Raw genomic sequence first — 72,089 nt, forward strand, 5'->3', positions numbered from 1 at the left:
CCAAAGTAATGAGGGTTAGACGTACCGACTCATATAAAGCATGTGAAAAGGGACATATATATCATGAGACACAAATATTTTTTTTTCTCCAGCAGTAATGATACAAAAGTATAGGTATCAATTGAACATGGGATCAGCTAAAATGTAATTTTAGCTCCCATCATAAATAAAACAGTTGGAAATGCACCTGGTCATAGGTGTTGGTATATGCAATGTAGTGTGTACGTGTATCATAGTAACAACCAATTTTCACATCAACTTTAATGGCAACAAGAACTTTGCCTGGACAATTGACTATCTTATCGAGCGCATCACTGCTCATTTTTTTTCAAGACAGAATAAAGACGTCGCAAAATATCTATATGTACCAAGAGATAATCACACCTTGTTAAATTCCCAAGTAACCCGTGCAAATGGATATCATGTGGAACATCAAAATGATGAGAATGTAATTGATTGCATCTTTTACAGTCTCTAATATATTTGGAAGGAAATATATTTTAGAGAAACTAATGAGTCAATCTAGTGCAATGTAATTCACTATAATATTTGGATTATTGAATTCATATTGACTCCGACGATGAAATGTTGGAAAATGACTCATACAAGCTTTGGGCATAACCGTAAAGAAACTTTGGTTGTGACATGATGATTGTTTTGAAAGAACTCATACAAATATCATTTTATTTGAGTGAACGAAAATGGGAAAAAGATTGACAGAATGCAAAGTGACGACATATCTCCCAATAAGTGTTTTCTAAATTACTAGATGCACAACCTCCCTTCCCATTATGCTTTTAGGTAAGAAAGCATATCACTCATTTTTACAAAGTCTTCAGTAAAACAGGATCGAGACCATCCTAAGATTCAAATTATAAAAATTCCATATTACAAAGAAAACAAGGTGAAATTTAGAAAAATATTCACGCAGAATGCGGACCATTAAAGTGACTGATGGATCTGGTGAATGTTTTGACATTTTGGACTAGCTATAGTTCCCAAGAAATTTGCGTTTGAAAACTCCTAGCACATATTACACAATGCAAAGTGCAAAGGCTAACCACCCTTGTTAATGCTAGAGAATTTACATCAAAAGGACTTGATGAATATGCATGTTTAATAGGATCAATATAGAGCATCTTATACCCAATGGTTTCGCAGAGGCTACTATCAAAGGTTACAGATGGTGCCTAAGGAATATGTTATGCGTACCAACCTATCTTTTATTACTTTTGGGATATGCAATATTACACGCATCTTACTTATTTCGTTTTTAGAACCCAATATTAGTCAATCTTTTCTGCGTACCAGTTGGTAACTGAATTTAAGCCTGACATTTGTGTTCTTACGCATTTTTGGTTGCACGATATATGTGCCATTACGACTCCACATCGTACAATGATGGGTCTTCAAAAATGATTAAGTAATTTTGTTGGATATTTACTCTCAACAATTATTCGCATTTTAAAACCTTTGGCAGGAGGTCTATTACTGCTAGATTTACAGGTTATCACTTTAATGAGACAGTCTTCCCGTCGTTAGGGGGAGATAATAAAAGGTATTTTCTAAGGGAACGACATGAATTGTCGTGGTGTGTTCCCACTGTGTCTCATATTGATTATTGTACTCCAAAAATGTAAATGTGAAGTGACAAAGAATAATCAATTTTGAGAATGTACACTGATGTCGCTAAAGTGACAAGATCACACATACCAGATGCAAATATTCCGGCAAGGTTAAAAATCCTCAGTATGGGGTACACCATAGACTAAGGTGTTGCAACTACACTTGGTGGAAATGTAGTTGAGGCCATGGCTCCATAAAGGAAGATGGAGAGACCACCAGGTTCGATCAATGCTCACCTAGAAAGGAAGTAGATGAGTAAGGCACAACCTAATTTGTATCGTTAATGAAATCATCTCATTTGATTGTCTATGACTATGTCCATGAATCAATAATGGAGGACGCTCCGAAGTTTTAAATGATTCTAGAGAACAATGAAATCCTGACAAATTATGAGAATGCACATGAGTCAATGGAAGGATCATGCGTGCACAATGATGATATAATCCATAAATAGTTGCTCCAGAAGTAGAGCACAATGAGATCGAACCATGCTTTATTTTGATTATTTTCAAATAAATAGCATATTTGGCCTACACAATCCAGGTAGAACTTAGTTCTTTGGCAAATATACAGGTATTTGGTGTGGTACTGCTAACCAACCAAGTGTAAAGCCTATTGGACATACATAATTAATTTGTCGTAAAGCATAATAATAAGAAAGTAGTCTTGAAGTACAAAGACTCGCCTTGTGGCACGAGGTTTCTCACCAAGTCCTGGAATTGTTCTCTTTTAATGAAGGTTATAGAGTTCTGCTACTTAGTTAGATTGGTAATTTCAAAAGGACTTGAAGTGCAGCATATGTATGTGGTTGTTACGTATCTCTAAAAGAATTAAGAGATAGAAGATATTTACAAAAGTACTTGATAGACTTTTGTTTCCCAAATCAAATGACTCTAAACCACAAAGTGCGTTTACAGTTAGATCAAACGCTCACCTATAGATTCAAGCAATCATGCGGATGTGGTATACTCGTCTAAGTGGATATTTGATTTGGAGAGGATAAACAAGTAAGTTATTTTTCCTTGCGTATTCATAAGAAAGTTCCTGATTTGGAATTGTAGCTATTTATGTTGATGGTACAGACGTGATGTGTACTCTTGATGTAATAAGAGACCTTAAAAGCTATTTAAAATCCGAATTTGAGATAAAAAATCTAGGGAAAGCTCGATCGAATACTGAGCTTGTGGTATATTATTCCACCAGTTTGCATGTGTCTAAAGTTGTTAGGCAATTCAACAAAGACATGCATCCTGATAGCACTCCCATGATTAGTCGAGGTTCAAATGTAAGTAAGTAACCATTTCGTCCAAAAGGATATGAAGAAGATGTGTTGGGAGATGAAATTCTCATATCTAAGTATAATAGACGCATTGTTGTACTTAGTATAATAATGTACTCGATTAAATTTTACATCCTCAGAGAACTTGTTATCTAAATATAGCTCAACACCAACGCAACGTCATTGGAATGGTATAATGCAAGTAACCATATACTTAAAAGTAACCATTGACATGAGTTTATTTTATATGAAGGAACAATAATCTCTTCTCCGACTAAAGTAATCAGAGGGAGATATGGTAGATTATTTTCTAAGTCATTACCAATATTCAGTTTCGAAAAATACATGACTAAAGGAACTGTCTGGAACAAATTTGAAAGTAATCAGGGGGAGATGCCGACATCAGGGGGAGGATCCAAGAATATGATGTTGCATATTTTATTTCGAAATTGAAGCTATGTTGTACTCTTTTTCCCTTCGATTAAGAATAGTTTTTCCCAAAGGGTTTTGTTACTCGACAAGGTTTTTAGCGAGACAACACTAAAACATCAAGTATGTTGAAAGTTGAAGGCATAAATATCGCGTTTATATTACTGAAAATATCCGAACCAAAGAAATGAAACGCGATAGTCTGTTAAGCAACGTAACTTTCAGAATCAACAACATGGTCTTATAAGCTTTCAAGTCACCAAGACAGTGTGATAAACTCCTTTTGAATGCATTAGACTAATAAAAAATGTCTGACATCAGGGGGAGCATCTAATGGTGTGTTGAACTATTTTCCTTCACCGAGGTTACTTTTATCCCACAGGGTTTTGTTACTTGTCAAGGTTTTTAATGAAACAACAACAAACACCGGGAACGTAATTTCCCAGCTAAGACTATTGTCTTTCATACAAGGATTTTCTTCCTTTGGAGTTGTGAAGCAGCTAATCAACTTCAACGAAGCAAAGTGATCAACTGCAACAGATCACCTTTACTTGTATCTATCATGTTGTACCCTTTTCCCTTCGTCAAGGTTTTGTCCCACTGGGTTTTCCTTGCCAAAGTTTTAATGAGGCAATATATTTGAGTCCAACTATGTTCTAAGTTTGTTTCATATTGTACTCTTTTCTTAAGTTCAGGTTTTTGTCCCTCTGGGTTTTCTTGACGAAGTTTTAACGAGTCAATTAACTTAGAATCGTCGATCTTTGAAGATCGTATTGCATGTGATGAACTGCATGTAAAGTACGAGACAACATGTGAAGTACTACATGTGAATAGTTTTACCAAGGTTTTATACCACTGGGTTTTTTTTCCTTGTCAAAGTTTTAATGAGGCAATGGACTTCGGCACAAATCATCAACGAGAACAACATTTGAAGGACTATATGTGAAGCACTATGTATTAATTTTTGTTATTGAACCGCACAAGCGGGAGTGTTAAAGGGCCCATGCCCATGGATGTGCGGTCCAGATTTGGTGTCTTTTGGTTTTCCCCTTTCTATGTATACATATGTATTATGTCCATGTAATTAAGAGAATACTAACTAATAGAGAATCCTTCTCCACCTCTTTCTTTTTCCCTGTCTTTTATACTAAAACATGATTGGATTTTGTTGGGTTCTCTCTTACCCTTTCAGTTGAAAGTTGTATCTGGTAGTAATCAATTCTTATTTTTTTCAATATAATCTCCGTTTCACGATAAACAAAGAAGATAACAACAATCATTAGATGACACCTAACGTAGATTTGCAAGCGCTTGGGCCTAATATCTAATAAGACGAATGAAAGGATCACACACTGATGAATTTTTGCAACTTTTCAGTTACAATACTTATTTTACATTAAATTTGATCAAAAGCAAATCAACTACGAGTGTGAAAGGAAGAACAACGGGAGAACTAAGTCGTTCAACTAGTTGAAACTGAATTATTGTGCCAACCATCTTAGCCGAGTCAACTGACTGGATTTAAAATGTTTAAGCAAAAACATGTTTAATTTCTATTAAATATCCTTCTCACTTTCTAAAAATTTAATGAAAACTATTATTTTTCATAAAGAATGATAAACGTACTTTTAATAATGATTATGTACAGGCCGTCGGACTAAGTAAAAACCGCACAGAAACATGGTAAATAGACCCAGCCCCTCTGGAAAAAAACAAGAGGTCCATTTTTAGATTTTGATATGTACGTGCGGTTTTCTTTCTCTAAATTGGGCGGTTTGAATAAAATTTTTATATTTTTAATATACACCTCTAACAATTGATCAATATTGGAATAAATAAATAATATTATACCATGCAGTCGTGGAGCCAATTCGACAAAATGGTGAATGTTTTGGAATTACCTGGGTACGTAAGTTCAAGGTCCGGTTATTTGCCTGAAATTCATATTTTTTGGTAAATTGGTTACTCTTAGTCCGAGAAGCTATAACTTATTTTATATGCCGTAAATTCTACAACATTATTAATGGGACACGTCAGATTATTGAAAAGAGTACCAATATCCATATAAGACAGAAATTTTTTTAGTTTACGGAGTATGCATTTTGATGCTTTCCTAATAACCTGGTAACCCATTACCGGCCTTGAAATTTTATAAGACGGCTATATTCATGATATGTTTCTATGAACCTAGTTTGCCCAGTCTTGTGAACTAACCAGAAATAGTGGGCAATTAGGTTAGAATCCAAAACCAAATTCTCTGTTCAACCAATTGGACTTATTTCGGATAAAAATCAGTACAGTGACTCGAACCAACTTGACGGTACCTTTTTGTACGTCCATGTGCGGATGATATTAGGAGATTAGATTACCATGTTGATGCCATTGCCAGTGAATAAAGGTTAGCGTATCTTTCTTTTTTTTCGACCACCAGGGCCTGGGACCATTCTTACTAATCTGATTGTCAATTTTGTTTATGCAGACAAAATGACTAGATAATCAAGCCAAACTGATTACATTTTAGATCGAGTTTATAGCGCGTAATGACAGGCATTTAGATAATGCTGCATCATTTACACCATCTGTGTGTGTGGAGTGTGGACACAATGCGATCTTCTTTGGCTCTACTATCTCATATTCACTGACGTTAAGCGATCAGTGGTCCCTTCTCTCTATTTCTTTCATGTTCTGTCTGTGCTGTGTTTTAGTACGTATCTGTACTATCTGTACATGTCGCTATATTTAGTAGCTGGATTTTTTGTACTTTCTAAACCATTTGTTGTAATTTCTCTGAGCTCGAGGCTGTGTCATTCATAAATAACCTTTAACATTGTGGTAACTCTTCTACATGTGCTGATTGTTGCCAGTTTTTTTTAGCAACCTAGGCTTCTCTTTATCAACAAAAATCTTGAACAATCTAGCAGCTAAGGATTCAATTTCTAAGAAAAGTAGGTCCATACTCCACAAACATCACTACCTTGAGCTGTTGCCATAAGTTGGTAATTTTTCTACGCATAAAATTGCTGAAGAAAAACAAATAGTTGCTTTTCAAAATGAGACCCACATAGTATAGGACCAGTTTAGGCATTTTTCCTTGAGGGTAGAAACATCCAGTCCTAGTCTATATTTAGAAATTATTCTCAAAACAGAAGGCCACGGTGGGAGCTTATCGGGAATAGTAAGTCGCAGACCGTATACGGAATAATCTACGGCTGATCCGACACGCCCACGGATATGTCATGTTACTGCGGGTCCCACTTATTTCTCTCCCTTTCTTTCCTTCCCCTGACGAGAATCAAACCCAGTACAAATGCTCTACCGTTTTCTATTTTCAGCATCGTGCTATTTAGTTATTACTGTAGTTATAATATTTTCCAAAACTACCTCTCATTATTATTTTATTAAAACTCTAGGAGAAGAAAAGAAAAGTAAAAACTTGTCCTACGTGGAATGTACATGGGCGGGTATAAGCTAAAACCAATCTCGCACCCACAGACTGCGGTTTTTTTTTTCATAACCAACCCCGCACCGATAAACAGCGGGCGGGTTTTTTTACCCGCCCGCTACGGGTTGGGCGGGTATGGGTTTAAACGGGTTTAAACCCGCTTTATATTCAAGTATTTAGAGTAACTTCTATTCTCCTTGATTAAGTGAGAAAAAAAAAACCAAAACCCCCAAAATATTCATATCTAGGAAGTTCACAGATGAAGATTAAGTGTTGAATCTGTTGATTTTTCGATTGTTGTCGATTTCTGGTGAAGATTCGAAGTTGTTGTTGTCGATTTCTGGTGAAGATTTCTGGTAATTGTCGTTCGTAGGTGAAGAAGAAGAACTGAGGAGGAAAAAGAGGAGAGGCCGAACAGAAAGAAGAGTGTAGAAAGTGAATGAGGGTTATCAGTTATCCTATCTACTAGTATTAGGGTTTCATAATGGACGACTAGGATTAGTTTTATCTAATGGTATATAATCTGCGGGTTTTTTGGGCGGGTATGGGCGGGTATTAGCTTAAACCAACCTCGCACCCACAGACAGGAGGTGTTTTTTTTCCATAACCAACCCCGCACCCACAACGGGCGGGTATGGATTAAAAATCCACGGATTTAGCGGGTACGGGTGGGTTTGGGTATCGTGGGCGGGTCTTGTGCATCCCTAGTCCTACCACTGAGCCACAATGCTTAAAAAACGAAAAAATCCAAAACATGTGTACATGGTGATTCGGAAGCTAACACAGACAAAGATCTTGTTTGCAGCTGATTCGGCATTTGGATATGAGTCAATCCCTGACTCGGATCAAGTTAGCAATCAGACCGTTTGTTTTGCGTTTTGAGTCGGATCTGATCCGATCTCTGACTTAAACATAATCCCTGACTCAGACCCATTTAAGTCAGGATAAAATATTCCTGACTCACGGGACCAAACCACTGACTCATATTTTTTGAGTCAGATCTGACTCAAAACAAACATATCGAGTCAGATCCAGATAAGTCAGGTAATTCCTCTCAGATCCAGATGACTCAGATCCAGACGACTCAAATGAGTTAGGAGTAAACAAAGATGGTGAAATACTCAAAAAGTTCGATGCAGACATATTATATAATAATATTTAAATGTATATATATAATGAACGTGATTTCTCAACGATGTAAATCCACTAGTCGATGAATGATAAATTTGCGTAAGATATACTACCATAAAAGAATAATATATACAAAAAAAATCAAGCATTATTAGTGTACATTTATATTGAAACAGTGTGTGACTATGCATATGAAGTTACCAATAATGTCGGACGCGGAGACGCACGCGTCCAAATGTCGGACGCCAGTCTAACACATGATCGTTTTAGGCGCGTGCATGCTACCTAGTTGAGTTTTTTCCATCCATTAGGTCCTGTAAGTCGAACGAGTTTATTTACTAAGATAATGAATTACTAGAATAAATAAATATGCGATGACAATTCATTTCGGAGATGACTTCGGGTGACGATTCATTTGGTAGATGTTTCAGCAGTCATTTACAAATATGAACTGGGGAGTGACAACTTCGAAAATGAATTGCTAGAATAAATGGAACATCAAAGGAAGTTCATTTTACTAGATGATTTTGTAATTTAGTAGTTCAGCTTTTCAAATTAATGAACTTTTTTTTATGTCATCTTATTTTCTAGGATGAAATCTCTTTTATAAAGGATTTTTTTAATTTTTGGTTAGTGTGTTTTTCATGTTCCTTCAAAATTTTATTATGTATTTGTGAGATTTTAAGAGAGATCTAATTATAGAATCAGCGTTCAAACCCAATTTATAACAGACAGTTACCATCTTATCCATCATTACAACTTTCATTTCTTAGAAGGAAAGAAGAAATGTAAATGGGAAAAAACAACGCAAAATGGTTCATTTGTCCAAATATTTTTAAAACACGGTTCTAATGGACGACTAAAAATTAGTATGGGTGAAATTGACACCAAAAAATAGCAAGAATGAAACTGGATTCATGCTGGCTGAAACTTAAAAAAGAGCGAGGATGAAACTGGATGCATCCTGATGTAAATTAAAAATAAGAAAAAGTATTTGAAATTGGGTATGATGAAACTATTTACATCCTGACTATTTTTACATTCTCGTCCATTTAATCAGTATCAAATTTTACATGACTTTTTCACCCAGGAATTGTTGATTTTGGTCTTTTTAACCAATTTTGTGAAAAACAAAGAAAAATCGTTTCAAAAAATCGAATGAAAAAATAAAGATGTTGTTACAGAAATGCTCGTTTGAACCCAACTCTTGTTATTCACGAAGAATCTGAAGATGTATCGACAACAATGAAGACATCATCCTTCAGTTCGAGGTTAGTAACAATAGACTTTGACTTGTTCTCTTTTTATCATATGTTCTTTCAAGTTAGTATTTATTAAAACATAACATACAAAGTAAAGTATGTTTACAATGACTTTAATATTGGTGATTTAGTCATGGTAGTATGATCAAGGAATGTTGTACCAGTTGTTTCACAACTTAAGTATATGGAGTTACCAAGTATAGTTTACTTGTGGACTTCGTAATATCTCCATAACACTAATTGGTAATTCGTTATTATTTAGTGCACATGTTAAATTACTGGATGAATCCATATCTTAAAATTATGTTCTTTTACATAGTTTAAGGGAATATACTTGTGAAACTTATTTCGTAGTTGAAAAGATGATTCAAAAGTCTATTAGAGGACCGATTCCAAACAAGGATCATCCCAAGGATCCAATCCAGGACCGATCCCAAGTACCTGACATCTTCGATATGTTTGTTATCTATGGTTTTCGCGGACACCAGGATGTAAATGGCTTAGATTGGATAGTTCACATAATGTCGACATAGTGTTTGAACATGTGCTAAACTCTAATATCTTAATGTTCGAGTATTTTCCTTTGATACTCAAGTCAAAATCATGAAACCGTTATCAAAAAATATATGCTTATTATATCCCGTAGGTTTTAATATCTCTAGCTTTTATATTAGTATAAGTACATGGATGTTTGCGAGCTAATTTTAGTTTTCACATACGAGTACAACGATTTACTTGGAATACATTTGGTATTTGTGAAATTCGGAAATAAACATTCATTGCATATCTTAAGGTTTTCAGATCTAGTAATAGCTTTTCTTCCACTCAAGCTTTGGTCATAACACTATAAATAGTAAAGTTTGTATTCTTACAAATTCATCTTGACACACAACTTAAGTAATTATGTGGGAAGCCAACTTGTTAAGAGATATATGTAATCTAATTAGGTGAAACATATTACGTTGCGATCGTTTAAAGTATTCGTTGGGATCAAGAAGCTTTTAGTAATACCGTTGGTGGGAATTTGTATGTTATTATTAATTTATTTTTTCGATTAATTGATTTGATTATAATGGTATAGTTATCCTTGATAGACCAAACTTGTTTGTTTTATGGTTTTTCTCTTTTGATATAAGGCCACTCAAGTTTGCTTGAGGATTTAACTATTAAAGATCTGTAGATAGATGTAACACCCGCGCAAAGATGCTCCATGGCCTAAGATAAAACTTCATCTAAAGTTTTCGTTGCGTGTTACGAGGAACATTGACCTAGATCAAATGTGGCGCCAAGTATGGCGCATTATGTTGGGCATATTCGCCAAGGGACAATATTGCGCCAAGTATGGCGCCTTACGTAAGCCATATTTTCCAAGGGTCAATGTCGCACCAAATGGTGCATCAGGAAGTTGGAGGATGGCCTTAAACAAAGTACCACTACCATAGCGCATTATGCTGGTCATTAGCCTATGGTCAATATCGCACCTCAACGGTGCATTAGGCCAGAGAAGGCTAGACGAGATAACGTGCATCTATTATGGATATAAATATTGGAATTCACTTATGGGACAGATCAGAAAAAAAACCTTCATATCCGGTTATTTAGAGGTACGTGGCAACAACCATGAATAGTGAAGCAATCACATCAAAGTGGTCCCCAAGTTTAAGGTGTAGAAATGTATTTAAGACATATATAGGTAGGGATAGTTGGTTGAATGTGCATATGCGAAATATGCGCAAATACGCTTCATAGCTTAGCCGCTAGAGCATAAATGATGTTTAAGCCTCATTTATAGTTGTGTAACCTTGCCAAATAGGGTATATGATATGAAGGCATCACTATGCCATGTCGTGGACTAAATATGCATCACCTTGATGCATAGCCAGTACGGACTAGGCCTACTGCTTGGCCACAGCCTTGCAACACGAGTTGGCTTAAGTTTCCTGTCCCTTCGTGGATGAACTACGGTTAGTGCTTGATCCTTTTATAATATGGAAGGGTATGCAGGCAACGACAATGAGTTGCAGTATTGTTGGTCCGACGCCTTGTTGGCCATATCATCTAATTGCGAGATGATGCAACATATTGGCCTCTCATATCATCAGGATCGGCATTGCGATGCAATAGATGATTGTGTCGAAACTTGATGAGGCAAGTTACATTTCTTTTCTTGGATGCTCATACTTCCTACCAATGGCACCTTGGGCATGTCCAAGAAAGTAAGCAACATCAGTATCAGTATGCAAGTTAGCGGAGCTTGCATAAGCCTAAGGAAAGTACGACATAAACCTGCTTGATGCACCATTGACACGAGAAAGATCAGTGCATGCTTTGAGCGATGCCTAAGTTAAGTAAGGAATGTATTGTGCCTAGAAAGAACGAAAAAGCTAGTGATGCATGAAATAATGCATCGACATTAGCTTTTATGGCTTTAAATATTTCGCGAAAAAAGGGTAGGTTATAAATGTGTGGAAGCTAAGTCTTGATGCATCATGCTTATCGAGCATTCTTGCAAGGGAAAATAAATGCGCATTTTCCTGGCTCGAAGAGGAGTATTAACCCCCGTATAGTAGCATTAGAGTGGTGCATAGTGAGTTATGGCCTTCGCGCCCTGGCACACTAGGCGTAATTTTCCGGTCTGTCACAATTGGTATCAGAGCAAGTTCCGAGATAACTCTAGGGGCTGTGCATAATGGACTCGTCAGCAAGTATTTCTTTGAAAAAAATTGTAAGTTGAAATTGTAGGCCAACTTATATGCTAGTTGGAGAGTATGCCAATATTTTTGCGGCAAGCCTAGACTTTGTCAAGTACTGTGCCGCCTCTTGGACTAATTTAGGCACTTGACCACCGGGGAATGTCTGAGAAAGTTGGATGGTATCTAACTATTATGGAGTTTGGGTTGATCACCCCACACTCGTCAACCGGAAGGAGTGTGATACTAGTGTTAACGTCTGAAAAAAATTGCAGACATTCCGAAAAGTCGTCTAAGACGGTGGGATACCATCCAGGGAAGTAAACTATTGGGGACGGTTTAAGACCGGCGGATCCAACTACTCTGATCACACTGGGTCACATAGTATTGCAGAAATAATGGCTTATCATGTTGGATTTTTACCAAATTCTTGGCAACGACCTTGTGAACCTTAAGGACTCCTAAGAGTGTAGTATGGGATGCCCAATTAGGATACCTCGTTGAGATAATTTTTGGATTTCTGAGTATCTGGTATGGGACTTTTGCTCAGGAAATCCAAATCGTGAAGCTTGTCCACAATAAACTTGTTTTAAATTTCGGGGACGAAATTAAGGGGGTGAATAATGTAACATCAACACTTTTCATAAGATGAATCTTCATCTCAAATTTCCGTCGCATGTTAAGAGGAACATTTACCTAGAGCCAATATGGCGCCAAGTATGACAGATTATATTGGGCATATTAGCCAAGGGCCAATATTCCGTCAAGTATGACTCATTAGTAAGACATATTGGCCAAGGGCCAGTGTCGCACCAAATGGTGTATCCGACCAGTTAGGAGGATGACCTTGAGCAAAGTAGCGCTACCATAGCGCATTACGCAGGCCATTAGCCTATGACCAATATCGCACCACAATGGTGCATTAGGTCAGAGCAGGTTGTACGAGATAATATGCAACCATTATGGATGTAAACATTTGAATTTCCCTATGGGACAGAACGTAAATACAACCTCATGGCCAGTTATTTTGAGGTACATGGATGACTAGTGAAACAAGCACGTCAAAGTGGTCGCCAAGTTGTTGTAGAAATGTCCTTAAGACATATATAGGAAGAGGTAGTTGGTTGAAGGTGATATTTCTTGTCCACGACCTTGTAACATGAGTTGACTTGAGTTGCTTGTCCTTTCGTGGATGAAATACGATCAGTGCTTAATCCCTTTAGAATAGGAAAGGGTACGTAGGAAGGAATAATGAGTTGCAGCCTTACCGAGCCAGCACCTTGTCGCTCATATCATTTAATTGATAGATGATTGCGATACATTGTCCTCTTATATCATCTGGATCGGAATTACGATGCAAGAAATGATTATAACCAAACTTGATGAGGCAAGTTGCATTCCATTCCTTGGATGCTCATATTTTCTATCAATTAGTTCGACGTAGGCATGCACCAATTGCGCATTGGGTATGGCCAGGAAAGTAAGCAATATCGGCATGCAAGTTAGCGGATCTTGCATAAGCCTAAGAAAAGTATGGCACAAGCTCGATTGATGCACGTTTGGCACGAGCAAGATCAGTGCATACTTTCAGCAATGCCTAAGTTAAGTAAGAAAGCTGAATATATGCTTACAATTCCCTATGTGCAAGTTTAAGGCATGTATTGTGCCTAAAAAGGAATCAAAAGTCAATGATACATGAAATAATACCCCGAAATTAGCCTATATGGTTTTAAACTCTTCGGAGAACAAGGATAGGTTGAACGACATGGAAGCTAAGTCTAGCTGCATCATGCTTGTGGAGCATGCTTGTAAGGGAAAATGAACGTGTATTTTCCGGGCACGAAGAGGAGTTTTAAGGCCCGGTTAGTAGCATCAGAGTGGCGCACCGAAAATCTATATGGCCTGCGCGCCCTGACACGTTAGGTGTATTTTTTCGGTCTGTCACAGTTGGTATCAGGACAAGTACCGAGATAACTGTAGAGACCGTGTGTAATATAATCGTTAGCGAGAATTTCCTTGAAAGGAAATTGTAATTTAGAAATGTAGGCCAACTTATGCGTTAGTTGGAGAGTAGGAAACATTTGCACGACAAAGCTAGACTTTACTGAGCATTATTCCACTGTTTGGCATAATTTAGGCACGTGGCTACGGGGGACTGTCTAGGACAGTTTTCTGATATCCAATTACTGTGGCATTTGGGTTGATCACCCCATACTTGTTAACTGGACGTAGTGCGATAGTAGTGCTAGCGTCTGAAAAAATTTGCAAATATTCCGGAAAGCCGTATGTAATGGTGGGCTAACATCCGGGGAGTAAACTGTTCGGGATATTTTAAGACCGGCGGATCCAACTACTCTGACATTGGGTCACACAGTACTGCAGAAAAAATGGATCGTAATGTTGGATTTTTTTTTCCAAATTCTTGGCAACGGCCTTGCGAACCTTAGGGAATCCTAAGTGTGTAGTATGGGGTGCCCACTTAGGATACCTCGTTGAGGTAATTTTCGGATTTTTGAGCATTTGTTATGGTGTTCAGGAAATTCAAATCGATGAAGCTTGTCCACAATAGCTTTGTTTTAAATTTCGGGAACAAAATTCTTTAAAGGGGTGAATAATGTAACACTCGCACTTTTAGTTTGGCGCATGCTCAAAGATGCGCCATGGACTGAGATGAGGCTTCATCTCAAGTTTCCGCTGCGTGTTACGATGAACATTGACGTAGTGCCAATATGAGGCTAAGTATGACGCATTATGTTGGGCATATTGGCCAAGGGACAATATTGTGCCAAGTATGGCGCATTATGTAAGCCATATTGGCCAAGGCCAATGTTGCACCAAATGGTGCATCAGGCCAGTTGGGAGGATGATCTTGAGAAAAGTAGCGCTACCATAACGCATTACGCAGATCATTGGCCTATGACCACCATGATAGTGCATCAGGCCAAAGCATGCTGGCCGAGATAAAGTAAAACCATCATGGCTGTAAATATTGTAATTGGCTTATGGGCCAGAATAGAAACACAACTATTATGACACTTTATTAATAAATACATGGTAATGTCCATGTATAGTGAAGCAAGCATGTCAAAGTGATCCCCGACTTTGATTTGTAGAAATGTTAAGACATGTATATATATAGGGAGGGGTAGTTGGTTGAAGGTGCATATGCGGACTATGCACAAGTAAGCTTCATAGCTTAGCCGGAAGAGCATAAATGATGCTTATGCCTCATTTATAGATGTGTATCCTTTCCAATGGGGCATATGATACGAAGGCATCATTATGCCATGCCGCGGACTAAATATGCATCACCTTGATGCATTTCGACGGAATAGCCTATACCACGGACTAGGCCTATTGCTTGGCCATGTCCTTGCAACACGAGTTGCCTAAGTTACTTATCTCTTCGAGGATGACCTATGGTCAGTGCTTGATCCATTTATAGTAGGGAATGGTACATAGGCATCCACAATGAGTTGCAGCATTGCCGGTCCAGCACATTTCGCTCATATCATCTAATTGCGAGATGATTGCAGAATATTGGCCTCTCATATCATCTGTCTCACTATATTTGACATGATTAAAAGGCTTAAGATTTGCAAATACCTAGCCATTTTCTCTCGTAATTATAAAGAATATTTGTTATTATAGAAGTTACGACATATTTGTAAAAAAATATGTAAGGAAATTTCAGATGAAAATAGAAAGTTAAATGATATTCCCTGCGGCTAGCTAGGGACGATAATCACATTTTTCTTGCATAACTTGCCATTAGTTTTGTTTATTTTATGGAAGGGTAATCTTAAAGGTCAATTTGAAAACTTCCAGGATTAGTTGTATATTTGGCCTGGGTCAAAGGGCTAAAGTTTTGCATATATATTCTTAGCCATTTTCTCTCGTCAGTATAGGGAATATTTATTATGGAAGTTATCGCGTATTTGTAAAAAGAAATATGTTGGGAAGCTTAGCTAAAAATCGAAAGTTAGTTAAATAGCATTTTTAGTTGCTAGTGATGTTAGTTAGGTTTTCCCAACACTATACTCAATATTTTATTTTGAAAAAAACAGGAAAATTCGTTAAAAGTTAGCACTCATCAAAAAGAAGAGAACTAAGAGAAAAATACGAAGAGGAGGTATAACATAAAATGTTTCCAATGCCAACATCGTAGTTGTAGATTGAGGTATTCAAAGAGTAACCATCAAAAAGACTAGTATGTAAAGACCGGTCAAACAAATTGTACTTAACGTACTACGCTTTTCATGTACTTGTATAAAGTCCGCAGTTACCTTCTTTTCAAACAGTCAACTGGATAGCAAATGGTTAAAGCCCCAAATTTTTATTACCATATTGTTGTTCTTCTTATTAAACCATTCTCATATATTATAACACAACAGAACTATCCATGAGGTAATGTCAATACTTTCTAGTTTCAGAGCACTACAAGAATACACGACGCACACAACAAACATAAGGTAAAGTTGATTTTACCACTTTGAAGAAAACGGTGCACCTTTATAGAAAAGAAACCAAATCAAAAAATTTACCTCAAAGTGATTTTTGGGTTCTTAATTTATTAATTTACAAGGAAATACAAGAAGTAATCCACACCAAATAAAAAATAGCAATTAGCAAATTGAAAATCATTACCTTGTTATCCATAACAAAAGAGTAATAAACCATAGTTGAAAAATCTTCCAACAACGTCAACAAATTGGAAATTACACCTAACTCTTTATATGGGCATATGGGCTTCTCCTGAAATTAAAACGGGAAGCTCCATCATTAAGAATTATCTATAATAGTTACAAACTTAGTTCTTGAAATTATGTAAATTACTGGATTACTATCTTTAAAATAGAGACACCAATCCCACTTGTCAAGCCAGAAACAAATGCTCATACCAATATGAAAAATAGTTTCAATAGCTCTATACATACCGCTCATCTAAGAGCAAGTCTTATGCTGGAATCCATGATATTCCAAGTGTGAAAAAATTGTGGAATGTCAAGTCTAGTGACTTCCAAATTGGTGTTTTCCATGAAAAATCCAAACAGTGTTCCATAGTTTCATGGAATGGTCCGTGGAATCCATGGTAGTGCTAATCATATTAGCGTAAAGCGCTATTCAGAATAGCGCACTAGAAGACGAAAAGCGCTAATCAGAATAGCACACTAGAAGACGAAAAGCGCTAATCAGAATAGCTCTCAACGCTATTCAAAATAACGTTTTCTTTTTATCCGTAGATTTAAAATGAGCCATTGAAAATCTAATGGCTGAGAAAAAAAGCGCTAATCTTAATAGCTTTGAGCGATATTCTGAATAGTGTTTTTTTAGTTCTATTCTGAATAGCGTTTTTTTATCGCTATTCTGATTAACGCTCAACGCTATTAAGATTAGCGTTTTTGTTGTTCCACCATTACACTTGCGCTTCCATCCACAATTCCAAATGCTAAGGTGGCGTGGAAGATGGAACTCTTCCACCATAAAACTTCTCTAAACAACACCAAAACAACGTCCACACATAGGATGGGCCCCGTCGTATTTCGAGTTAGTAGGGATCCACTTTTGCGTCCCATAATTGGAAATTATGTGACAGTATTGCTTTTGGGTTGTCTAAACAGGCACTTTTTGAAATAGTTTAGTGTTTTTTTAGCATAGTTTCTTAATTTAAGAATGCTTGTTCACGAACTATGCCCAACAAACTGAGAAGTATAATTGGGAAAGAAAGAGGTTATCTCCAAACTTTTGATGGATAATCTATCTTCTTATCTCCCAATAACATCTTTCTCACCACCGTAACCCCAAATCTACCTGCAGTGCCAAGCTTTAATCACCAGTTTCAACTTTGAAATTCCAATTCCACCTTTACTTATACTTAGAGAGAACTGCCTTCATCGATACTTCCCATCTTCTCTATTTAGTTATTATCGAATAACCCATAAAAAAATGTGCATTATCTTTTTAATATCCCTTCCATTTCCCTCCATGGCATTTGATATAATTAGAAGTACACCCGAGGAGCATGTATGTCATTGACCATCATAAATATGAAGGGGAAATGGCAATTCATACAATTAAAAGTGCTCGTCCAAAGGGTAAAACTATACCAAGTGTATTTAATATTTGGGTACCCGGTTTGTCTCCTTATCGTGGATTTCCCACGTTACATTTTCTTTTCCAGACAGAAATCAAAAGAAACTGCCAATTTCTCTCTTAAAACAACAAATGCTTTTACTGCACCACAAAAGCTTCACCAACAACCGAACACACTCTCTACTCTCTAGTCTAATCATCATCATCATCGTCGGCATCTTCTCAGAAATTTCTCATCTCTTGAAAAACAAAACAAAAAAGTAAGACTTATTCATGCACTCCCACAAAGTGTTCATTAAGAAAGAAAAATGGTGTTTATATATTAGTGTATTAGCTATTATTTGCTTAATTAGCAAAGTATTGAAGATTTTGTAAGAGGGTTTTTAAGCAAAGAGAAAATTAATGAATTGGTTTAAGCAGATAAATACAAGTAGTAACAACAACAATGGTGTCAGTAGAGCTGCAAGGAGATTGTCACTAGGTGAATACAAAAGAGCAGTATCATGGTCCAAGTATTTAGTATCATCAGGTGGAGAAATCAAAGGAGCAGAAGGAGAAGAAGAATGGAGCGCTGATATGTCTAAATTATTTATAGGCCAAAAATTTGCATCAGGGAGACATAGTAGAATTTATAGAGGGATTTACAAACAAAGAGATGTTGCTATTAAGATGATCAGTCAACCTGAAGAAGATGAACATTTAGCTTCTTTTGTAGAGAAGCAGTTTAACTCTGAAGTTGCTTTGCTTTTTCGACTCCCGCATCATCCTAATATCATTATGGTAATCCCTTTTCATTATTAATTTTGTTTATCAACTTTTATTAATCATATGTACTGCATCTAGATAGTATATGTCTGAGATCCTAAGTGTGAATTTAGTTTCATATCGCGCCCGGGCAATAACCCTTTTCCAGTTAGCCGGTTTTCAAAGAGAGTTAGGTCCACATACAGTCCAGCACGTATCACTTGATTCAAAAAGTTTGGCTTACCTCGGAAGTGAGGGGATGAATCGGACAATCCTTATTCTTGGAAGTCGGCTCTCAAAGAAAGTTTTAACAACTGTTATTCTTATTAGCACGTTGGTTTTTGAGACTAGTAGGTTATGCATGTTTAGCAGCCTAGCCCTTTTAGCTGGTTTACGATGTTGTTTACTTTAGGATGAACTGGTAGACAGAAAGCAAATTCTGTTTTGCTCCTCATTAATGATTATATTTTCATGTCAACTCTAGTACTGCAGTTCTTCTTTTATGGGATATTGATACAAATGAAACAGAGACAAAAAAAATTGGTTGTCTTGTATACAGTAATATTATTACAGCAAGCTTTAGTTTTTGAATTTGGGTGTGTTTTTCTTTTTCTATTGTTCAGTTCGTAGGAGCATGTAAGAAACCTCCCGTCTTTTGTATAATCACCGAGTATCTAGCAGGGGGATCCCTGAAAAAATACCTCCACCAGCATGAACCTCATTCGGTTCCGTTAGACGTAGTTCTAAAATTTTCCCTCGACATAGCACATGGAATGTTGTTTCTTCACTCACAAGGAGTGCTTCATAGAGATCTTAAGTCAGAAAACTTGTTGCTCGACGAAGATATGTGTGTCAAAGTTGCTGATTTCGGGATCTCATGTTTAGAATCTCAATGTGGGAGCGGAAGTGGCAAAGGTTTCACAGGCACTTATCGTTGGATGGCGCCAGAAATGATCAACGAAGAACATCATACAAAGAAAGTTGATGTTTATAGTTTTGGTATAGTCCTGTGGGAGCTGTTAACAGCATTAACACCATTCCAAGACATGACTCCTGAACAAGCTGCTTTTGCAGTCTCCCAGAAGGTACTTAGAACCTTTACCATTTGCTTCATTATCAGTGTTCTATATGCCTTGACATATGTTTTAAACCTCATTTTACTTGCATCAATGAATTCCTTGATCTGTTGCAGAATGCAAGACCACCATTGCATCCGGCTTGCCCAATAGCTTTCAGTAACCTAATCAAGCGATGTTGGTCAAGCAATCCTAATAAGAGACCACACTTTGAAGAGATTGTTTCAATTCTTGAAGGCTATGCAGACGCATTTGAAGAAGATCCTACATTCTTTTCATCTTACAAACCTTCGCGACATCAACAATTCAAGCGATACATCCCTAGGTGTATTACTGCCCGTCAGTCTGCTACATTTGCATCTTAGATTTCTCTTCACGGTTTAATTTTGCCTAACACAGTTTAATAGCTATTATTAGTACCATGTATGTTTTTCTGCTTTCCATGATTCTTGGTTAAATGAAATGAAAACCAAATAGCCGAATAGGGATGTAAAAGGGTTCCTTGGAGATTTGGATCTTGGCATGTAAGAAACTCTCAGGCACCGAATCTGGACTTTCTGTCTCGCACCAATTATGCGTCTATTGATTGATCACCTACAATGTTGTAATGTAAATACACGAAGGAACAAACGATTCAAATTTGTCAAGATTTGTGGATGTTAGATCCTATTTTTGTTACCTTTAATTTTTATGTAATAATATCAGAAGCAAAATCACTCCTCGAGCTAAAAGAACTAGTACTCCTAACAAGCTAAGCTAGCAAGTGTTTGAAATGTGATAGCTTATGAATCACAAATTTAGCTAATCTAGTATTCTGACTTAGTACAATATTAACTCCAAGCCTGGTTTCTACCACACTGGCCCAGCGATAGTCATTATCCTACACAGTTAGCCTCGCGGCCCTCGCCTAGGCATACAAATAATGATGCAATAGGAGACAAGACATTGAAAAAGCACATGATGAGAACGAAACATGATCTAATATCCTAACAAGAACGCAGATTTAATACATCAGGTATCAATCTACAGAATTAGGAAATTTTAAATGATCACTTGAGGCAAGTTGCGGCAGAAAAATCGGATAAGGTTACTTTTTTTCTTTTTGGCATCCATACACGTTCCGTTCCTTCTTTCAACTTCTTGCTAAATCCATATTGTAAGGCTAGATGAAATTAGAGACGCAGCCGTTATCTCGTTCTCATTAAGTGAAAGACGCTAAATGAATAGTAGAGATGCCGCAAGCAAAAAATCATATAACCTTAATGTTTTCCATATTAAAGAATTGTGTCACACTAGGCAAAATAATGAATAAACTTGGTTCAGATGGAGAAGAAACGGAAATGCTATTTGGCTCCCTATTCTCCACCTCTCTATAATCTAAGCCTCACATTTATGTTGAGATTCTCATTCAGGTTCAGGTGGGGTTCACCATTCCCCTAATGCGGGATTTAGATTGTAGGGAGGAGAATAGGAAGGTGGAGAATAGGGAATTGAGTAGCAATGCCGGTGAAGAAATGCGTATCATATGGTTTGGTATATGGGACTAAGTGCCTCAACCTAAATAATGCTACCCAAGATAAGTATTGGTCCCTGAGTCTGGATGGATAATTATAGTCCGGTCAGTAATTATCCTTCTACACTAAATGATTAGATTCATTAAAACCCTTGAAAAATGAGTGAATTGGTTTGCTGGTAATACCAGGTAGACCATCAAACATGGAGGTTACAAATCCTTAAAAAGAGGGGAAATTAGTTAATGGTAAGACGATGTACACATTCAAATCCGGAAGTTACGGATACCTAACAAGAGGAGGAATCAGTTACTGGTAAGACCAGGTAAACATTCAAACCTGAAAGTTACAGATCCTTAAAAAAAGGTGAATCAGTTATATTGGCAAGACCGAATAAATATTCAAACATGGAGGTTAGAGATCTCTACAAAAAGGGGGAATTGGTTTGTACCAGGATGAGCCTGGAGAGCATTTGGTCCAGATACATAGTCAAAATGTATCCTAACGAATTTTGGACTAGATACAATTCATGTACAACCTATGAATAGAGGTAAATTTCCAACTGGAAAAGTACACATTTGTGATCATTCTCTCTCCATAAAAGCCTGCTTATAGCTCTTACTCACATACACACATTCATCTACCAACAATTTTTGAAGTGCAAAAGTTGACAAGGAGTCGATTCACCAAATAGTTGGAATCTCTTATGTTAGAGCATTGCTCGGTCGAACTCACGAGTGTTTATATCTCAAGCTTGTTGTCAAATTTAGTTGTCAAAACTATATCTTGATTTCTAGTCCACAATTAGTTAAGTCTCGGACTAGGATAGAAATGTAGTTGAGAAACAGTGGATCACGACCGTCATATTGCGTTCTACCATTTGAAGGCGAAGATCAACTGAAGCTTTTGGAAAACTTCATCAATAAAAGGTAAGTGAAGATTGAACCACCTATTTCTCAAGTTATATTCACTTTTCTATCATTGAGACGATGCCTAATTAGACTATTATGCATATACAAGAATTTCGAGTCAAGTTTATCTTGATAATTAGTTCTCGAAATATAATGACTAAGCTTAATGAATATTTATTTATACTTGATGAATTTCGATTAAGGACAATTTGTTATTCAGAATCAAAATCATGATTCAAGTTTTATTCATTCGAAAATAGCCTGAAACATTGATATGTGTCATTGATGTTATTCGGGAATATTTCGAATCTATTTAGAGAGAATATAGAACTACTATAGATTCAGATACAAGACAGTGTTATCAGTCTTACAAATTGGGAAAACTGTTATACGTCTGAAGTCGTATTATATGTACTCGTACACGTAGCGGAGTAGCTATAAAGTTGACTTGCAGATTTGTCGTACGCATATTCTTATGTACACCATCTGAAAAATATGTTCAACTCGTGAACCAGATCAGTATGCATACTTGTATGCAAACCATTTAGGAACTGTGGTCACAGAACCGGGTGAGTATCCAAACGGGTACACGTACCAACATAGTTTTGTGTTCCCGAACTCGGTTGTGTCAAACAGGTACGCATCCAAAATAGTTCTGTGGACTCCGGAACCGGTGATAGTCTTAAGGTATCCATACCGGTACACATACCTAAATAATTCTGTTAACTCCGGAACTTGGTTTGGCTTGTTAGCTTACGAACCAGTACACGTAACTGTGACTGAACCGACTCATGAATGGATATGGTATTTGTACTTTGTACTTTGTACACCTACTAACCATGTCGATTATTTTCAAGTGCGATTAAATTATTTCTATGAGATAATTAACATTTGATTAATTATCTAAAACACTAGACTTATTTGATCACATGATTGTGACTCAAGTTAAATGTCTTAAGTGTTCATGCATGAAAATGAATTTAAGATTTTAAGTTCAAATTGGCTAGTTTAGGATAACCACCTTGAACATAGTCTTTATACACGGTTCAGTTACGGTTTCACCTAACCAGAGTGTATATCTTATTTATGTAAATCAGATTCAAAGATTCATCTAACGGTGGATATTGTTTGCTTGGTTCCAAATCTATCTTAGCTTAAACCTAAAGCAACCTATGCTTTGAATGTCTATAAAAGGGGAACTTCAAGCAACTGGGATCTTTGAATACCGACACTACTTTTTGGTGTGTCCTAGTTGTAACTAGAGTCGTCCTCTTCCTAACCCTTTTACGGTTTAGCGAGTATAAAGAGTTCGTAGGGATTCGTGAAGCCAGGTCTAGTTATCTTTCCTTGATAACTCGAGTATCCTGATCTTGATCGATTATTGAGTTGCTCACTTGATCAAGATAAATAGAAATCATCAAAGTTCTCTTCGTCTCAAACTTTGTTGATTCTGTAAGTTTTATAGTTGTGAGGTGAATAATAATCTAGGCTCTACTTTGGGTTGCATAAGTACGGATTTTGAGGTTATCCAGACTTTGTCTATTGTTATCGATTTCCATCACCTTTGATAAGTCTAACTAAGATCAGAATTAACTTAGTTTCTCTTATCCGGAATCGAGTTGGACTAAACAAATGATCCCGTATTTTTTTAAGCCATATAAAATATATACAAAACAAATAAGTTGACTTGCACAATTATTTCTCTTACCCGGAAGCAATTGAAACAAACATAGATATTAAAGCACCGCAATTGCACCGAAATTTCATTAAGTCTAAAACAATTGATACCAAACAATAAATAAAGATATCAAACCAGTTTTTCTTAACCGGAAATAATTGAATCACACACACACACATACATCCATACATACATAACGGAATCAACATCAATTGTACCGAATTTTGTTAAGCAAAAGAAAAATATATGTAATAAACTCAAACTTTTCTTAAACTGGAAAAAGATTAACTAACAAATTCGTTACCTCAGATTCCGCATCATCTTCTCCCCAGAAAGATATATCATTAAACGTAAGTTCAAGTTAGAACTCTCCCCCATTGTGTTGTCATCCTCTTGCAAGAACAAAAAAACAACAACAAAGGAAACCTTTACAAGAGAAAGGTTTAATTAGTTTTAACTAATGCGTGCCAATAACAACAGATCAAAACCCGAAACACATATGCTTTTATGTTAAACACAAATCGTTTCAACATATTGTGAATTTTTCACATATGAGTTTCAATCGGAACACCTTATGATCCTTTGATAAAGCCTATCAACATGGGCTAGAACTTAATCCCGCTAAATCAAAAAGCCACACAAACCATAAGGGTTCACACATCATATGAGATCGAATATTAAGGTTAAGAAAACCGAAATCAAACATCCCATAAAAACATAGCAATCCTACAGATAAAGTGACTGCAGAAAGTTCATTTAGGAGTCATAAAACATCAAAAATTGTTCACAAGACAAGACCACAATAATATACATAATATTATGAAATAAAAGTTGTAGAACCTAATCAGAGATGTCCAAGTCAGTATCCTCTTCTGATGCACTGTCTTGATACTTGTATGAGATAGCACACAAAGCTCCAATGAGATCTGGGTAATTGTTAGTAGCATGATCAATCAGTTGAATAATGCAGTTGTTTTTCCTTTGCAGTCTTATCTTGAGAGTTTGTGGGTCTCCTTCAACTCTTATAAGAGGGGGAACATTGAAAACTTTTCCTCTCATTTTGTTGAGGATTCCTTCTCCTAATTTCTTTGGAACTTTTTCCCTGGCGTTTGGCCACACAATTCCAAAGGAGCTGCAAATTCTTGTGATTAAACAGGAAAAACTAGGAGTCCTTCTACCACCTCTCCGAATTGTAATCATTTGTATAATCATTAGACCACAAAAATCAAAGTTCTTGATTCCCCTGACAAGATGATATACAAGTTCAACAACATCTCTAGTTCATCTGGACTTATGCATATTCCTAGGACACAGGTTTGCAGATGCTAGTTTTCCAAGAACTTTGAGATGAAATTCAACATTATGAAGAAGGAACGAATTACCTGACCTCCACCAATTACAGATGAGATGGTATCGTTGTCAACTCTAAATATTTCATCTGAACATGGTAAGAATGTGTTCGTGTAGGGATAGAGAATCAATTACGAAATCACTTTTTTATTGACCTCAAAGGACCTTGTACCGATCATAGTGCGAAAGTTACAACCTTCAAATTTCAACTCATGCATATTAGCATAAAAAAGCTTCACAAGGTCCGGTGTTGCCTTGAATAAGCTTTCATGGATGATACCCCATTCACGGTGATTTACAAAATTCATGTATTTCTTATCCGAAAATTTGACAAATATCATTTCCATAATGGGTTCTTTGATTGAACCGAATTTCTTAACACATTCATCATTCACAAAATAAATTTGGGAACCAACATCATAAGTAAGACTAGGCATGTTTTCGTAATTGATATCTATAGTAGAATAGAGCATTGTATTCCTACTCGGGCCTTCTCCTCTAACGAAATTTCTACTACTTCTAACTCTGTATGGACAAACTCCAATATACTTTCTAGAGAATCAACTAGACAGACAGACTCAATCTAGATAAAAAAGTATATCAAAGAGTTTATATCTCAATCTCTCGATTTGATATATACTCAAGCAAATAGAAATCTGCGAGTCTTTATCAAATACTAGAGAGATAACTTTGATGGTACCAAAGACCAATATCCAAGTGTCAACCAATTTAAATCAATAACCAAAAGGTCGGATATTCTAATTGATTAAACAACGCACAACCTGTGATATTTCAATTATATAACAAAATATAATACAGAAAAGAAATAACACAAACACTAGAATTTTGTTAACGAGGAAGCCGCAAATGCAGAAAAACCCCGCGACCTATTCCAGATTGAACACACACTGAATTAAGCCGCTACAGACACTAGCCTACTCCAAACTAACTTCGGTCTGGACTATAGTTGAACCCCAACCAATCTCACACTGATTCAAGGTACAGTTATGCTCCTACGTCTTTGATCCCAGCATGATACTACGTACTTGATTCCCTTAGCTGATCTAAACCACAACTAAGAGTTGTTACGACCCAAAGTCGAAGACTTTAATAAACAAATTTGTATTACACAGAAAAGTCTATGGTAATAGATAAATCCATCTCCCACGAATATACCTACAAGTTTTGTTCCGTCTTTTGATAAATCAAGGTGAACAAGAACCAATTGATAAACCAGACTTATGTTCCCGAAGAACAACCTAGTATTATCAATCACCTCACAATAGTCTTAACCGACGCAGCGAAAAAAGATATTGTGGAATCACAAACGATGAGACGAAGATGTTTCTGATTACTTTTTATCTTGACTATCGGAGATAGAAATCTCAAGCCAATTATTACAATTGTACTCGTACGATAGAAACATCAAGATCAGATTACACAACTACGATAAAGTAGTATCGGTCTGGCTTCACAATCTCAATGAAGTCTTTAAGTCGTTAAACTGGTTTTGAAGAAGAAACCAAATGTTATAGGAGAATAGACCATACCTTAGCACAACTAGTATCACACAGAATGTGTGGGTATTAGGTTTCCCAGTTTCTAGAGTTCTCCCTTATATAGTATTTCAAATCAGGGGTTGCAATCAATGTTAGCTTGGTAACAAAGCATTCAATATTCACCGTTAGATGAAAACCTGATTAGATTCAAGCTAATATTTATCAACCGTTAGATCGAAAACATAGCTTGTTATACACAAATGAAATGCACGTTTCTAGGCTTTTGTAACCGTACCCAAACTTGTACATTAGTTGGTTCAATAATAGTTAACCAAATGGTTATCCATATGATCACTTTCATATCAACCATATTCTTCTTCACCATAACTAGTTCAAATGACTCAAATGAACTAGTTACATAGTTGTTCAATTTCAAGGAAATCTTATGTACTACACAAGACACAATGAAGCAAAAACGATTTGATTCACTTGAATCGGTTCATGAATTACATAGTCACGGTTTGCAATTGCATTCCTTAGTTAATATGAATAAGTCAGAAAAATCGTTTTGAGATATAACCTACTCAAGTTCGCGGACTTAAATTCCCGGATGGAGTTTACAAACTCCAGCAGAAATTCTCGGGTTTGAGAACTTCGCCAGTCGCGGACTGGGTTCGCGGACTGAGTTCACGGACTTAGATCGCGCACTACTCCGGTTCACTTGATCAACAAAGTTCGCAAACTTAGGTTCAAGGAATAAGGACTTATACATATATGTGTTTCCACAACAATGCTTATATCCTCCAATGGTTATATAATCTAAACCCTCATTTCAATCATTGAAACATTCTCAGAGGACGTTATATAGTTGTTATTCACAAACCATTTTTCGTCAGAGCAATTTTCAAAGTGATTGAAACATAACATGACTTTCGTCAGTAGGTAAAGATGAACTTCGCTAAAGCGAAAGCTTACCAACACATATTTCGAGAAATAAATAGGCGAGATAAACTCGGCTCGAAATACCAAATGTGTATAATCTAAGTCTATATAGCAAAACGACTTTTGTCTCAAGATAGGAGATAAATAGACTTTTGAGTGATAGATAAGTTCAAGTCTCCACATACCTTTTAGTCGATGAAGATCCACCAGTTTCTTGAGTAGTCCTTCGTCTTGCATGATGATTGTCATGGAGTTCTTGAGCTCAACTAAACTTTTTATCCTAGTCCGAGACCTTAGCTATAGTAGACTAGAAATCAAGACTTACAGTTTTGATCACTAACACTGACAAACATGCTTGACAAAACTATCAATACATATGGAATACAAAAAAATATATAAATAAACTTTTGTAGCTCCTATTCCACGTTCCTAATCTTCTACATTACTCGAAATCTTCGTCACTTCCAAGTACTCCAATGATCCCAAAGGTTGTAAGTTTAGCATCATCGTTGTTGAAAATCCGTAGCTATAACAACGAGAAAACAAGAGTTCTCAATCATTGTTATGCAGTGTCATAGTATCATTACACAACGTGAAAGTTCAATTGTATGACAACTTTAACAATAATACTATGGTGATATGTCACTCCCCCTTAGTCAATACTCCATCTCATATGGAAACCACTCCCCCTTACATAATGATCCGAAAACCATATGTATTTGTAGTGTGAACTACATATTAATTCTCCCCCTTTTTGTCAATAAAATTGGCAAAGGTACAAGAACGGGATCCTAATGAAATTTCCGAAAGAGACATTTCATGACCAAAATAAAGCATATATCATCTTATTTAGATGCAATCATAAAGACGAAGCTAAATGCATTGATCAAGGAGTCTATAAAGATACAAGATAAGCGCTATCATATTCCACAGCCGCAATCCCCACAAAGATTTGGCAATCAAGCACAAGTTCAATTAAGAACTCTCCCCCATAAAATGTCATTCTCGAAAGAACAACAAGAGCGACCTTAATTTAAAAAAGAAAAGAAGGATTTCTTTGGACATAACAAATCACATACAAGTATGAATTTGAATCCAAAATATTCAATTAAATTACCCATAAGACAACCCATGATTAATTTAATCAAACATGCTCAACATAAGTAAACTTATGGAGACTTAAAAACACTCAATTAGATTAATCACAAGAAAACCCATAATTAATCTAATCGAAATACACAACTAAACTAATCAGAAAAGTAATCAATTTAATTGGTCATGATCGACACAAAGTATCTCATGGAACAACAATTATGTCAAAACAATGACTCAGTCGATAGAGATCAACATAAGATACCTTATGGAACAACGTAGTATGTACACAAAAATTATGGATCGGAGATCGACCTTATTCCATGGAATAAGCAAGGACTCATTCTATTTTCTATCACCATTTGCACAATGACATTCAATAGACATAATCGTTGAACACAAAATATTTTAACCTATCTGTCATCAAGATTTGACATAATAGGCTTAACTTTTGTATTTTTCAAAAGTCAAATCATTCTTTTATCAATACATGCATATCAACTCATGAACGACTTTACTTTTGACCAAGTATGGGACAATCAAGTTCACGTACGTAAACACACATATCCCATAACAATATTGCAATATATGAAACCATAAAGATTAATATTGCAAAAATCATCTTCCACACAATTTTTTAGAATTTAAAAAAAATAAATCTAAAAACATGAAGATGAAAATGTTGGACATAGCTATGTGTAGTCACAGTAATGGCTATTCCAAACTCTAGTTATTCTTCTAAATAAAAAAAGAAAAATAGAAGATTTACTAGGCAATAAGACCTTTGAAGAATTCTTTATCGTCCCTGAACTCCTTGTATTCAACAGCCATTGGAACATAAGGTTCATTAAGGTAGGAGTTTATATCAATAAACCTTCTTGGCTGATGTTGTCGAATCAGGGCCTTCTGAATCTCATGAGTCTTATACACAAAAGCCTTTATTTGTTGAATCTCCTTTCGCATCTCCTTCAACACTTCAAGAACATCAGAAAACTTCTGAGAATTTGAAGGAATGGATCTTGGCTTCCTCACATTCCTTCTTTTCCTTTTCAATGTTGGGGATAATGGAGATTTTTATTTTTCCTTCATGATTGATGGATTAACAATCATATTAGCATCTTTTGCATCATAAGACATCATGCTTGGAGTATCCATAAACTAAGGGTTTGTGAGAGGAAATCACAATTTTCTCAACAAGTAGTCTTGAGATAAAAAGAGGTTACAGAGAAGGAAAAAGGAATGTAGGGTTTCGAAACCTTTAAACAGGTTCGTACACGACCAACTCACAACCCTATGAAGAGTAGAATTGTCGATAATAACCCTCCTTTATTGATAGACGTGAATTCCTAAAAGTTAGAAAAAAAAACTTTTCCTAAAGCCTGAGAGGTACAAAATCATTGTCTCTTTTGATCAGGCACATGAGACAAGATTTCAAAAACAACACAATCAAGTTGTATTGTGGTGAACAACAATTTGTCCACCATTTCCCTCTTGTGAGGAATCTACAGACCTCTGTCTATCAAATTGACTTGACCATACTTTCTTCTCTAATGGTCTTGGTTTATCCTTGGAAACTAACTTCTTAGACGAAGATAAAATCCTACACACCTCAACGGTCTTCTGAGCAAGTTTAAGCTTCCTTGCTAAATAATTTGCTCTTCATTGAAGTTTGTTGACGTGCCTTCATTGGTGTTTGTATTTGTAACACCTTGAAAGTTCATGAACCTTTAGAAAACAATAAGAACACGTCAAGCTAGGATAAAAGTCAGGCTTTTGAGATGTGCATGCAGCTAGGCACATAGTGGAACCTGAAACATTACAAACATAGTTTCCAAAGAAAGGGTCAACTTTATCTTCCAGATTAGTTGGATTATCTTCTGAAAGAATATCAAGATTGATGTATGTATTGCTACAGTTATCAAAATCAATATTTTCACCAAGAAGAGCAACACTTGATTTCTCGTCTCCATTAGACTCATAGTTGTCAGACATTTCATCAAGAGTTGCAGCAAGACCTTTGTTCCCGGTGTATTTTCTACGATTTGGACACTCGTTTGCAAAATGACCAAATCCCTTACACTTAAAGCACCGAGGCATGTCCTCGTCATCAGTTTCATCAATATCCCTATTTTTAGGAGGAACATGATTATGAAGTTTGAATGATGCCTTAGTCTCATCTCTGGAGAACCGTTTACTTCTCTTCAGCAGAAGATCCCTAAACTGTCTTGTGATCATCGAGACTGATTTGTCAAGATCTTCATCTGATGAATCGGTCTCAGAGTGATCATCTTCAGAGATATACACTTTTTTACTTTTATCAAGTAATTTATTGTCCTTTAGTGCTTTGAACGCAACATCCTTAGATTTGGATGAATGTTCGTGATCAAAGATCTTAAGCTTCCCAACCAACGTATTTCTGGAGAGATTATCAAGGTTATTTCCCTCAACGATGGAATGCTTCTTAGAATCGTATCTTGATGGCAGCGATCTGAGAATTTTCATCACAGTGTCCTTTTCAGGAATAGTCTTACCCAATGCAAAAGATGCATTAACAATTTCAGAAACTTTGTGATTAAACTCATCAAATGTTTCTTCATCTTCCATATAAAGGTTTTCCCAATCGGAATTAAGGTTTTGAAGCCTAGCTTCCTTTTCACTGGTATTTCCTTCGAAAACGGTTTCTAAGATATCCCAAGCTTCTTTAGACTTAGTGAAATTTGACACATGGTGCTTAAGATTTGGGGTAATGGCATGTATGATGGCATTCAAACCTTCGGAATTTTGCTTCGCAACAAGTATCCGGCAGGGCTGTATTCACAAATATTCTTGGGAACGTTTACATTTCCAACTGCCACAATGGGAGGATCACAGACATTAACAAAATATACCCATGATTTAAAATCACGCGCTTGATGAAAAGCTCGCGTAGCAATTTTCCACCATAAGTAATTACAACAATCGAAGACTGGTGGTACGTTAATCGAGATAACACCTCTGTCCATAGAGTCAGATCGCCACAAACACAGACTTGTAAGGTCTTAACACATGTTTGCCTGCTCTGATACCAATTGAAAAAGCGGGAGTCTAACAACCACACCCAATATTTCTCTTAGCAATCTGTATGGAAAAACTCCAATATACTTTCTAGAGAATCAACTAGACAGTCAAACTCAATCTAGATAAAAAGTATATCAAACAGTTTATATCTCAATCTCTCGATTTGATACATACTCAAGCAAATAGAAATCTGCGAGTCTTTATCAAATACTAGAGAGATAACTTGGATGGTACCAAAGACCAATATCCAAGTGTCAATCAATTTAAATCAACAACCAAAAGGTCGGATATTCTAATTGATTGAAAAACGCACAACCTGTGATATTTCAATTATATAACAAAATATAATGCGGAAAAGAAATAACACAGACAGCAGAATTTTGTTAACGAGGAAACCGCAAATGCAGAAAACCCCCGGGACCTAGTCCAGATTGAACACACACTGAATTAAGACGCTACAAACACTAGCCTACTCCAAACTAACTTCAGTATGGACTGTAGTTGAACCCCAACCAATCTCATACTGATCCAAGGTACAGTTATGCTCCTACGTCTCTGATCCCAGCAGGATAATACGTACTTGATTCCCTTAGCTGATCTCACCCATAACTAAGGGTTGCTACGACCCAAAGTCGAAGACTTTAACAAACAAATCTGTATCACACAGAAAAGTCTATGGTAATAGATAAATCTGTCTCCCACGAAAATACCTACGAGTTTTGTTCCGTCTTTTGATAAATCAAGGTGAACAAGAACCAATTGATAAACCAGACTTATATTCCCGAAGAACAGCCTAGCATTATCAATCACCTCACAGTATTCTTAATCGACGCAGCGAAAAAAGATATTGTGGAATCACAAACGATGAGACGAAGATGTTTGTGATTAATTTTTATCTTGAAGATAGAAATCTAAAGCCAATTATTACAATTGTACTCGTACGATAGAAATAGAAAGATCAGATAAAATAACTTGGTGAGATTTTTAATCGTTGTTGTAAATAAGGATTCGAACTCTAAGACTTGTGAAGATTAAATTTAAAGATTTAATGAAAATAATAAACAAAGGAGAGAGTTACTGGGACTAGGATTCCACCGAATTAATATCATAAGGCTCAATTATTTTTTCTCAACAATTATCGCCTAATAAATAAAATAACATGGACTCTTATTTTTTCCAAAGTAGATTCTCAAAATATAAGGTTATAAATTGTAAGCATGGGACATCAAACATCTAAGCGAGCATGAACCATCAAATAAAATGATAACTAATTAATTCAAATCATAATTCTATTTTAGTTAGTGCAAGAATCAAATAGAAAAATAAAATAAATTTACCCATGTATGAAATTCGGATTCCTTCGTCGACCCAGTGTAGGGGTCTAGCTCATCATGTTGTAGACACTCTTAAAAGATTATTTTATTGCTCGAAAAGTGTTTACAATGGTGAAAATGAAGAAAAATTAAACGCAACTATTTTGCTCTTCCAAAACTCCCCCCTCTCCGAATGCCTGTTTGGTCCTATTAGCACCCTATTTATACACAACCACCCATTACTCAAACATCTTTTCAAAATATTCTTCCATAACTCCACCAAATCTTCTCTTTAATGAAAGATATCTTAGGAATAATTTCTTTCTCCATTTATCACACATCTTCCTCTATTTGCTAGAATAAAATCCTGGGGATATTATCTTTTTTTATTTATAAATAAAACCACAGATTTTCTTTCTCCTTTTCAATAAAAACAAACTGATCAATATATTATCTCTTTTAACTTCAAGATATGAAAACTTCCTGTATAATAGGCAAAAAGATATCTTTTCCTTAAATCTTTGAGATCTCCCATAAATTATGTGAATCTGTTTCAAATGAAGAAGAAGAGGGTGCCTCTATCCATTTGTTGGGTGTCCGTATCTGAAATGATGGGTGCCTTTATCAGTTCCTCTGGTTGCCTTTAACACTTTTTCGAGCTATTTTTCCAAAAGAGCTTATTTCTTCAAAAAGACTTAAAAAAAGATTATCAGTGATTAAATTAGTCATAGCGAATGTAGTTATGGGTGAAAATGCGTCACACTTGCGTGCTCATCAAATTCCCCCACACTTACATTTTGCTAGTCTTCGAGCAAAACAGAAAATTGACCCGCTACACAGCTGGTCATATAATAAGATAGAGAGAAAGAGACCCGCTACACAGATGGTCATATATATATTTATATATATATATATATGTATTTTTTTAGAGCCGCTACACAGCTGGTCATATAATGCAAGAAAAAAGAAAAGACCCGCTACACAACTGGTCATAACCCTAACAATCAAATTATTATTATTATTATTATTTTTCATTTTATATTTTTTAATTTTTTTAGACCCACTACACAGCTGGTCATAACATGCAAGAAAAAGGAACATACCCGCTACACAGCTGGTCATGATTTGCAAGGAATTTCCTGGAAAAAATAAAAATAAAGTAAAAAGTTAACCTCTCCCACACACTTAAACATTACATTGTCCTCAATGTAATTGAGTCATCCAACGCAAATATTAAGATGGGAAATGTAAAAAGTAAACCAAAATAAAATAGAGGATTACCCCCAAACCTAGTTTTTACTTCCCATGGAAGTGAGTATAGAAAAAAATACGGGGATACTATTGGGACTGGGGAAATATCAATTGGTTCATGCACGATATCAGGAATAGGCAAGTCCTCTGGGTACTTAGATGCAAAGTATTCCAACAACACATTAGAAGCACACAATTCTAACCCTAAATTAGGAAACTTTTGGAAGTCTAGGGGTCTAGAAACAACCTCTAAGTTGGGTGAATTATCTTGTGGGATGGATTCATCTATGGAATTAGGCAAATCATCCATACAATCATCCACATGGTCATCTATATGTTCTGTTTGGAACAGAGAGCCACTATAAGTTTCATCCTCGTCAGCATATAATCTTTGACATTCAAGAACTCTCAATCTTTGTTCCAAACTAGGCGGTGTGTGTTTGTAATACTTCCCATATATTGTTAAAGGTGATTCGTCACTTACCTCATATGGAGCAGAAACTCCATACCGTTGCCTACGCTTATATTCAGCAAGCGTCATCTCAGATGAGGTTTCATGATAATTTGACTTTCTAAGCTTATATTCCGCCAGCGTCATCTTAGGTGACGTCTCCTCAGAAGAAGTCATCATCCTCAAAAAGTCCGTGAAAACAAATACAAAAAGAAACACATAAAAAGGAAAAAAAATCTAAAATGAAATAAAAATACTTTACAAAATAAATAAAAATAAACCTAAAAATTAATCTAAAAACAAATCCGCGTTGGCGGCGCCAAAATGGTGAGATTTTTAATCGTTGTTGTAAATAAGGATTCGAACTCTAAGACTTGTGAAGATTAAATTTAAAGATTTAATGAAAATAATAAACAAAGGCGAGAGTTACTGGGACTAGGATTCCACCGAATTCATATCATAAGGCTCAATTATTTATTCTCAACAATTATCGCCTAATAAATAAAATAACATGGACTCTTATTTTTTCTAAAGTAGATTCTCAAAATATTAGTTATAAATTGTAAGCATGGGACATCAAACATCTAAGCAAGCATGACCCATCAAATAAAATGATAACTAATTAATTCAAATCATAATTCTATTTTAGTTAGTGCAAAAATCAAATAGAAAAGTAAAAATTTTACCCATGTATGAAATTCGGATTCCTCCGTCGACCCAGTGTAGGGGTCTAGCTCATCATGTTGTAGACACTCTTAAAATATTATTTTATTGCTCGAAAAGTGTTTACAATGGTGAAAACGAAGAAAAATTAAACGCAACTATTTTTCTCTTCCAAAACTCCCCCCTCTCCGGATGCTTGTTTGGTCCTATTAGCACCCTATTTATACACAACAACCCATTACTCAAACATCTTTTCAAAATATTCTTCCATAACTCCACCAGATCTTCTCTTTAATGAAAGATATCTTAGGAATAATTTCTTTCTCCATTTATCACACATCTTCCTCTATTTGCTAGAATAAAATCCTGGGAATATTATCTTTTTTTATTTATAAATAAAACCACAGATTTTCTTTCTCCTTTTCAATAAAAACAAACTGATCAATATATTATCTCTTTTAACTTCAAGATATGAAAACTTCCTGTATAATAGGAAAGAAGATATCTTTTCCTTAAATCTTTGAGATGTCCCATAAATTATGTGAATCTGTTTCAAATGAAGAAGAATAGGGTGCCTCTATCCATTTGTTAGGTGTCTGTATCTGAAATGATGGGTGCCTTTATCAGTTCCTCTGGTTGCCTTTAACACTTTTTCGAGCTATTTTTCCAAAAGATCTTATTTCCTCGAAAAGACTTAATACAAGATTATTAGTGATTAAATTAGTCATAGCGAATGTAGTTATGGGTGAAAATGCGTCACACTTGCGTGCTCATTACAACTACGATAAAGTAGTATCGGTCTGGCTTCACAATCTCAATGAAGTCTTTAAGTCGTTAACCTGGTTTAGAAGAAGAAACCAAAGGTTAAAGGAGAATCGACTCTAGCTTAGCACAACTAGTATCACACAGAATGTGTGGGGATTAGGTTTCCAAATTGCTAGAGTTCTCCCTTATATAGTATTTCAAATCAGGGTTTGCAATCAATGTTAGCTTGGTAACAAAGCATTCAATATTCACCGTTAAATGAAAACCTGATTAGATTCAAGCTAATATTTATCAACCGTTAGATCGGAAACATAATTTGTTATACACAAATGAAATGCACGTTTCTAGGCTTGTGTAACCGTACCGAAACGTGTACATTAGTTGGTTCAACAATAGTTAACCAAATGGTTAGCCATATGATCACTTTCATATCAACCATATTCTTCTTCACCATAACTAGTTCAAATGACTCAAATGAACTAGTTAGAGAGTTGTTCAATTGCAAGGAAATCTTATGTACTACACAAGACACAATTTAAGCAAAAACGATTTGATTCACTTGAATCGGTTCATGAACTATATAGCCAAGGTTTGCAATTGCATTCCTTAGTTAATATGAATAAGTTCACAAACATCGTTTTTAGATATAACCTACTCAAGTTCGCGGACTTAAGTTTCCGGATGGAGTTTACAAACTCCAGCAGAAATTATCAGTTTTGAGAACTTCGCCAGTTCGCAGACTGGGTTCGCGGACTGAGTTCACGGACTTAGCTCACGCACTACTCTGGTTCACTTGATCAACAAAGTTCGCAAACTTCGGTTCAAGGAATAAAGACTTATACATATATGTGTTTCCACAATAATGCTTATATCCTCCAATGGTTATATAATCTAATTTCTCATTTCAATCATTGAAACATTCTCAGAGGATGTTATATAGTTGTTATTGACAAACCATTTTTCTTCAGAGCAATTTTCAAAGTGATTGAAACATAAAATGACTTTAATCACTAGGTAAAGATGAACTTTTCTAAAGCGAAATCTTACCAACACATATTTCGAGAAATAAATAGGTGAGATAAACTCAGCTCGAAATACCAAATGTGTATAAAGTCTATATAGCTGTTTGTGGGTGAAAACAGTTTCTGCTGTTTTTGGTAATTTCGTGTGTGGATGAGAAACGAGTCTAAACCCTAAACAATGTACTGCACGGGAGTACTTTTGATTCGAGAGATCAATATGTAAAATCCTGGCCTAAACCAAGAAATGGCCGTTCCAGGCTTGCTTCGGTCACAAAGTGAATGAGAAGGGTTGGTCTTAGGGAGGAAAGCGAAGAAAGTGTTGAGACCAGAATAGTTGATTCCGGAAGTGTGGTGTTTCGTGACTTGTATCAGAAATTTGAACTGGCTAGCTGAATGAAAATCTATCAGATGATTTATCGATGTTGCATTATTCTCCTGACCAAAACTTGTTTTTTGGTGGAAATGGTGAGACCTATTTATATAAGTCGCAACAAAACGTACCCTGGTCTCGTAGGAAGTGGAAACGATTGAGTGGTGGAAGAGTAACGTGTAACGTCAGGATTTATATTATAATGAGGGAGGTGGATCCGTTCACGCCATTACTCTTTGCCATTACTAACCGCCCCGCTTTATGACACTTTCTTGTAACGGGCGTATTGCACGCCGCACGCTGTAAACCGCCAGACCATTACCCTGATGAGTATCCCCCAGTTTGTGACATGTTTTGATGTCTCGAGTATTTTCTTAGAAAACATGTAGCACTTTGCTACGCGTGGAAAGTTAAAATCAAGGGGATTCCGCAGGAAAATAACATGTGGTGCTAGTAGACTCGTCCTGGCTGGTCGCCTGAAACTTGCCACAAGTCTGCCAGCTTGGTGGCGAACTTGGATGGCTGAGATTGCATCTCATGAGGAAGGGTAACCGTTGATCATGTCTACCTTGTGTTGGCCTGAATATGGCGCAGTGGAGTTTTTGGTGCACGCCAGTGGAAATGCGGCATGGATGGCATGGCTCGTGCATGCCAGTGGAACGATGGTGCAAGTGGCTCCTGGCATAGCCATGGCCATTAGTTTTAGGCGGCTGGTCGCCTAAAAGTTTCCACAAGTCTGTCAGCTCGGTGGCGAACTTGGATGGCTGAGATTGCATCTCATGAGGAAGGATAGCCGTTGATTATGGATACCTTCTTTCGGCGCCTGACAACCTTTTCTAAATTAGGGTTTAGCATGTCGAAACCCTAATTAGCATATATGGCATGTCGTTTGGCATGTGCGCCTGGCATGCGCGTTTTGGCAAGTTTGGCATGCCGTTTGGCATGTGCGCCTGGCATGCGCGTTTGGAAAGTTAGGCATGCCGTTTGGCATGTGTGCCTGGCATGCACGTTTGGAAAGTTAGACATGCCGATTGGCATGTGCGCCTGACGTGCGCATTTTGCGAGTTTGTCATGTTGCTTGGCATGTTTGGCACGCCGATTGCCATGTGCGCCTGGCATGTACGTTTGGCGAGTTTGGAATGCTGCTTGGCATGTTTGGCATGCTGATTGGTATGTGCGCCTGACATGCGCGTTTGGAGAGTTTGGCATGCCGATTGGCATGTGCGCCTGATATGCGCGTTTGGCGAGTTTGGCATGCCGATTGGCATGTGCGCCTGGCATGCGCGTTTGGCGAGTTTGGAATGCTGCTTGGCATGTGCGTCTGGCATGCGCGTTTGGCGCGGGTTTTGGGAAGCCAATTGGCTTTGCGAACATATGGCGTGGTTTCCTCATTTTTAGCACTGTGGTGAGTTTAGAGCGACCTGATTGGTCAATGGAAATTGGGTCCAGCCAAGCATGGGCGTGGCCACACTTCCTGTGCGCTGTAGTGGATTTTAAAGCGACCTGATTGGTCGATGGGAAGTGGGGCCGGAAATCTAGGGCGCGGACACACTTCCAGTGCGGTATGGGGAATTTAAAGCAACCTGATTGGTCGATGGGAAGTGGGGCTGGAAAGCTAGGGCGTGGCCACACTTCCAGTGCACTGTGACGGATTTAAAGCGACCTGATTGGTCGATGGGAAGTGGGTACGGCAAGCTAGGGCGTGGCCATACTTCCAGTGCGTTGTGGCGGATTTATATCGACCTGATTGGTCGATGGAAAGTGGGGCCGGTAATCTAGGGCGTGGCCATACTTCCAGTGCGCCGTAGCGGGGTTAATCGCCTAGTTTGGCTAAGCATAGTTTCGACAAACGGCTTCTAGTGTACTGTGCGGGACGCGAAAGCCTAATTTTTTCAAATTGGTCGGGTTTATGAGTTTTTGTGAGTTATCACAATAATTGACTGGATTTTGTATGCTTCCACAAAAATCGTTATCTACATAATGCAGTGTGCTTTCCGTCAAAGCATTTCATGTGATGGCCTTAACTTTGGTACTTGGAGGTTCATGCTACTCCGCTGCGAGTGAACATAAATCCGTCATGCCATACCGACATTAAGGGTTCTTCCGGGGAACATAGCACAAGAAAGTACTCAGTGATTCTTGTATTGGTGAGGTGCCGAAATTTACAGAGTGTTTGGGATGGTTGCTACATTCGCCAGTATGGATAAATTTCATGTAAATATATTAAATGGCTCAATAAATATGCCGGTGGAGAGGTTATCACTCACGACACCGTTTCCTTGCAGAGTGACGTCACATCAGATGCAAGGTTTTACGATTTTAACCCTAAGCAAAAAACCACCATCAATATTAAGTCCCCTGCTTAGCACGTAACAGTGGCATTGTTGCGGGGTAAGCATGAGAAGGTGACATACAAGAGTAAAATCGAAAGAGCAAGACGTGAAAAGGTTTCCAAGGAGATTCAACTAACCTTTCGTGGAAGGCATGAGGAATTCGTGATCCTTGTGTTGGTGGCTTTTGCATAAATTCGTCTTGGCCATGGGATGTTGGCACCGGTGCGGCATCTTTGGCTACTGGTTAAGGAATGGTTCGTGGCGCTGCTGGCTAGGGCATTGGCTAGGTCAAATTTACCAAAATAGTGTAGTAAAGCGTATGTAGCAACTATACTTATCAAATCTACAAACAATATAGGTCATTTTTACTAGTTTATTAGTGCTAGTTTCGACTCCCAAGTTGATCAAAATGATAAGTTTTGTGCTCCTAAAGTCCCAATATAGATTTGCACGTTTCAAGAGGAACTTAAGAGCATTTGACCTAACTATAGTTTCTCTAGGTGACAAGTGCCAAAAAAATTTATCTGTGAAACCATTAGCCCTCCTAGATTTACCTTAATATGTATTTGTGGATTACCGGTTAATGGGTAACCTTTTGATTATAAAATTTGTGATTTTTTAAGTTTTGATATATTGCTATTGTTAGTTTGATTTCTACTTGCATTGATTAGTATAGGATTTCATGGTTTCGACTTAAGATTAGGAGAGAATTGACATTGTTTTCGTGTAATGATAGTTGATAAATGCGAAAGGTTAGGGGTATGAATCATTTCCAGAAACTCTGCTTATTAACAATGTGGAGGAATTATGTGACGGACCGGAAAATTACGTCTTTGGCGCGTTTCCCCGAAGGCCGTAACTCCCCTGGTGCGCCATGATAAAGCTACGATCTGGGCCTCAAAGCTAGGCAAATGCACGCCCATCTGCACTTGCAAGCATGCTCGTGGAGCATGATGCGGCTAACTTAGCCTCCACACCGTTCCAAAACTTACCCTTGTCCGCTAAAGGGTCTAGGGCCATAAAGCCAAGGCTGATGCATATTGCATGCATCACTAGCTCGCCTCTACGTAGGGAATTCATCACTGAATTTCCTATCTAGCTGAGCAACCGTCATACCGCCGAGTCTTGTCCAGGTGTGAGCCTTGGAATTTGGCATAGGCCACACCAAGCCCTTGCCATTCCCTACCTTATCTCGTTTACCAACTCTACATAGCTTGATAGGAAGCATGAGCATCCACTTGCTGGCATGCAACTAAGACTCATCGAGTATGGTCGCAATCATCTCTTGCGTCGAGCTAGCGATCCAGATGATATGAGAGGCCAGAATGTCGCAATTATCTCACAATTAGATGATATGAGAGACAAAGTGCTGGGCCGGCAATGCTGCAACTCATTACGGCTGGATACGTACCCTTCACTACTGTAAAGGGATCAAGCACGGACCGTAGTTCATCCACGAAGGGACAAAAGCTTAACTAACTCGTTTGCAAGGCCCGTAGCCTAGAAAAAATGGTAATAGCCTAGTCTGTAGGCCATTCCGTCAAGATGCACAATGATTATCCATCATCGAGTCCGTGACATGGCATAGTGATGCCTAAGCATCAAATGCCTTCTTCACAAGGAAACGCAGCTATAAATGAACCTTAGGCATCATTTATACTCTTCCGGCTAAGCTATGAAGCTTACTTGGTGCATAATACGCATATGCACCTTTAACCAAGTACCCCTCGCTATATATGTCTTAATGGAATTTCTACAAGTATGTTTAGGGGACCAAAATGACATGCCTGCTTCACTGTTCATCGCAATGATTGCGTTACTTCGAAATGATTGTGTTAATTCGGAATGATTGCGCACAATGATTGAGCAACACTCCTTTGGCAAGCCCTCTCTGGCTGATGCACAATGATTGTGCACCACTCGTTCTGCCATCCCTCTATGTCCTGATGCACAATGATTGTGCAATATTAGCTCTATGGCAATAACTTTCGTAATGCGTAATGATTATGCTGCAAGCTCAAAGGACACCTACCCAACTGGCCTAATGCATCATGATGATGCAACATTGACCCTTGGCCAAATTCCAAACATAATGCGCCATTTTGGCGTGACATTTTCCTTCAGCCAATCTACCGCGTACCACGCAACAAAATCTTTAGATGAAGCTTTATCTCAGGCCATGGCGCATCTTTTAGCATGCGCAATGCTAAAAACACAGGGTTTTACACTCTTCACCCCTTTAAAGAATTTCGTCCCCGAAATTCAAAACCAAAAACTATTGTGGACAATCTCTTCGGTTTGGATTTCCTGAGCAAAAGCCCATACCAGATGCTCAGAAATCACGGGTTTCTTCAAGTTATCGTGAACAACAATTTAGACCTTATGAGCATCCGTCCCATACCGCCTGCCCAGGAATCCAAAAGTGCCCACAAGAATACCAAGAATCGCAATTGGCCAGTGCCAAGAGGATATCTCGAGCAGGTATCCTTGATGGCATCCCATACTACCACCCAGGAATCCCTAAGGTTTACAAGTTTAAAGATGTCATTGAAATGACAATATTTTATCACGGTACTGTGTTGGACAGTTTCCTGTTTCCCACCATCCCTGACGGTCATCCAGGTTTCCACTCATAAGTGGGATACTAGCCGGGCCTGACAACGCATACCCTTGGCCAGTTGCCAACGTGTGGAGATGATCAGTCCCATTGTCTACCCACCATCCCAGACGGTCTTCCGGATATCCACTCGTAAGTGGGGTTCCACTTATGCCAGGGAAACTCACAGTACTTAAACAAGCTCAACTCGATTCCCATTGTAACTTGCTAAGCAGTTACAAAATCTTTCTGCGCAAAAGTTGGCCTACTCTCCAACTTTAAGTTTCCATTAAGGAAAATACTCGCCAATGAGTCCACTCCGCACAAGTCCCTAGAGTTTTCTCGAAACTTGTCTGATACCAACTGTGACGGACCGGAAAATTACGCCTTTGGTGCGTTGCACCGCAGGCCGCAACTCCCGCGGTGCGCCATGATGAACCTACGATCCGGGAATCAAAGCTAGGAAAATGCACGCCCATCTGCCCTTGCAAGCATGCTCGTGGAGCATGATGCGGCTAACTTAGCTTCCACACCGTTCCAAAACTTACCCTTGTCCGCTAAAGGGTCTAGGGCCATAAGGCCAAGGATGATGCATATTGCATGCATCACTAGATCGCCTCTGCGTAGGAAATTCATCACTGAATTTCCTATCTATCTGAGCAACCGTCATACCGCCGAGTCTTGTCCATGCGTGAGCCTTGGACTTTGGCATAGGCCTCACCAAGCCCTTGCCATTCCCTACCTTATCTCGTTTACCAACTCTACATAGCTTAACAGGAAGCATGAGCATCCACTTGCTGGCATGCAACTAAGCTTCATCAAGTATGGTCGTAATCATCTCTTACATCGAGCTACCGAGCCAGATGATATGAGAGGCCAGAATGTCGCAATCATTTCACAATTAGATGATATGAGTGACAAAGTGCTGGACCGACAATGCTGCAACTCATTGCGGATGCCTACGTACCCTTCCCTACTCAAAAGGTATCAAGCACAGACCGTAGTTCATCCACAACGGGACAGAAGCTTAACCAACTCGTTTGCAAGGCCCGTAGCCTAGCAAAAATGGTAATAGCCTGGTCCGTATGCCATTCTGTCAAAATGCACAATGATTATGCATCACCGGGTCCGCGACATGGCATGATGATGCCTAAGCATCAAATGCCCTCTTTGCAAGGCTACGCAGCTATAAATGAGCCTTAGGCATCATTTATACTCTTCCGGCTAAACTATAAAGCTTACGTGGTGCATAGTCCGCATATGCACCTTCAACCAAGTACCCCTCCCTATATATGTCTTAATGAAATTTCTACAAGTATGTTTAGGGGACCAAAATAACATGCCTGCTTCACTGTTCATCGCAATGATTGCGTTACTTCGCAATGATTGTGTTAATTCGCAATGATTCCGCACAATGATTGAGAAACACTCCTTTGGCCAGCCCTCTCTGGCTGATGCACAATGATTGTGCACCACTAGTTCTGCCAGCCCTCTATATCCTGATGTACAATGATTGTGCAATATTGGCTCCAGGCAAATAACTTTCGTAATGCGCAATGATTATGCTGCAAGCTCAAGGCCACCTACCCAACTGGCCTAATGCATCATGATGATGCAACATTGACCCTTGGCCAAATGCATCATCATGATGCAACATTGACCCTTGGCCAAATGCCAAACATAATCCGCCATTTTGGCGCGACATTGCCTTCAGCTAATCTACCGTGTACCACGCAATATAAGCTTTAGATGAAGCTTCATCTCAGTCCATGACGCATCTTTTAGCATGCGCCATGCTAAAAACACAGGGTGTCACTCTTCACCCCTTTAAAGAATTTCGTCCCCGAAATTCAAAACCAAAAATTATTGTGGACAATCTCTTCGGTTTGGATTTCCTAAGCAAAAGTCTCATACCAGATGCTCAGATGTCACAGGTTTCTTCAAGTTATCGTGAACAAAAATTTAGATCTTCTGAGCATTCGTCCCATACCTCCTTCCCAGGAATCCAAGAATACCCACAAGAATACCAAGAATACCAAGAATACCAAAAGTGCCCACAAGAATACCAAGAATCGCAATTGGCCAGTGCCAAGAGGATATCTCGACCAGGTATCCTAGATGGCATCCCATACTACCACCCAAGGATCCCTAAGGTTCACAAGTTTAAAGATGTCATCGAAATGACAATATTTTAGCACAGTACTGTGTTGAACAGTTTCCAGTTTCCCAGCATCCCTGACGGTCATCCAGGTTACCACTCGTAAGTGGGATGTTGGTCGGGCCTGACAATGCACACCCTTGGCCAGTTGCCAACGTGTGGGGATGATCAGTTCCATTGTCTACCCACCGTCCCAGACTGTATTCCGGATATCCACTCGTAAGTGGGGTGCCAGTTAGGCCAGGAAAACTCACAGTACTTAAACAAGCTCAACTCGATTTCCATAGTAATTGGCTAAGCAGTTACAAACTCTTTCTGCGCAAAAGTTGGACTACTCTCCAACTTTAAGTTTCCATTAAGGAAAATACTCGCCAATGAGTCCACTCCGCACAAGTCCCTAGAGTTTTCTCGGAACTTTCTCTGATACCAACTGTGAAGGACCGGAAAATTACGCCTTTGGCGCGTTGCCCCGCAGGCCGTAACTCCCCCGGTGTGCCATGATGAAGCTATGATCCGGGCCTCAAAGCTAGGCAAATGCACGCCCATCTTCCCTTGCAAGCATGCTCGTGGAGAATGATGCGACTAACTTAGCTGCCACACCGTTCCAAAACTTACCCTTGTCCGCTAAAGGGTCTAGGACCATAAGGCCAAGGCTGATGCATATTGCATGCATCACTAGCTCGCCTCTACGTAGAGAATTCATCACTGAATTTCCTATCTATTTGAGCAACCGTCATACCGCCGAGTCTTGTCCAGGCATGAGCCTTGGACTTTGGCATATGCCGCACTAATCCCTTGCCATTCCCTACCTTATCTGGTTTACCAACTCTACGTAGCTTGATAAGAAGCATGAACATCCACTTGCTGGCATGCAAATAAGCCTCATCAAGTATGGTCGTAATCATATCTTGCGTCGAGCTACCGAGCCAGATGATATGATAGTCCAGAATGTCGCAATCATCTCACAATTAGATGATTTGAGTGACAAAGTGCTGGACCGGAAATGCTGCAACTCATTGCGGCTGCCTACGTACCCTTCCCTACTCTAAAGGGATCAAGAATAAACCATAGTTCATCCACGAAGGGACAGAAGTTTAACCAACTCGTTTGCAAGGCCCGTAGCCTAGCAAAACTGGTAGTAGCCTGGTCCGTAGGCCATTCCCTCAAGATGCACAATGGTTATGCATCATCGGGTCCGTGACATGGCATGTGATGCCTAAGCATCAAATGCCCTCTTCGCAAGGCTACGCAGTTATAAATGAGCCTTAGGTATTATTTATACTCTTCCGGCTAAGCTATGAAGCTTACTTGGTGCATAGTTCGCATATGCACCTTCAACCAAGTACCCCTCCCAATATATGTCTCAATGGAATTTCTACAAATTTTTTTAGGGGACCAAAATGACATGCCTGCTTCACTGTTCATCGTAATGATTGTGTTAATTCACAATGATTGCGTTACTTCGCAATGATTGTGTTAATTCGCAATGATTGTGCAACACTCCTTTGGCCAGCACTCTCTGGCTGATGCACAATGATTTTGCACCACTCTTTCTGCCAGCCCTCTATGTCCTGATGCACAATGATTGTGCAATATTATCTCTAGGCCAATAACTTTCGTAATGCATATTGATTATGCTGCAAGCTCAAGGACACCTACCCGACTGGCCTAATGCATCATGATGATGCAACATTCACCCTTGGCCAAATGCCAAACATAATGCGCCATTTTGGCGCGAAATTTGCCTTCAGCCAATCTACCGCGTACCATGCAACAGAAGCTTTAGATGAAGCTTCATCTCAGCCCATGACGCATCTTTTAGCATGCGCCATGCTAAAAACACGAGGTGTTACAAACTACTACCTGTTGTTTACACCCCAACTGTTGGTGAGGCTTGTCAGAAATATTGAAGCATATTTAGACGCCCTCAGGATCTTTATATCAATTTAAAAGAGAAGTATAGCCTTTCTTATTATTCTACTTGATACTATCTGAGTCATAGTTCTGGAACTGAGAAAATAAATGGCTTCTGCAGGGGTAAGATTCTTGAGGTGCTCAAGAACTGGCCAGAGAAGAACATCCAAGTCATTGTCATCACTGATGGTGAATGAATTTTGGGTCTTGGAGACCTTGGTTGCCAGGTAATGGGTTCTGTAGTTTCTGTTCTTAACTCTCACGGCATACATGTTTGAGACATTTGTCAGCGGCGTGTTTTCATATGCGCCGTGCTTATGGCTTGTTTCTGACATTATTGTTGATGCCTGATTGATTATAGGGAATGGGAATTCTTGTTGGGAAACTTGATCTCTATAATACACTGGGAGGAATCAGACCCTCTGCGGTAATCACTAATGATACTCCTTTTTCCTAGAAAATCATATACCAGTTTGAATTTCATGTTACTTGGTGTCTTGATTACTTGATTTGTAGAGGTATTTATAGAAACTTTGATAAGAATTATGTTATATGTTTCATGCTCGTTTAATTCTGTGTGAATACGAGGAATTAATTTTTTTTGTTTTGCAGTCCTTTCCTGTCACCATATTTTTCATTCTATTTCAACTAAACAGAGTCTCAGTGATGTGTTACATTTTGCTTGAAGTTTGTGGTCTTGATTTGTCTGCTGATATCACCTTCTTTTTTTCAATTTCAGAATGAAGGTGACCTTGATTTTTGGATGATAATAGAAAGCTTATGTTCGACTTCGCCATCATTTCGAGGTAAATCAAAATTAAGTATCTATGCACTGTTTTCATTTGAAACTTCTTTACACCTGGGCCTTGTATAAGAACTTGGATCAAAAACTTGGAATCTTTGTGGAGCTTGTTTAATAGATAAAGATACTTTGAGAATAAATGAATTTCCAGTTTCGTTATGGATTGTAAATTTGTATGGCTACCAATATGTATTTGATTGCAGCAATGAATTGGGCCGAAATATGTGGAACATTAGCATAATATAACAGTAAAATTTTTCTACTACCTAATTTGCAACGGTGTATTTGCGTTCCAAATGTTCTTATTTGTGACTGCAACTGTTGTCCCACTAAAAGTCACATGTGACGAGAAGAGTGTTGTCACAAGTGATATAGTGATAGCAAAGCCGTCACATAAACTGTCGCAAATATCTATTGCGACGGCACCTAACGTGACAATAATTTTTTCGTCACAACACACCAATTGTGACGGAAAACTGATTTATTGTGACAGATTTTGGATGTACCAATAGGGCATCATTTTTGTAGTGTTGGCTTGGCCGTGACGCTGCTGGTTTGGCTTGGCTTGACCGTGACACTGCTGGCTTGGCTTGTCTTGGCCGTGACGCTGCTGGATCGGCTTGGATTGGCCGTGGAGCGGTGAAGATGAAGTCATGGAGCGTTGGCGTAGTGCCAGCTTGGCCGTGGAGCGGTGAAGATGGAGCTATGGAGAGTCGTCTTGGGACGCGTACTGATGGCGCTAGCTTGGGCTAGTGAAGATGGCGCTGCTTTAAACAGCTAAGATGGCACCGCTTTGGCTAGTGGAGACGGTGCTGCTTTGAACGGATAAGATGACGCCGCCTTGGATGGTGGAGACGGCGCTGCTTTGGCTATGTCCGTGGAATGGTGGAAACAACACTTTGTACTTTGGCTATCAAACAGTGAAGACAGAGCCGGTATTTTTTGCAGAATAGGCAGAGATAGTGCGGCTTTGATCACGGGGTGCTGGAGTCATGGTGTTGCTTTCTAGACTGTGGAGCAGGCAGAGCGCGGCTTGTATGGTGGAGCGCGCGGAGATTGTGCTCCAACTTGGCCCGCAGAACGGGCGCTAGCTGGTTAGGTCACGGAACATGCAGATATGGCGCTTGGATTCAGTCCTTGGAATGGTGGAAACTGGGTTCAGTCTGCAGAATGATGGAAACTGGCTTCAGTCCGCGGAATGGTGAAAAAGACACTTGGAAGGCTTGCTGGATGGATCGCGGAATGCTGGAGCATTGGAGATAACTTAATCACAGAGTGTTGGAGCCATGGAGATTTGGCTTGACCGTGGAGTGCTGGAGCCATGAGAGTTGGCTTAGCCGCGGAGTGTTGGATCCATGGAGCGTAGGTATTGGCACACTACTTGTTCAGCTATGGAGCATGAGTGTGGTGCGCGCAGTCATCTATTCCCGTTCATGGAGAAATAAGGAATCCTTATTCTGTTCAAACTCTAGAAACCGTGTTAGTATGAAAAGGGGTATCGGCCCTCTTCTGTTTTTTTGTTGTTCATCCGCCTCCGTGCTTTCATCTGCAGTATCTGGATCCTCTTCGTCATTTTTTAGCAGTGGTAGAACGAGCATTAATGGAAACAAAGCAATCTCCAATAGTTATAATCAGCAGCAAGGCGAGCCAGGAGAACTCAAAGTAGGTGCTCTTGCATGTATCCACGCAACAGTACCATCGATCTTCTCCAGAATGTGTAATAAGGTTCTGACTCCAGAAGCATGAGTATCTGACCTCTCCAGTGGTTTTCAAAATTTACCAAACTCCATTGCACTCTTGGGATGGATGGATGAAATAATATCAGGGCTAATCTTGGATATTGTGGTTGCGTTGTGTTCATCCTTGACTTTAGGTTATTTGGTACCTAGACTTTCTGATTGCGATGATGACATGTTTTGGATGCTTGTATGGTTGAAATCTTCCGGAGCCATTGGGTGAAATAGATGAGTTGAGAGACGTTCTGTTGTCGATGCGCTGTTATCAAGTCTTCAAAGACTTCATTCCAAACGACATCCTTTGAACCATCTTCTGAATCTTGGACTATTGTATGGAATGGGATGTGGTGAGCAGTCCCAATTTATACTTCTGTTAGATCCGATGGTGTGGCCGGATATGGGAATGTATCTCTATGGCGTGCTTTTGGAGTCTTTGATGCACGTGTACGGCTTCATGTTGAGAAATTATTTCAGCTCGTAAAACTTTGACAGTGATGATGTTGAAATCGGGAATAACCTGGTTGAGGGAAGTGAAGGCATCCCATTCTGGTAGTCCCCATGTGTAATTATCCTGAGCCTCTTTTCTCGTGGAAGATGTGCTTCTGCTGCATTCACTGGTAAGGTGGTGACTGCGTTTAAGCTTCTAAACATGAAGGAGGCTTCAGTCCCCAGGTGTAGCCTACTTTAATTGCATCTCCTTGAATCCACGCTTATGGGATTTGATACAATCTTATCATACTCTTCTGCATGTGATGCTGGGATGCTTGGAATATCACATGGACGAAACATTCTGGATAACAAAGAAGTAGAAGTGAGAGAGTTATGTTGTTAATCGTGGCTCCCTCTATCTCTTCAAGAAAAATGTTTCAGCCGCGTCGCTGGAGTTATCTCATGAATGCCTGATTGTTTTCGGGGATGGTCCGTGATCAGCAGTCCCCAGTCCCACTTCACTTTGGTTACTGAAGTTGTTTTCTCCGAGTAGGCTTGGGATCCGCCGCGGCCTCGTAAAGTGCTACAGGCGCCTTCCATACATAGAGGTGATGATATTCTTACGCTACACCTTTGAAATGTGGATAACCTTGTTGTGGCTATGATTTTTTGGTTGACCGTGTCTTCTGATCTTTGACAGTGAAGGGATCCCGTATAGAGCCTCAGTCCCCAAGTGTGGTTTACATGTTTCTATCTTGTATGGTCGGTGAGTTGACCACGATAAAGACATCATCCTGCATCCGTACTGGTGACTCTATTACTTCTTCCACTTCTGCCACGTGAAACTTTGTAGTGGTTGTTGCTATGGTAAAGCTCTGGCTGGTATCGACAAACGAGCAGCAACAGTTCTTGGCAGCAGATGTGATCATAAGAGACTACATCGTCGTGGGAACCAAAATAGGTTGGCTAGAATTGCATGGGCGTCCATGGAAGTAAAGGGATCGGCTGGATGGTAAGCGAGTAAACTGTCTACGACCATGAGGTTTGGCGAGATGGATCAAAAAGTGGCCACAACTGCGATACTTGGCTGGTTGTGATCACGATCCTTGACAGGGAGGAGTGTGGTGGCTACTGGTACGAACCTTGGAAGAAAAGAGTGGAAGCTACGGCACGATCCTTGGTAGGAAAAAGTGGCGGTTACGACACGGTCCTTGGCAGGAACGAGGAGTTGAAGCGGCTTCGTCTCTTGGAGAGGACGTTGAAGCATATAGAGCAAAACGCTGAAGCTCCGGCTTCGGATCCTGGAATAGCATATGGAGAGAATGCTGAAGCGGAGCGGCTGCTGGAGTGAACGTTCAAGAGGAGCGACTTTTGGAGAGATCGTTGAAGCGGAGCCGCTGCTGGAGAACGTTGAAGTGGAACCGCTGCTGGAGAGAACATTGAAGGGAAGCCGCTGCTGGAGAACGTTGAAGTGGAGCCTCTGCTGTAGAACGTTGAAGAGGAGCGACTTCTAGAGAGAATATTGAAGCGGTTCCTGGAGAGAAACGTTGAAGCGCCTCCTGGAGAAAACTCCAGTGAGGGCGCTATTAACCCTTGACTTCGAAAAGCGACTTGATACGATACGGCATATGGGAAGAAGTCACAAATACTGCTGGTCTGCAAGTCGTGTTTTTCTCCTCATGGGAAAGAATATGTTTCTTATGTTTGATTTTCCCTTGCAACTCTCAGAGCCTTTACGGTTACAATGTTGAAGTCGGAGGCCGCGTCAATCAGGGTGCTGTCAAACTCGACATCCTTCAAGTGAACAGTGGTTAGGAGTCCCCAGTTCCATCTATCAATCGTACTTTCCAGGAGAGGTTGGGGTTTGAATGGCTTCCCTGGCTGGAAACAACTGCTTTCTTGATGCAGTGCCGTTGAGGGCTGCAAATATGTCTTGACGCTGCACCTTGGAGAAATATAGAATCTCACATAAATGTTTCATCATAGACTGCACGATTTTGTGGGCCAAGTCCCTAGAAATCATACAACTCCTAACGGGAAGAGGGCCTCTGAGAACTCAGGAGGGTTGTTGATTTTCTTTTCCTCGATTTTGGAGAAGTCGTTCCTGATCTTCACATGTGATGAAATTGGATTGTTGATTCCTTTCTACTGGGCTTTCAAGAGAAAAGCGAGCCTCTTCATCTATAAACGTGCGTCCTGCTGAAGTGCCTGCGCCGGATGTTAAAAGTATTCCTTGTCAGCTTCATCTGGGGTTGACGTGACTCTTGTGGTAGCTGCTCCATTAGTGTCTTGAGGGAAATAGGTATCTCTTTCTGAGGTGTAGCCATGTCTGTCTGAGCCTTATGAGGACATTTCGTCTTTCCACCAAGTCAACAGTGGTAAGAGGAGATCGGCTTTGATAGAGCATTGCTCGGTTGAACCCACCAAACGTTGGTACGTCAAGTTTGGTTGTCATATTATACTGAATCAAAACTCATGTTAACAGTCGTTTGATTATGTACTAGAGTTAAACTTCGTAAAGGTTAGTTTGAAAGCATTAGGATATGAGACATTAAAAATATTGCGAAGTCTTGAAGATGTGAAGAAGCAAGGAGCTACAAAGACAACAATCATCCTTCCGCTTGAGGTTAGTGATATTTGACTTGAACTGTTTCATTCCCTAACGTATCTTTCAAGTCGTGCATATTGAAAACATAACTGAGAAGCATATATGAACTCTAATTGACATAGTATAGGACCACAATACGAGGTTTATTGCTTAACCATCAAACATTGTAGATAAGACATTGCCATAATCATTTGAATTCTATTGTGATTATGTATGGGTATGAGGTGAGGATTTCATCCTAGGGAAAAATGTTTACATGTGTTCTAAGGAAGTAAGTTCATAAACTTGTTTGTGAACCGAAAAGGAAATTGCCAGGAGTTATTGGTTTTGTTATTAATTGCATATCTTATGAACAACCAATATGTGTGATAGAGTATAACCGCTCACAACTTGTTGTGTTCTTAGTAGAACTATTCACAAAGTCCTGACTTTTGTATTGGTATAACTTTTATTAGTAAAACCAATCTTAAGTAATCAATTGTGGTATGATCGGATTATGTCTGCCTTGGGGAAAGGGAACCGATCCTTTTAAGGGAAAGGGAACCGATCCTTTTAAGGGGTGCAGTACATCAAGGAGAACCGATCCTTGTATGGGGTGCAACAAGGTTTATAGAAGAAAGGGGAACCGATCCTATGGACATGTGCAACAAATATAAGTTAGATACCATATATATGCGGGGAACCGATCCTAGTACCTAGTCAACCGAATCTTTGGGAAGCTAGTGTGACTATGCGTAGAACTCACATGGAGGTACAACCGAAACTTATTTTCGTAGAACCGTAAACCCGTGATTGTGATTGAATGTTGGTTTGATCAATCACATAGTTCTTGAAAGTCGGATGAACCAGTTCTAAACTTGTTTGGAAGTGTGGCAAATCGGTTTCAAGGTTGTAAGTGTGAAAGAGAACTTACAAAGTAAAGATGTCGACAAACTTTGAACACGTGCTGTGAATGTTTATTTCTATAATTGTTCAAAGATATTCCTTAACGGCTAAGGGAAGAGAATCCCAGGATCGAAACATAAGTAAGCTAAGAATCTTTTAACTAAGGTTATTAATTTAACTTTGTAGGGAAATTACAGAATCAGTAATGTGTATTTACTAATTAGATTTTCCGAGAGATTTCGATTGTTATTTTTGGACAGAGCATTTCCAGGAATTATGGAAACCAAATTTGTGCTTTAATGAATATCTTGAGAATATTTTCGGTTTTGGAAATTCCTTGGTGTACAAAATTCCTTGTCTATAAATACACGAAGTTTGCCTTTCTAGAAAACTAATCCTTCGTAACAACAGACTTCCTCTTTTTTCTTTGTTACTGGTGTAGCCGCCTATCGGAGAGGAGAGTAATCTAATTAGGTGAAATCTCTTACGGCCGCTCATTTTAAAGTCTTCTTTGGGATTGAGAAGCTCTAGCGCGACACGGGTGGGAAACTAGATAATCGCGATTTATCTTTGTTTTCGATTGATTTGATTGACTAACGGTGGTTGAATCTGATTGCACCTAGTTTTTTTATTCTTGAGAATCTTCTATTCTGATATAAGATTTACTCAAAATAGTTCAAAGTTTTGACAGGGATCTTTAGACTGTTGTTAGTTCTAAAGACGATCTTGTGATAATCCATTGTTAACAGACTCCGTTCTGTGCGTGATTGATCACAAGAGATTCAAGTGATTATGTGCAAGTTTTTATTGAAGATTTAAGAAGATTTGAAGACAAAGAAGAGATTGAATATCTGACTTGGTTTTTTTATAATCTTTGGTGTGCACAATACTTATTTGGGTAAAAGAGGATCCAATTAATAATCGGTTTATCCTTGTGGTAGATTGGATTGATTAATTTAGTAGATCGGCATCAATACAGTTCTTCGGATTAAAGGTTTTGTTGGCTTAATCTTAATCGATTACCTTTGGTGATTGAATATAAGATAGATCTAGACCCTACGAAGGAGTTTATGTTAAGATAAACGGAAGAGCCTTTGCCCGACTCATATCACTTGGTTGAATAGAGTTGATACCAAACAGATTTCTTGTTCCTTTACTGTTTGGAATACGAACCAAAGGGATTGTTCCAAGTACGTGACTTTTTCATAAGTCGGAGGCGTGGGAATACAAACGGAACTAGGTGAACTATAGGTTTAGTTACTTGGTCTCAACTATACGAAGTTAAGTGTAATTTTTTGTAGCGGCTTAATCCTGAGAGTATTCAATTCTCGACTAGGTCCCGGGGTTTTTCTGCATTTGCGGTTTCCTCGTTAACAAAATCTTTCCATGTCATTTACTTTTATTTTCCGCATTATAATTGTCTTATTATAATTAAATTAAATTACGCAAACGTTAATTCCTATTTACTTGATAAGCAATCCTATTGTGTTTGGTTAAGTCCGAACCTTTATATCAACTAAACATACTTCGTTGTTGTATTGTCTCGATCTCGTATCCATAGACGATCACACGAAGTGTGAACCGATTAGTTGTATTGTCTCGACTCAGTCCATAGACAATCACTTTTGGAGAAAGGACTTATAGGTAGGAAAACTTTTAGCTTGAGGTATATTTGGGTACCCTCGCCTTTTCAATTGGTATCAAAGCAGGCAAACACGAAAAGATCTAACAATCTGTGTTTGGTGCGATCCAACCTATAAGAATTAAATCTATGTATGATTCATTTAACGTAGTTCAGATTTGATTACTTTACAAGATCGTGGTGGAGATCACGTATGAAGTATATAATACTTATATTCCTAAATCTGTTAGGAATCATGCTTATGTATGTCGTGAGTGACGTACATACTCCTTTGGTGAACATAGGATGGTATATCATTTTGTTAAGTAACAATGATACTAAGGCCTATGAAACAGGTTGTATCTTGAAAATACATAAGATTCCTCTTACGATTTGTATGAACCATGGATGTTGTGTTCCTGATAATTCTAGAATCTTAAATATATTTTGGTCGGCCTACCAAAGTATACACATATACATTTTCAGATACAATTCTGTCAATGCTTTTGGAAAATATGTATTCCTTCAAGGAATAAGTTTTCGGTTAATAATTTTATTAACAATGGATTGCTTCATGCACCTCACAACTGTTTTAATGAAGCAAGTGATCTTTTGAAATATTATGTGGTTTTTGATTCTGATGATATTTCCAACAAATATCATATTCTGTTCAAATTTTTCTCTGTATACTCTATTAAAATTCAAATAATATTATCAAAGTCTGGTAATAAAAGAGTACACAGACTATTGGCCAAAAACTTGCAAACAACTCGAAATAAAGATCCAGTCCATAGAAAACCTGTTTTCCAAAAGAAAGACCTAGATACAAAATCGGAATTGTTTCTCCACAAGCCACGGTTTCCGATTTTGGGAGTATCTCCTAAAACTAGTTATTCCCGGTTTTTGTTGTCAAATCTTCCTATAAAAGATAACCTCTTGCTATGTATTTGAACATATTGGGGAAGATTGCTCAAAACCGTAACTAGGATTTTTCATATTTTCGCAAGTATGAAAGGAAGAAAGTCAAGATCTATATCCCGTAATAAACGGATCAGAATTCAATATATATACGAAATCATATTTCCTAACAATATTGATGACAAGTATGAACTTACAAGTTTCGTTGACTGTTCTTGCTTTAGAAAGTACGAAACACTCAAGGGAATGGATTTCACAACTGAAAAGAAGTTTAATCCTGATGTCTGAAATAAGGACTATGTGAATTTTGTTCAAGAGCGAAACTGGGGAAATCTTTTCAATCTTGAAGAATATTCATCTGATATGGTTAGAGTTTTCTATGCCAATATTCACAATATTGATCACAAAAAACTCATCTTTGTGACTCTTATTGGTAGAGAAATTTTTTATGTTAATCGAAATACTATCTCTAATGCTATTCAATACAGTAAGGAATGTAATCACATGATTACCGAAGTTGAAATTGATCACGATACCATTTCAACATTTCCTATTGGAAATAAGGTTGCATGGAAAAATGACAGACTACCAACAAGGGATATACCCCTTCATCTTAGGGTTTTCGGCAAACTTTCTTTAGCAACCATTTTTGCAAGTACAAGAGATAAATCAGTCTGGGATAAGACATTTGCAGAATTCATCTACTTTCTGCTAAAAGAGGATACTCAAATAGATCTTTGCGGCGTCATTGTCAGTCAAATGATCAAGATATCAGATTCTATCTCATCTACTGGTATCAAAAGGAATCTCGGTTTTCCGTGCATCATTACCAAAATCTGTGAATCAGTCGGAGGAGAAGATTTTGAAGATAGATTGAGCATTAATGTTGTGACTAATAAGATTATAAGTCAAATGACTGAGATACAAACCCACCATGATGTTGTTGGAAGAATTTTTCCAAATTCTTACAAGAAGATGTTTCTTACTCACCTGGAAAGTATAGGTAAACAATTTGACTGTTTTCAGAAACAGGTGGGCTTTAATGCTCGAAAAGACATAGAAACTCTTAAAGGAATTTAGAATTTTGAATCAGAGTTTTGGGATCAGGAATAAAAAATTGAAGAAAAGCGAGAAAAAGCACTTGATCCAAAGGACTGTTCTTCTCAGGAAATAGAAGAAGATTAAATTTCTTCTAATAAAATAGACAGTAGTTTTTGATTTCTTTCAATAAAGTCTATTATAAATAAAACTATCTTATTTATGAATAAAATTATTTGATTAGTAATTTTTCTTGTGATAGTTTTCCGTTTACATAGCTTGTGCTTAATTGCTTTTATCTTATTGCTATGTATGTTTATGGGATGTTTGATTTCGGTTTTACTACCTTAATATTCGATCTCATATATTGTGAACCTTCATGGTTTGGGTGACTTTTTGATTTAGAGGGATTAAGTTCTAACCCTAGTAGGTAGGCTTTATCAAAGGATTATGAGGGGTTCTAATATAAACAGTATGTGAAAAAGTCACAATATGTTGAATCGGTTTTGGTTTAGCATAAAAGCATATGTGTTTCGACGGTTTTCAACTTTTGCTTGCAATTGTTAAAACCGGTTTTCAACCTTTCTCTTGTAAAGGTTGAGGTGTGTTGTTAATCTTTTGTTTATGCATAAGGATGACAACGTGGTGATATTTCGATATCAATTCTCCCTGGACGAAGATGATATCACATTGGAGAAGTGGATGCAAAATTTGAGGTAACAATCTTGTTAGTTAATTGTTTTCCTGTTTAAGAAAATCCTGAGTTTATATTATATATATTTGTTGCTTTTGCTTAAAAAAATTTAGGTTCAATTGATATTTATTCCATGATGTGTGTGTGGATGTGTGTTTCAATTGGTTCCTGTTAAGAAAAACTATCGTTATCTTACTTTATTGTGTGGTATCAATCGTTTAGGCTTACAAAATTTCGGTACAATTGATGTGTGTGTGATTCAATTGGTTCCGGTTAAGAAAAACTATTGTTATCTTGCTTTTGTATAGTTTCAATGGTTTAGGCTTACAAAATTATGGTGCAATTGCGGTGCTTTTAATGTCTATGTTGTTTCAATTGCTTCCGGTTGAGGTGAATAATTATGCAAGTTGATTTATGTTGGTTTGTATGAATTATTTATGGCTTAACGAAATAATTTATGTACGGGATGAGTTGTTTAGTCCAATTCGATTCCGGATAAGAAACTAAGTTAATTCTGATCTTAGTTTATCTTATCGAGGTGAGGTTTCGGATATTCAAGTCTAATCGAATGCCTAAACAAGGAAATGATAGTTAACTAACCTAGTATTTGGTTTGTTTAAAAAAGAAAGGTCTAAATTTATGGATAATTAGAACCTGATGAGAAAAATGGAGTTTATCTTTATTTTGGTCTTATCGAATTAAGCGGTTGTTTTTGAACAATCGGTTTAGTAAAGGGACTAATGTGATTAGTTGTTTTTGGTTTGCTAAACTAAATGGGAAAAATTATTTCGGGCAATTGTTTCCTTGGTAACATATCAAAATAAGACTACTTGTAGTTTCGGTTTTGATATTGGTTATCAAAACATGATGTGTGGAACCCTTGTGCCTAACTCTACAGGTTTGCAAGTCTATTATGAGATTTGTAAGATTCTTTTCCTGTTGACCTTTATTTTTTCGTTTCTTTGTCAGTTTTGTGACAAAAAGGGGGAGAAATATATGGAGTAAACAAGTGATATTGGCATTGATTTTATATTAATTGGTATTACTAAGGAAAAAACATTGGTACTTGATTGTTTTATCTAACGAAAGAGTGAAAGCACAGATTAAGGGGGAGTAACATGTCATATTGATTGGTATAACAAAGACGTGCGGATTGAATATCCACCTATCTTCCTTAGGGGGAATATTATCTTTGTTATTATAATGTCAACAACGGCATTTTCAGGGATTGAATGTAAGCAGTTTTACTGTGCTGTTGAATCGGGAATCTAGCGGAGTGTAATGAATTCTTGTAATTTGTTTATCCATATAATGTAAGATTTTTGTCACTAAAATTGACAAAGGGGGAGATTGTTAGATCATTGCTCGGTTAAACCCACCAAGCGTTGGTATGTCAACTTTGGTTGTCATATTTTAGTGAATCAAAACTCATGTTAAGAGTCGCTTGATTATGTACTAGATTTAAACTTCGTATAGGTTAGCTTGAAAGCATTAGGATATGAGACATTACAAGTATTGCGAAGTCTTGAAGATGTGAAGAAGCAAGGAGCTACAACGACAACAATCATCCTTCCACTTGAGGTTAGTGATATTTGACTTGAACTGTTTCATTCCCTAACGTATCTTTCAAGTCGTGCATATTGAAAACATAACTGCGAAGCATATATGAACTCTAGATTGACATAGTATTAAGGAACACAATATGAAGTTTATTGCTTAACCATCAAACTTTGTAGATAAGACATCGCCATAATAATTTGAATGCTATTGTGATTATGTATGGGTATGAGGTGAGGATTTCATCCTAGGGAAAAATGTTTACATGTGTTCTAAGGAAGTAAGTTCATAAAATTGTTTGTGAACCGAAAAGGAAATTGCCAGGAGTTATTGGTTTTGTTATTCATTGCATATCTTATGAACAACCAATATGTGTGATAGAGTATAACTGTTCACAACTTGTTGTGTTCTTGGTAGAACTATTCACAAAGTTCTGACTTTTGTATTGGTATAACTTTTATTAGTAAAACCAATCTTAAGTAATCAACTGTGGTATGATCGGATTATGTCTGCCTTGGGGAAAGGGAACCGATCCTTTTAAGGGAAAGGGAACCGATCCTTTTAAGGGGTGCAGTACATCAAGGAGAACCGATCCTTGTATGGGGTGCAGCAAGGTTTATAGAAGAAAGGGGAACCGATCCTATGGACATGTGCAACAAATATAAGTTAGATACCATATATATGCGGGGAACCGATCCTAGTACCTAGTCAACCGAATCTTTGGGAAGCTAGTGTGACTATGCGTAGAACTCACATGGAGGTAGAACCGAAACTTATTTTCGTAGAACCGTAAACCCGTGATTGTGATTGAATGTTGGTTTGATCAATCACATAGTTCTTGAAAGTCATATGAACCAATTCTAAACTTGTTTGGAAGTGTGGAAAATCGTTTTCAAGGTTGTAAGTGTGAAAGAGAACTTACAAAGTAAAGATGTCGACAAACTTTGAACACGTGACATGAATGTTTATTTCTATAATTGTTCAAAGATATTCCTTAACGGCTAAGGGAAGAGAATCCCGTGATCGAAACATAAGTAAGTTAAGAATCTTTTCATTAAGGTTATTAATTTAACTTTGTAGGGAAATTACAGAATTAGTAATGTGCATTTACTAATTAGATTTTCCGAGAGATTTCGATTGTTATTTTTGGACAGAGCATTTCCAGGAATTATGGAAACTGAATTTGTGCTTTAATGAATATCTTGAGAATATTTTCGGTTTTGGAAATTCCTCTTTGTTACTGGTGTAACCGCCTATAGGATAGGAGAGTAATCTAATTAGGTGAAATCTCTTACGACCGCTCGTTTTAAAGTCTTCTTTGGGATTGAGAATCTCTAGCGCGACCCGTTGGTGGGAAACTAGATAATTGAGGTTTATCTTTGTTTTCGATTGATTTGATTGACTAACGGTGGTTGAATCTAATTGCACCTAGTTTGTTTATTCTTGAGAATCTTCTTTTCTGATATAAGATTCACTCAAACTAGTTCAGAGTTTCGACAGGGATCTTTAGACTGTTGTTAGTTCGAAAGACGATCTTGTGATAATCTATTATTAATAGACTCCGTTCTGTGCGTGATTGATCACAAGAGATTCAAGTGATTGTTTGTAGGTTTTTATTAAAGATTTAAGAAGATTTGAAGACAAAGAAGATATTGAAGATCTGACTTGGGTTTTATAATCTTTGGTGTGTACAATACTTGTTTGGGTAAAATAGGATCCAATTAATAATCGGTTTATCCTTGTGGTAGTTTGGATTGATTAATTGAGTAGATCGGCATCAACACGGTTCTTCGGATTAAAGGTGTTGTTGGCTTAATCTTAATCGATTTCCTTTGGGTGATTGAACATAAGATAGATCTAGACCTGACGAAGGAGTTTATGTTAAGATAAACGGAAGAGCCTTTATCCGACTCATATCACTTGGTTGAATAGAGTTGATACCAAACAGATTTCTTGTTCCTTTACTGTTTGGAATACGAACCAACGGGATTGTTCCAAGCACGTGAATTTTTCATAAGTCGGAGGCGTGGGAATACAGACGGAACTAGGTGAACTATAGGGTTAGTTACTTGGTCTCAACTATACGAAGTTAAGTGTAATTTTGTGTAGCGGCTTAATCCTGAGAGTATTCAATTCTGAACTAGGTCCCGGGGTTTTTCTACATTTGCGGTTTCCTCGTAAACAAAATCTTGCTGTGTCACTTACTTTTATTTTCCGCATTATAATTGTCTTATTATAATTAAAGTAAATTATACAAATGTTAATTCCTATTTACTTGATAAGCAATCCTATTGTGTTTGGTTAAGTCCGAACCTTTATATCAAGTACACATACTTCGTTGTTGTATTGTCTCGATCTCGTATCCATAGACGATCACACGAAGTGTGAACCGATTAGTTGTATTGTCTCGACTCAGTCCATAGACAATCACTTTCGGAGAAAGTACTTATAGGTAGGAAAAGTTTTAGCTTGAGTTATATTCGGGTACCCTCGCCTTTTTAGGATTCTTCTGGCTCCCCCAGTATCTCGTCCTGATGGTGGAATAGCAGCGGCTCTGGTAACGGTTGTAGCTGTCACACTTGAAGAAACGTTGGGAGTGGCGACAGCGGCTCTGGCGATCGGTGGTATAACACCTGAAGGAACATTTTCCGCGCCGCTGGTGTTGGTGGTAGAGTCTGCGGCGCCACGGGTGTTGATCATGCTGACAGGTGGTACATTGATGTCACTGGAAGGAACGTTGATATCAAAGGTATTTCCAGCGACGGTGGCATCAGGGTTTGTGGCTGACCCGGACCTGATCTCTACCATCTTAAAATTGGGATTGAAAAATGAGATTGGAAATTGCAACCGAGATATTAATCTCCCACTGTGGTCGCCAATTGTTTGTGGGTGAAAACGGTTTCCGTTGTTTTTGATAATTTCGTCTGTGGATGAGAAACGAGTCTAAACCCTAAACAATGTACTCCACGGGAGTACTTTTGATTCGAGAGATCAATCTGTACAATCCTGGCCTAAACCAAGAAATGGTCGTTCCACGCTTGCTTCGGTCACAAAGTGAAGGAGAAGGGTTGGTCTTAGGGAGGGAAGCGAAGAAAGTGTTGAGACCAAGTATAGTTGATTCCGGAAGTGTGGGTGTTTCGTGACTTGTATCAGAAAGTTGAACTAGCTAGCTGAATGAAAAGCTATCAGATTATTTCGGGATGTTGTATTGTTCTCCTGACCAAAACTTGTTTTTTGGTGGAAATAGGTGAGACCTATTTATACAAGTCGCAACAAAACGTACCCAGGTCTCGTAGGAAGTGGAAACGATTGAGTGGTGGAAGAGTAACGTGTAACGTCGAATTTATGTTTCCATAATGAGGGAGGTGGATCCGTTCACGCCATTACTCTTTGCCATTACTAACCGCCCCGCTTTATGACACTTTCTTGTAACGGGCGTATTGCACGCCGAACGCTGTAAACCGCCAGACCAATACCCTGATGAGTATCCCCCAGTTTGTGACATGTTTTGATGTCTCGAGTGTTTTCGTGGAAAACATGTAGCACTTTGATACGCGTGGCAAGTTAAAATCAAGAGGCTTGCCGCAGGAAAATAACATGTGGTGCTAGTAGACTCGTCCTGACTGGTCGCCTGAAACTTGCCACAAGTCTGCCAGCTCGGTGGTGAACTTGGATGGCTGAGATTGCATCTCATAAGGAAGGGTAATCGTTGATCATGGCTACCTTGTATTGGCGCCTAAAGATAGCGTAGTGGCATTTTTGGTGCACGCCAGTGGCAATGCGGCATGGCTGGCATGACTCGTGCATGCCAGTGGCACGATAGTGCATGTGGCGTAGCCATGTCCATTTAGGTGGGTGGTCGCCTGAAAGTTGCCACAAGTCTGTCAGCTCGGTGGCGAACTTGGATGGCTGAGATTGCATCTCATGAGGAAGGATAGCCGTTGATTATGTCTACCTTCTGTCGGCGCCTGGAAACTTTGTCTAAATTAGGGTTTAGCATGCCGAAACCCTAATTAGCATATATGGCATGCCGTTTCGCATGTGCGCCTGGCATGCGCGTTTTGGCAAGTTTGGCATGTCGTTTGGCATGTGCGCCTGGCATGTGTGTTTGGCAAGTTATGCATGTCGTTTGGCATGTGCGTCTGGCATGCGCGTTTGGAAAGTTAGGCATGCCGATTGGCATGTGCACCTGGCATGCGCATTTGGCGCGTTTGGCATGTTTGGCATGCCGATCGGCATGTGCGCCTGGCATGCACGTTTGGCGAGTTTGGCATGCCGATTGGCATGTGTGCCTGGCATGCGCGTTTGGTGAGTTTGGCATGCTGCTTGGCATGTGCGCCTAGCATGCGCGTTTGGCATGTGCGCCTGGCATGCGCGTTTGGCGCGGGTTTTGGGAAGACAATTGGCGACCATCTGGCGTGGTTCCCTACTTTTAAACACTGTGGCGATTTTAGAGCGACCTGATTGGTCAATGGGAAGTGGGGCCGGCCAAGCATGGGCGTGGACACACTTCCTGTGCGCTGTGGCGGATTTTAAAGCGACCTGATTGGTCGATGGGAAGTGGGGTCGTCAAGCTAGGGCGCGGCCACACTTCCAGTGCACTGTGGCGGATTTAAAGCGACCTGATTGGTCAATGGGAAGTGGGGCCGGTAATCTAGGGCATTGCCGCACTTCCAGTGTGTTGTGGCGGATTTAAAGCGACCTGCTTGGTCGATGGGAAGTGGGACCGGCAAGCTAGGGTGTGACCATACTTCCAGTGTGCTGTGGCGGATTTAAAGCGACCTGATTGGTCGATGGGAAGTGGGGCCGGCAAGCTAGGACGTGGCCATACTTCCAGTGCATTGTGGCGGGGTTAATCGCCTAGTTTGACTAAGCATAGTTTCGACCAACAGGGTCTAGTGTACTGCGCGGGACGCGAAACCCTAATTTTTGCAACTTGGTCGGGTTTATGAGTTTTTGTGAGTTATCACAATAATTGGCTGGATTTTGTATGCTGCCACAAAAATACTTATCTACAGAATGCAGTGTGCTTTCCGTCTGAGCATTTCGTGCGATGGCCTTAACTTTGGTACTTGGAGGTTCATGCTACTCCGCTGATGCGTGTCGTAACCACAACAAATTAATAAATATTTTTCTCACTAATTAAAAGTAATATAGCGATAGTAAGGATCGTTCCCACGAGGAGCAAGAGGTTTTAGTTGTCTTATAATGTCACAAAAAGGGGGGGGTTTAGATTTTATAAAGTAAAAGAAACAAACAAAGCAATTAAAAGTGTATGTTGAAACCAATAAGATAGATTAGATCAAGGAATCATTCTTTGTTGCAAAACAATAAATCAAGTTATGTTCTTTTCCAATTTTTATTAGTCACAAATTATCACCAACCGTAGGTAAAGCAGCTAGCTCAGTGTTAAACCCCTAAATCCCTAGTATCACCGGATACAGAAGTTCTCGATTACCGGATTCTATGCACCAAACCACCTAGTAGTATCTCACTCAAGATGTAATTTAGTTAAACGCATTAAGATTTATGAATTTATTAGGTTGATATTAGTAGTTAGATTCTTAGCTCAAGGTCTACTTGTTAACGTTGTTTTCACACACAATTGCTCCACGGAATCCCTCCGCAAGGTCTCGTGTTTGCTACTTTTGTAAAGAGTCAAGAAACGATTACTTATCCCCTAACTTTCACTAGATTTAAATCAATTAACAAATCAATTTAGTTGGCCACCTAAATAATCTATCAATCAACCATGAATGTATAAACATTCCTATGAGTAAAAACAAACGATAATCATGTGAAAAAATTCAAAGTAGATTTAAAAACAAAACTCAAAACATGTTAAAAACTAGGAATTCATCCTCAATCAATAAGAAAATTAGCTACTCCACTTTCCCTTTGTATCTCAACTTCCAAATCCAAGTCTTTCTCAAATCTTCCATCTTCTCTTTCCAAATCCAAGCCCAATTCTGCAAACCCATGAGTCTAGATGAGTCTAGAAAATTATTCATTAATTGAGTCGCCGGAACTTCACTGGTACCACCGGAATACGGCTCCGGAAAGCTCCATGTCGGTCGCTGGAATCTTCATCGCCGCTGACAGAATATTCCGTCCTGTACCGTTATATTTAACTGTCAATCTAACGGTCTTCTGTTATTCAGCTGGGTCAAAGAAGGGAGTTAGCCGAGTCAGCTCAATCTTACTGGCTCTGAATTGTGTTCGCCTCTGAAATGACTAGTTTGCCCTTGTCGCTCAATTTGGATGATTTCTTCTTCTTTTCTTCCGTATGACTCCAAAGTAGCTACAAAACTCAAAACCCGAGTAAAATACATAATTTACAAGAAAAAATAGCAGAGAAAGCATAAACAATAGATAATAAATAGGATGTATTCTACACCCTATCAAATTCCCCCACACTTAGACTTTGCTAGTCCTCGAGCAAATCAAACTAAAACTTCCAACTTCAAAGCGTCCCAGCGTCCCAAGCATCCAAAGAGTTATGAGGACATAGAGTTTCTGCATGCTAGTAATAAAAAGTTAGAAATACTAAAGAACATATTCTCATTCTTAAATGTTGAGTGAGAAATAACCACACCCTAATGAGAGAACGCATGTTTGAGAGCCTCGACTTCTGCCTCACCAAAGAGGGTTTTATGAAATTGCACTCAAAGGACGTACTTTTATGGTTCTCACATGTGTGCAGATAGGAATGAAGAGAGAATTCCTGCAACACGTTGAATGGTGGGAAGGAAAACTTCCGAAATATTTTAAAAACCAACATCTTTTAACAATTTGAAAAACCATTTTTCTTACGATCTCTAAGAAAGGAAATCAACCACTATTATCGAGGATGAGATTACTTACCTACCTTGACATCCGATCGCCAATGATGATAACACCACTCTCACGGCATCTTATAGAAATGTCTTCCACTCCTCGTCTTCATCTTCTTGGTCTTCGTCTTCGGCTTCAACTGTTGATGATAAACACTCGAACTTCGTAATTCCTTGACAATTTGTAACTCTTTACCTTAAATCCTTGTCGCTTGAAACTTCCTTATAGATTTTTCTTTCCCACGGCTTATTAAATAAAAGATAAAAACGAAAATTTCTCTTGCCATCTTTTTTTTTCTCTTTTTTTCTTCATTTTTTCTTCATTTTTTTTTCATTTTTTTTTACTTTTTTTTTCTTTTTTTTAGAGACAAGAAAAATAAATTACAAAACAAAGTGAAAATAAAAACAACCCATGGTCGTGGGAAAAGTACTTTACCGCTTGATTCTTCACAACTTGTATCGTCTCGAAATCATAAACTTCAATAATTCTCACCTTTTGCTTTTCTTTGCTCTTGTAAATAAGTCTTCAACATGTATATATAATTCCGCTCATTGTCTAGTTTCTTTACTTGGATATGAAATTTTCTCTTTTCTTGTTTTGTTGCTTCTAAACCTTGAGCTTTTTCAACTTTCCTTGTAGATTTTGATGTCGCTCCCTTGTTGATGATGATGGTGTTTCTATGGATCCGTTGTTGTCGAGAGAGAGAATGGTGCTAACTGCAAATCGAACTAAAAGAAGGAGTCTTTCATCTATAGACGTCACCCTCATGATTGACAAAATTAGCACTCAAGAGACCAAAGAGTAGTGCTTCTATTGGTGGGAGGTTGGGTAGCTCACCATTCTACCCGGAATTAACGTACGGTGACACAAACTCAAAGAAAGCTCTTTAGTTATTTATAAATAAACCTGGTCGGTGCCTCGCATGATATAAATAGGGTAGTCTCCACTAATGATTGATCAACAACTCTAATAATGCATGTATCCCTGCTCCTAATCTGCATCACCGGCATGATTAAATCCATTATTTAACACTCTAACAAGCAAGGAATCCAAACGTAGTTCCCTAACACTTCCAAGTTCAATTATGTCGGTTAGAATTCTCTATGTAAACATATCTAGAAGTATGATAGTGACTCTAAAAGTTGGAGGTTTTATGCAATTTTTTTTTAATATGCTTAACCACTCCCCCACACTTAAACCTTACATTGTCCTCAATGTAATTGAATCGTCCAAGTAAGGTCAAGGTGGGAAATCTTAGTATGATATGGAACAAGAAAAAAAATAAATAAACAAAAAAAAAGAAAATAAAACGTAAAAGGATAAGAAATACAAAACCTATGGGTTACCTCCCATTAAGCGCTTGTTTTAAAGTCGACGGCCCGACTTGGCTCTTGTAAGATTCACTCCCCATATACTAACAATCTGAAAATTTGGGGATCCACCCATAGTACCTGTTTTGCAAACAATAGATTCATACAAATATTAGCACAAGAAAACAATAGTGAAATTATCGCTCGATAGAAACTTCCCCCACACTTATTCTTGTCCACACTCGGAAGTGTATAAAGAACATAGAATTTGGGAACTTCCATGGTTTCCTGTTGGAAAACCTGCATAGTGTTAGCATCAAGTGTTTCCAATGGTGGATATCGAGAAATAAAATCATCCAAAAATATTTTCGAAGCACATACATTCAAACCAATAAGAGGTAAAGGAGAAGAATCAATATGCAAAGGGTTAGACAAACCTTGCAAAAACTCTTGTATTACGTAATCCTCTTCATCCTTAGAAAATTCAAGTGAATTGCTTACCTCTTCTATATCGTGGTCCTCTATCAAATCTTGCAACCATTCTTCGTTATTTTCTACCTTCACCAAAGTCTCGACATCATTAAAATCATTGGAAAGTTCAATTGGGTCTTCCACAAAATCAATGAATTTGGTTTCATCCTCTAGCATCATCTCTTCAACATTCTCATCATCGGAATCGGGCCATTCACTAAAATGATTTTCATCGGTATAAATTGTAAGATCTTGTGAGGGTGTTACACCGTTTATAACAATAGGTAAGTCACACCCAATCTCCTCCTTTTGAATATGTGAAGGATCGTTATTATGATCCGGAGTTGGAATAACTTTATCCTTGTTACAATAATTTTCATAAGGTTCAAAATCATCATCGTAACCCATATAATAACGTTTTTCACGCTCCATTTTTAAAGCTCTTTTAGCTTCAAGAATTTCTTCATCCGATGCTAGGCCTTCATCGATCAATTGATAAAACCTTCTCTCAAGTTCCCTCAAACTAGGTTGCCTTACACCGAGGAGATCACGCATAGATTTAGAAGCATAATTATCCTCCCCTCATAGTGATTGTTCACTTACATACCCGTCATAAAGTTGTTGATATGTATGAGAATATCCATAAAGTCTGTATCCTAAGGATGGTTGGAAGTTGACATAATGTTGAGGTTGAAAACCGTATTGATTTTTGTAATATGCTTGCTCTTGTCCACCGTACATGGAAAACTGGTACCTGAAATAAAAATTCAAGAAAACAAAGTTAAAAACAAAAATAAAACGAAAATAAAAACAACTAAAGCTGCTCCGCTGCTCCCCGGCAGCGGCGCCAAAATTTGATGCGTGTCGTAACCACAACAAATTAATTAATATTTTTCTCACTAATTAACAAGTAATATATCGATAGTAAGGATCGTTCCCACGAGGAGCAAGATGTATTAGTTGTCTTATAATGTCACAAAAGGGGGGGGGGGTAGATTTTATAAAGTAAAAGAAATAAACAAAGCAACTAAAAGTGTATGTTGAAACCAATAAGAGATAAAAGGAATCATTCTTCGTTGCAAAAAAATAAATCAAGTTATGTTCTTTTCCACTTTTTATTAGTCACAGATTATCACCAACCGTAGGTTTAGCAGCTAGCTCAGTGCTAAACCCCTAAATCCCTATTATCACCGGATACGGAAGTTCTCGACTACCGGATTCTATTCACCAAACCACCTAGTAGTAGCTCACTCAAGATGTAATTTAGTTAAACGCATTAAGATTTATGAATTTATTAGGTTGATATTAGTAGTTAGACTCTTAGCTCAAGGTGTACTTGCTAACACACAATTGCTCCACGGAATCCCTCCGCAAGGTCTCGTGTTTGATACTTTTGTAAAGAGTCAAGAAACGATTACTTGTCCCCTAACTTTCACTAGTTTTAGATCAATTAACAAATCAATTTAGTTGGCCACTAAACAGTCTATCAATCAACCATGAATGTATAAACATTCCTATTAGTAAAAACAAACGATAATCATGTAAAGAACTTCAAAGTAGATTTAAAAACAAAACTCAAAACATGTTAAGAACTAGGAATTCATCCTCAATCAATAAGAAAATTAGCTACTCATGTTTTTGAAATTCATACAAATAATTAAAGGGAGAATTTTTAAAGTTCACACAAATAATTAAAACAAGAATTTTGAAAGCAAGCAAAAACATAAGTGTTGTGGATTTAGAGGTGTGTAAAAGTTGTGTAGAGAACTTCTCTATTTGTAGGCTTCAATTTCCTAGCAATCCTCTTAGGAATAGAATCCTCATTCCATAATAACACCACTTTCCCTTTGTAGCTCAACTTCCAAATCCAAGTCTTTCTCAAATCTTCCATCTTCTCTTTCCAAATCCAAGCCCAATTCTTCAAACCCATGAGTCTAGATGAGTCTAGAAAATTCTTCATTAATTGAGTCGCCGGAACTTCACTGGTACCACCGGAATACGGGACCGGAAAGCTCCCTGCCGGTCGCTGGAATCTTCATCGCCGCTGACAGAATATTCCGTCTGGTACCGTTATATTTAACTGTCAATCTAACGGTCTTTTGTTAGTCAGCTGGGTCAAGGAAGGGAGTTAGCCGAGTCAGCTCAATCTTATTGGCTCTGAATTGTGTTCGCCTCTGAAATGACTAGTTTTCCCTTGTCGCTCAATTTGGATGATTTCTTCTTCTTTTCTTCCGCATGACTCCAAAGTAGCTATAAAACTCAAAACACGCGTAAAATACATAATTTACAAGAAAAATAGCAGAGAAAGCATAAACAATGGATAATAAATAGGATGTATTCTACACCCTATCATCCGCTTCAAGTGAACATAAATCCGTCATGCCATGCCGATATTAAGGGTTCTTCCAGGGAACATAGCACATGAAAGTACTCGGTGAGTCTTGTATTGGCGAGGTGCCGAAATTTGCAGAGCATTTGGGATGGTTGCTACATTCGCCAGTGTGGATAAATTTCATGTAACTATATTGAATGGCTCAATAAATTTTCCGGTGGAGAGGTTAGCACTCATGGCACCATTTCCTTGCAGAGTGACGTCACATCAGATGCAAGGTTTTACGATTTTAACCCTAAGCAGAAAACCACCATCAACAATAGAAAAACGACTTTTGTCTCAAGATAGGAGATAAATAGACTTTTGAGTGATAGATAAGTTCAAGTGTCCACATACCTTTTAGTCTATGAAGATCCACCAGTTCCTTGAGTAGTCTTTCGTCTTGTATGATAATTTCCATGGAGTTCTTGAGCTCAATTACACTTTCTATCCTAGTCCGAGACCTTAGCTATAGTAGACTAGAAATCAAGACTTATAGTTATTATCACTAACATTGACAAACATGCTTGAGATAGAAAAGCATGCGAGTTCGACCGAGCAATGCTCTAACATGAATAACCACTTACAATAGATAGAGCTTGTTGAGTATTGAATCTCCTTGCTTGAGATGAGTTGGAGGGAATTAAGTGCAACCCTTTTTTCCTTTTGAACTCTAGAATTGATTGATACAAGTTTCTCTTCTTGAATCGAAAATGCAAAGATTACAAGAAGAGAAATTTCGAACCCTCGTGCGCTATTGGGGTTTCTTTGAAATCGAAGAAGGTATAGGAAAAGAAAAACTCATCCTTCTTTGTTTTTATCATCAAGTGTATCTTGTATCCGGATCTGAATCCGGATCCAATTAAGACCGAACCATAAGCATGGAAACTTGGTTAGTGTAAACCAATTATCGGTCTTTTGACAAAAATCAACTTCTTCGATTCTTGATGAATTGGACATTTTAGGTATTGACAAGAGATTTTCAGTCAATAATATTTCTTCAGTTTTGAGTAAGTCAAAACTAGCTTTAGTGGGTATAATCTTGATATCCATAATCTCAAAATCTTCAAGAGATTCTTTGGAAGAGTTATAAAGATCATCTTCATAGATATCAGTTTCTTCAGAGGTGTAAGTCATCAAATACTCATGAATGAGTTGATTTCCTTTTGATTTATTAGTTTCTTTTGAATCGTCTAGCTCTGTGAGAAACTCATCAACCTCATTTTTAACCCTACTACTACTTTCTTCAAGGATCTTAAGTGTTTTAGACAACGACTCATCTTCCTTTTGTTCATATATATTAATCTCATTTTTCAAATCAGAGAGTTGTTTTTCCATTTCAGCAAATTCTGATAATTTTCTGTTGATTTTGCAAGAAGCATCTTCTGTGAGACTAAGATAATTTGTCAAATGTCCAAATTTCTTTAGAGCGAAGAGACTTAACAATTTTGTTGTTTGTGTCTATGTCACCCAGCTTTGATTCATCAATTATTAACATTACTTTAACTGAATGTGACATAGATTAATTTTCTTATAGGTTGGATCGCACCAAACAACGATTGTTAGATTTTTTCGTATTTTCCTGCTCTGATACCAATTGAAAAGACGAGGGTACCCGAATATACCAAAATCTTTTCCACCTATAAGTCCTCTTACCGAAAGTGATTGTCTATGGACTGAGTCGAGACAATACAAAAAATCGGTATTCATACTTTGTGTGATCGTCTATGGATACGGGATCGACAAAATACAACAATCAAAGTGTGATTACTTGATAATAGGTTCGGACTTAACCAAACTCTATATGATCACTATCAAGTAATACAGAGTTAACGTTTGTGTAATTTACTTTAAATTATAATAACAAAAATTATAATTGCGGAAAACAAAAGTAAATGACATAGCAAGATTTTGTTAATGAGGAAACCGCAAATGCATAAAAACCCCGGGACCTAGTCCAGAATTGAATACTCTAAGAATTAAGGCGTTATACAAAATCAAACCAACTTTGTATAGTTGAGACCAAGCAACTAAACCTATAGTTCACCTAGTTTCTTCAGTATCCATGCGCTTCCGACATTCGATAAGTGCACGCACTTGAACACTTCTTTGGTTCTTATTCTAAACAGTAAAGGAACAACAAATATGTTCGGTAAAAACTTTATTC

At 38.2% G+C, this 72,089-nt stretch overlaps 1 protein-coding gene across 1 annotated transcript; it reads left to right on the plus strand.

The window, feature by feature from the left end:
- The first annotated feature begins 18,123 nt into the window (after positions 1-18,123).
- On the plus strand, positions 18,124-20,440 carry LOC113276442 (serine/threonine-protein kinase HT1-like). The gene is made up of 3 exons (XM_026526043.1): positions 18,124-18,732; positions 19,320-19,781; positions 19,889-20,440. Exons 1-3 carry the CDS (start codon positions 18,355-18,357, stop codon positions 20,135-20,137), a joined length of 1,089 nt encoding a protein of 362 aa, XP_026381828.1. The 5' UTR covers positions 18,124-18,354; the 3' UTR covers positions 20,138-20,440.
- The last annotated feature ends 51,649 nt before the right edge of the window (positions 20,441-72,089 follow it).

Source organism: Papaver somniferum, chromosome 4 (genome assembly GCF_003573695.1).
Source record: "Papaver somniferum cultivar HN1 chromosome 4, ASM357369v1, whole genome shotgun sequence".
Taxonomy (NCBI): Eukaryota; Viridiplantae; Streptophyta; class Magnoliopsida; order Ranunculales; family Papaveraceae; genus Papaver; species Papaver somniferum.

Excerpts from the sequence above, each read along its gene's own strand:
- LOC113276442 (XM_026526043.1), top strand. The coding sequence starts at position 18,355 with ATGAATTGGTTTAAGCAGATAAATACAAGTAGTAACAACAACAATGGT. Across the intron at positions 18,733-19,319 it reads ATCATCCTAATATCATTATG|TTCGTAGGAGCATGTAAGAA; the intron begins GTAATCCCTTTT and ends TCTATTGTTCAG. Across the intron at positions 19,782-19,888 it reads CTTTTGCAGTCTCCCAGAAG|AATGCAAGACCACCATTGCA; the intron begins GTACTTAGAACC and ends GATCTGTTGCAG.